The sequence below is a fragment of the Musca domestica genome, unplaced genomic scaffold (assembly GCF_030504385.1).
Source record: "Musca domestica strain aabys unplaced genomic scaffold, Musca_domestica.polishedcontigs.V.1.1 60, whole genome shotgun sequence".
Classification (NCBI taxonomy): Eukaryota; Metazoa; Arthropoda; class Insecta; order Diptera; family Muscidae; genus Musca; species Musca domestica.
Window position 1 is genome coordinate 2,741,172 of NW_026712364.1, and position 72,089 is coordinate 2,813,260.

At 35.2% G+C, this 72,089-nt stretch overlaps 2 protein-coding genes across 7 annotated transcripts in view; both read left to right on the plus strand.

Moving 5' to 3' along the window:
• The first annotated feature begins 5,072 nt into the window (after window positions 1–5,072).
• LOC101898447 (anoctamin-2) lies at window positions 5,073–53,314 on the plus strand. Of its 6 annotated transcripts, none has more exons than XM_059129346.1 (13): window positions 18,720–19,336; window positions 26,248–27,072; window positions 34,604–35,166; window positions 42,104–42,343; window positions 48,574–48,734; window positions 49,226–49,394; window positions 49,453–49,508; window positions 49,577–49,735; window positions 49,804–49,964; window positions 50,129–50,373; window positions 50,433–51,054; window positions 52,160–52,647; window positions 52,713–53,314. In XM_059129346.1, exons 2-13 carry the CDS (start codon window positions 27,060–27,062, stop codon window positions 53,046–53,048), a joined length of 3,213 nt encoding a protein of 1,070 aa, XP_058985329.1. In that variant the 5' UTR covers window positions 18,720–19,336; window positions 26,248–27,059; the 3' UTR covers window positions 53,049–53,314. The 6 variants fall into 6 exon arrangements, with proteins under 6 accessions (XP_058985331.1, XP_058985329.1, XP_058985328.1 ...); XM_059129345.1 differs by lacking the exon at window positions 18,720–19,336 and adding an exon at window positions 19,355–19,480; XM_059129349.1 differs by lacking the exon at window positions 18,720–19,336 and adding an exon at window positions 19,355–19,480 and having other exon boundaries at window positions 34,604–34,989.
• An 11,755-nt stretch (window positions 53,315–65,069) lies between these two features.
• The window catches only part of LOC101898846 (anoctamin-2), a 10,758-nt gene continuing 3,738 nt past the window's right edge, over window positions 65,070–72,089 (plus strand). The window contains exons 1-7 of the mRNA XM_011296220.3: window positions 65,070–65,222; window positions 65,304–65,543; window positions 70,132–70,262; window positions 70,353–70,521; window positions 70,574–70,629; window positions 70,696–70,854; window positions 70,913–71,073. Coding sequence (XP_011294522.2) covers window positions 65,151–65,222; window positions 65,304–65,543; window positions 70,132–70,262; window positions 70,353–70,521; window positions 70,574–70,629; window positions 70,696–70,854; window positions 70,913–71,073 — 988 coding nt within the window. The 5' untranslated portion in view covers window positions 65,070–65,150. The remainder of the gene's footprint in view (window positions 65,223–65,303; window positions 65,544–70,131; window positions 70,263–70,352; window positions 70,522–70,573; window positions 70,630–70,695; window positions 70,855–70,912; window positions 71,074–72,089) is intronic.

A 72,089-nucleotide genomic window follows, 5' to 3' on the forward strand; every position in this document is an offset into this window, starting at 1 on the left:
AGCGTTTCTTCAAGACCACTATGGGCATGGCGATACTCGGATGATGTTGTCGATTTAATCGATATTTTCACAGGAATTGTTTCAAATTTGGTACTTGAAGTTCGTGATGGACTCCCATGACATAAAATTGCCCAAAACATGGTCACTTCCTCCCTTTATTCAGTATTTAATAAAACTCGGTATTTCGACTATTTTAACACATTTTCCGACGCAATTGCTTCAAAATCGGTATATCCAGTTCGTAATGAGTACCTCTTCCTATAACATATAATTCCCTATGAAGGTCCACGTCTCAGTATAGCCTTCAAATAATGATACCTTCCGATTTTTTCCAATCTCGGAATATCTCAAAATTGCTATTTGGCATTTCAATATGCTTTTTTGCCAAATAAATGGCATAACAAACTCGTATAGCCCCCATATAAATGAATCACCGGATATTCCGTTATTAGATAATTTTAGAAGATTTTTTCAACAGATCTTTTCCCCATTTTGCAAGTTTCTTCCAAATGGTAGGAGGTATTAAAAGTAGGGCCCTAAGGTTTCAGCCTGCGGTGAAAAGGTTCTGCAACCGGAAGTCATATTCTCTATTTCCTGTATAGCTTCTTAATTTTTTGTTATTTTTTTATGTTTTTTTCTGATTGTTGGTTTCTCCAAAAATAAACAAAGCTTTTAACAAAACCTGAATTGCTGCATTTCCGTTGTTTTTGAGGTGTTTAAGAGCAAGATGCGAACTCGGAATGAATTTTTGATTCGTTTTGCAGAATTGAGATATATATTATATTTTTTCTTTTGTTGATAAAATACCATTGAATAAATTAAAAGTATAAATAAACTAAGTATTGGAAAAATACATATCTGCAATAGGTAATGTGTATATATCGCAAAAGTAGTCTTTCGCCACCCAGCCAAAATAAGGTGAACGAATGAGGCTGAAATTTTGTTCTAGGATCCTGTTTGTAATAGGTATGTAAAATATGTACTACAAGTGCACCAAAAGTGCTAAATAGTACTATATTTGCAACAATTTGGTATTGAGTGAACAAATATGATTGAAATCTGGTATTTGGGTCGCTATTCATGTGTAGCCTGGATATATGGACGTTGTTTCAGAAATGTGTACTATAATTGTACGAAAAGTACTAAATGTTACTAAATTTGATCTTGGTGGAACGGGAGAGATACACAATTCTGAAATTTGATATTAAGGTCACTTTGTAATTTTCTTTTGAAATGCTACGTGAAGTAGTTGAGCTGGAATCCCGAAGATTATTATCGAGGTCTGTGTTGGAATCTAGGTTTGAGATTAGGAGATATACAAATAGTTTTGGACAAAAAATTGAATGTTGGTCCATTGTGCAATGATTTTACTAATATCTTCCTCGGTATACTTTAAATTGGCCATACTAATACTTTTATTTGTATTAGATGAAACATGAAAATGGAATTCTTCGGTCAACTATTATATCTGGTACCTCACGCACATAATAACATTTTCTAAAAATTATCACATATCTCATGTAAAGTGAAGGAAGTTACCAATATAGTCCAAACCTGGCACGTCGCAATATTTACATCATATTTATTTAGGTACGATACGAAAAGGAAAATATTCGCCCATTCTTTCAAAACCCACTCCATAGAGGGTCAAGAGTTTGAATAATTATAACAGAAGTCGAAATATATTTAAATAGTTGAACATTGGCTGAGGGTATCTGTTGATAAAACCGCCTGATACGTTTTAACTTGTTATATTTTTCCTCAAATTTCCGAGTCGAGAAATATTTAAATACTACCCAAAGTCATGAGCAGACTCACACAATTGGTGATTCACAAAAATCGAATCTCGACCTCCACCAGAAAATGTGTTGACACTGTCTCATAAATATTAGACAAAAGTGGAGATATGGAGACACATAACCCCAGACAAAACAGTGATATATTCGGAATTGGCCAACTGTTGTCATTTTTTTATACCCTCCTCCATAGTATGGAGGGTATATTAAGTTTGTCATTCCGTTTGTAACACCTCGAAATATACAAAGAAAGATACAAATAATGTAAAGAATATATATTATTGATCAGCACAAAATTCTATGTCGATTTAGTAATGTCCGTCCGTCTGTGGAAATCACTCTAGCTTCCGAACAAATTGAAGTAGATTGATAAAATTTTACTCAAATGTATATTATGTCTACAGGACTTTTGTTATTGAAAATGAGCCATGTAGGTCTACGTTTTGGTATAGCCTCCATATAACGGTACCTCCCGATATTCGGTATTTTGATGATTTTTGCGACAATATTCATCGGAATGGATGAAAATGGATGCTACAACCTAAGACAGAAAATTGTCTGTGCAGGTCCACGTCTTCGTATAGCCCCATATGCCCCCATATAACTGTACCTCCCGATAATCGGTACTTTATTGATTTTCACCTGAATTTTTCAAATTTGGTATTTGATGTTCGTAGTGGATACTACAGCCTATGACAGAAAATTTTCTGTGCAGGTCCATGTCTTCGTATAGGCCCCATATAACGGTACTTCCCGATATTCGGTATTTTGATGATTTTAGCGAATTTATTCACCGTAATTGTTTCAAATTTGGTAATGGATACTACAGCCTAAGACAGAAAATTGTATGTGCAGGTCCACCTCTTCGCAAAGCCCTCATATATCAGTTCCTCCCTCTATTCGGTATGTTGACGATTTTAGGTACAATACTCACCGGAATTTTTTGAGATGTCGTATTTGAAGGATGCTACAGCCTGTGACAGAAAATTGTCTATGCGAGTCCAGGTCTTCGTATAGCCCCCATACAACGGTACCTCCCGATATTCGGTATTTTGTTGATTTAGCGACATTATTAACCGTTTATTCAAGTTTCGAATTTGAATATGGTAATGGCTAATGACAAACAATGCCTATGTAGGTCGGATAGACCCCGATATAACGGCTATATTCGGTATTTTTAACCAGTAAAAAAAGTCCTAAAGTCGGGCGGGCCGATTTTGTGATACCCTACACCACTTTGCTAATTTAGTTGAGCTCCACTTAATAATTAAAAGTTTTTATGGGAGAATTCAATCATACACGCTATAATTATAATTTAAAATTCAAAGGACTAAATAAGCATTTGTATCTTTTAAATTCGGACTTGTATTGCCCATTTGGTGCGAAATTAATTTGAAATCGGATAAAAATATATATGGAAGCTATATCCAAATCGGAACCGATCTCGATAAAATTTGGCAAACATATTTCTGAGCCGTATTTCATATATTTCCCTGAATATCGTTGTTACGGAGTGCATATTACGGCTGTGGGTAACAAATACAATTAATCGGATGAACAATATATATGGGAGCTATAACTATATCTGAACCGATCTTCACCAAATTTGGCATACTACCTTCTAGACTAAATCGTATGTGCCAAATTCCATCCCATTTGGACAAATATTAGACGTTTGGTGCACAATAAATGGTAAATCGGACGAAGTTATATATGGGAGCTATATCCAAATCTGAACCGATCTCGATAAAATTTAGCAAAGGTATTTCTGAGCTGCATTTGATATATTTCCCAAATATTGTTTTTACAGAGTGCATATTACGGCTGCGGAGGACAAAAATAACAAATCGGATGAACAATATATATGGGAGCTATAGCTAAATCTGAACCGATTTCGATCAAATTTGGCATACTTATTTTCAGGCCTAATTTGGTTGTATGTGCAAAATTCCATACTATTCGGGCTGATATTACACGTTTGGTGCACAATAAAAAGCAAATCGGACGAAGATATATATGGGAGCTATATCTAAATTTAGACCGATTATCTCCAATTTCAATAGGGTTCGTCCTAGGACCAAACAAATGTTGTTTGCAAAATTTCATCTCAATAGGATAATAAATGCGACCTGCATTTTGTTCACAAGAATACATGGACAGACGGACGGACAGACGGACAGACGGACTGACATGCATAAATCAACTCAGAAAGTGATTCTATGCAGATCATCAAAAGGAACTATTGATAGACCAATAGTTTCCTTTTGCCTGTTACAAACAAATGCACAAAGACATAATACCCTGACCACCTTGTGGTGTAGGGTATAAAAATTTAACAGAATTTTTTAAGGATTTTATTTTTGAAAATTTCCACATTCGTTCCAAATGCTGGAGGGTATTCAAATTTCGGCCCGGCCGAACTTATTGCTTTTCTAACTTGTTTTATTCTTTTTTCTAATATCACTTATTCGGTCGTACATTATAAATTATTCGGTGAGGGTTTGTGTCGACACTAAATTAATAAACCTGAACATGACGAAACACCCTGTTTGAAGTGTATTTTGTTTTTATTTCAATATGTTTTCTCTCCAGTTTTATCTGACATTTGACATTTCCAGCCATCTTCGTCAACGCAACCTAGGGTAAACAAAAACACACACAGACATACCTATACAAATTTCAAACAACCACCACCACCAGCAGCAGCAGCAATAACATCTGTGCAAGAGGGCATTTGTTTATTGGTTGCTCCGCATAGCGTAGCGGACAGAATACCTAAAATTGTATTGTCTGTAGGTACGAACAATAATAATACATAAATAGTATTGTGTGCGGATATGTTAACATTTTCTATGTTACTCGAGCGTCGTGCTGCTTCACCATTCATTAAAAGAAACGCCGACAATCGTTTATGTCGACACTAATGATGACGTTGACGTCGTGTGTAGAGCAGCAGCAGAAATCGTGCGTGTGCCCCGTTCATTGTGTTACTTTCTACATAGCTCCAGTGTTGAACGACGTTGTACGGTGCGCAGTGCTATAGTAGTTCTTCAATAATTTCTTCAAATATTTCGCTGCCACGGACAATCCAAGCGATACATGACTATTGCGGGACAATTTTTTTACATTCTTGGAGTTGAATTTTTTTTTTTTCGTTGTAGTTTCTTTTGCTTGAAAAAATACTACTTACCCACTTCTACTCGTAAAGTGAAAAATTAAAAAAAAAGTTTTTTCAATGTAATTTTTTTTCCAAAAGAATATTTAATGTGCATTTATATAAGAATATAATGAATAAATCAACAACAAATAATGGGAAAGATGTGAAAAAAATCACAGAATATCTTTCGTCAACAAGCAATGAAAATTCTCTCTTTTGTGTGGAAGGCAATATTTGTAAAATGATGTCATTTATTGTTATTTGTGAATATTTAACAACATATTTATTCTAGTGAAAAAAATGAATGCAGTGAAGCACTGGCCAGCCAACCAATCGCTGAGGCAGCCAACCATCAGTCAGTAATTAATTCCGTGAGCCATAAGGCAGAAGTGTTATACGTAAAGAAAACGAAAAAGAAAATACTCCGCTTTTGCACGAAAGAAAATACGTTTTATTTTTATAAAACATCAAAGGCAACATTTTTGAGGTTGGGTGGGATAATCACAGAACAACCTTTGCCTTGGTCAAACATAACATTAATTTTATCCCCCAATGAGAAATGAAATAAAAAATTGTGCGGTATTCTGTGTATAGTGAGGTTGTTTGTGGTCTTGTCAGGGTTACATTGAGCTACTCCCACCACAAAAGTTTTGAAGTGAAACAAAAATATCAAAAATTAAAAAAATTGGAAATATTGTGAATTCCAAAAAATACCTTTAGTTCCAAAAATAAGGCCCATAAGGTCTCTCTGTGTGTCAAATCGAAGAAAGTTACTCTTGTGAAGTAAGTGGTATTTCCGATTTCTTTAATAAAAAAAATCAACTAACCTCCAACTAATTATAATAATCCCAGCAACAACAACAAAAGCATTTGCAAAAATTTACTAACCGCATCTGTTTGAGATCATATCGCCTAACTTCTGCGGAATCCAGTGCATGTGGGTTTTCAATGGCAAACATGATTCATTTGCCATTTTGGTTTTGGTGTTTTTTTTTTTTTTTTTTGTATTTCATTCTCCTCCAAAAGAAAACAATCAAAATGCCAAAATATTTTTTATGAATAACTGAACAAATTTGTATATAATTAAGCTAATATAAATAAGCAAGGTGTGTGTTCCATTAACAAAATAGGTAGTAAACAAAACAAAAATCATTGTGTAAATAAAACAAAACAAAAAACAACAACAACCATCTTTTTATATACTATAGCAAAAAGTGTACACATAACCGTGAATAAATATAACATAACAGTGTTTTCAATGACAAGTGTTTTCAAGGGTTGCCAATGTTACCGCTAATTGACACTGAATCATATGTGCAAAACAGCTGATTTCTTGTTTGTATGTGTGTGTTCGTATCCACTTGTTAACGGTATCAATGTTTGTAAACAAACTTTGTATTTACCGCTGATTTGTGTGGAGTTAAGTGTATTTACATTAAAAGATAAATACAAACGCCTTTTTATAGAATTATTTTGGAATTAGAGTAATTTCAATAAATCATTGGAGTTACATAAATAAGTTATGGATAGTCAGCAAAATTTAATGGATATTGTTCCAAGAGAAACCCGAATATTAATCTATATACATAAAAAAATCAATTGTTGTTCGTTGGTAATGGAATCAGTTGAGAACGGCTGAACCGATTTTCATAATTTTTTGTACAAACGTTCGTCATACCCCGAGTTAGGTTTTTTAAAAAAAATATTGACACGCCTACTTTTTCGCCCGCTATTTCGATTTATCTAAAATCCTTATATTTGCCAAATAATGAAGATATCGGTTTTAAAATTATTACACGACATACTGTTGACTTTCCCTCAAATCCTAAGTATTAATTTGGGGGCTGAGGAACTGACAACGCCTACTTTTTAATCTATATATAAACCAATTGTTGTTCGTTGGTAATTGAATCACTTGAGACCGTCTAGAACTATTTGTATATTTTTACAAATGTTCGTACCATGGTGTAGGTTTTTATGCAAAGAAAAAGTGGCCACGCCCAATTTTGCGCCCATTTCTTCGATTTATCTAAAATTCTAATATTTGCCGAAATCATGAAGATATCTGTTCCGCATCGACGTAATCTTGACTCTCTCCCTCCAACCCTAGGTATCTGTTTGAGGTCAGAGGAACTGGCCACACCTTCGTCTTTAAATTTATATGTAAAAATTTGAAAAATTATAGTAACAAATGATGTAGCTCCTTTAAAATTCCTCAAATGTTGGTAATTTGAGATTTTAGAAAGAAGAACAAATTCTTGCAGATAATTATAAGTATAGGATCATGCTTTATTGTAACTCTTATGTGAAGGTATCCGGTGATTAGAAGACCTCTTCGCGGAAATTTTTCAATGTCAATGTTTGGGAGTAGAGATCATATAAAAGTACCTCCAGATTTTACCTATTTGGAGGGGTTTGATTATATTTTCCAATCGATTTGACTTAAATGTGTGTTTAGGCTACTTTGGGTGTAGAGAACCATCCTATATGGGCCTATTATAAACAGTAAATATATAATTTTTAAGGTTTTTAACTCTCAAACTAAAACCTCTTACTGAAAAATAGGATTAGGTTTTTTGAAAAAAGTATTTATTTCTATTTAATCGAGTCATCATTTATACTAAAAATTGTGTAACTTACGTGAGCCAGATTTGTAAATTATTAAGCTTTAAAAACTATGCATTAAAGACTAAAACTACTGCTATGATATAATTTTTAATAATTACACAGAATACGTAGAACTGGTAATTGAAAGTGATTTTTTCGGCGACACATTTTTTAGAAATAACACTTAAAAAGAATTAATTCCGATATCTAAAGAAGTCAAGATGTTACAGCTTTTTACTTGGTGTTTAACATAAACAAAGCTCTAAAATACTTCATACCATGCTTCATCTTGCCAAAAATGTTGAATCTTTGCGGGAGCACGTGTTCCCTTTACGTAAGAAACAAGGATGTTTTTGTTAATAGGTCCAAGTTTGGGTATAGTTCGGTATTTTGATGATTTGTGTCACACTTTTCACTTCGTTTTAAATTTGGAATTTGAAATTCATAATGAGTACTAATCCTATTACAGAAAATTGCTCAAGCAGGCTCACGTCTTAGTACAGCCCCAAGTAACAGTACGTCAATATACTCGGAATTTTGATGATTTTAGCGACATGATTTACCTCATTTTTTCGAATTTGGTATTTAAAGTTAGTAATGGGTACTACAGCCTTTGATGGAAAATTGTCTATGCAGGTCCACGTATTCGTATAGCTCCCATATAATATTACCCCCTATATTGGATTTTTGGAGGATTTTAGCGATATTGTACAACGGTTTTAAATTAACCAATATTTTTCAATGGAATTTTATTTTTTGAAAATTTTCAAGTTCCTTCCAAAAGGTGGAGTGTATTAAAAATTCGGCTTGGTCGAATTTAACTACTTTTCTACTTGTCAGTACCCAAAATGGACAATTTGCTCCGTTTGAAAAAATGTTTAATCTAAACTTCTTATTTTAGAACGATTTTTCAAGGTTTTATATATTACTTAAGTTTTTCCTTTTTTGGAAAGAATAGGAAAATGTTATAGGAATTTAGGACTCACATTCAATTTTTTATCCAAACTTCAAAGTCTCCATATGAAAACCAGGAGTGACCTCAATATCAATTTAGGAATTCCAGCTCTATATTACACTCACTCAATACCAAAATTTAGCAAACACAGTGATCCGAAATTTGTACGATTTGGGACTTTTCGTACAATTATAATACGCATTTGCAAAACCACCACCAGATATCAGAAGACACCTCAATACCAAATATCGAGATTCCAGCTCTATCCCAACACCCAACGGCACACTTTAGTAGCACTAACAAAAATTATAGAACACATTTCCAAAACCTTAGGTATATCTATCCTGCACTCCATCAGTGGCAATCATTCGGGTTACCACAATTCCAATTTTTACCAATTATAGTACACATAAGTACAAATTTCCTTAGCAACCTTCGTCATACAATCAAATAGAAAGCATATTTTTCAATTAAAGGGTTCCAATCCTATCGGTTCACCCAAATCAAAATTGTACCAAATTTAGTACCATTTAGTACACATAAGTACGAATTTCCAAAGCTTCCTACATCTTCAATCTGACACCTCCCAAATACAAGTTATACCAAATTTAGTACCATTTCCAAAACTTCTTACATACCCCAATTATACAATCTCACAGTCTCACCAATTCTACATTTCTGGAATCAAGCTCTATCGGTTTACTCGAACCCAAGTTGTACCAATTAGTGCATTTTAGTACACATAAGTACAAATTTAGTACGCATAAGTACAAATTTCCATAGCAACCTGCGTTATACAATCCAACAGAAATCTTATTTCCAAATTTCAGGATTCCATCTCCATCGGTTTACCCAAACACAAATTGTACCAACTTTAGTACATTTTAGTACGTATTACTAAAAATATTTACATACAAAATCCTGCACTCCGACAGTAATATTATTTCGATAGTTCAGTATACCAGCTCTATCGGTTCACCCAAATCCAAATGGTACCATATTTAGTGCTATTTATTACATATGAGTACAAATTTCCAAAACTACCTCCAAATCCCAATCCCTCATTCCCCCCATTCGGACTTAATCTTATTTCCAAAGTTCAAGATACCAGCTCTTTCGGTTCAACCAAATTGCAATTTTACCAAAATTTAGTACTTTACGTGCATATAAGTAGAAATTTCCATAACTACCTCCTATTCTCCAGTAATGTTCATTTCAAAATTCAGGATTCCAGCTCCAGACATTCGTCCAAATTCGAAAAGTACCAAATTTAGTACCGTTTAGTGCCTTTTGTATACATGAGTACGCACTTCCAAAATTACCTCCTTACATCGACCCTATTCCTCAAACTTGATACCCATTCCAAATTTAAGGTTTTTCTGCTCTAAGCCTTCACATGATACGAGATGGTACCAAATATAGTACTTTCCGCACAAGTGCGAAATTACAAAAAACGTTTGGTTCATTCATCAGAGACCCTCATTTCTAATTTAAGAATTTTAGCTTTACTAGTTCGTCAAATACAAAGGGTAAAATAATAGGTACCTTTTAGTACTTTTCGTACGGTTCTAGAGCGAATTTCCAAAAAATTTTACACCCTCGTACAAAAGAGTTACCTTCACTCAAAACTTCAAGATTCTGGCTTCGGCCATTTCGTCTGGACGTGGAGTCAGTCAGTCTATTACTTAACACTTTTATTAATATAGATATAGACAAGTAAAACGGTATTGCCGAACTTGTTATACCCTCCACCACTATATTTATCAAAGTAAAATGGGATATGCAAAAATGCAAAACAGCTAGGTTTACTCCCATTATTGTTGTTTCTTTCGGGCAGTGTCTTTATTTGGCTGGGAATATCTATGTTTCGGAAAGAGTTTTTATAAAAACATTATTTTTTATACCCTCAGCCATATGAATACAGAGGTATATATTCTTCTCATCGAAATAACGTTTCTTGGACCAAATCCGTTGCAGGACATTTGGAGTAGATCTAGGTGTGTCCGCCCGTCCTTCTGTCTGTCTGTATGGCTGGTGTGCACTACAACTCTCGAAGGGGGTACCCGATATGATCCAAACTTGGTACATCGCAATATTATTTTCGAACTTAGATCGAGTTCGAAGATGGGCAATATCCCCTCCCTCTGGTACCTCCATCACAAAAGTTCAACATTTTCATAGAAAATAATTTACCACATAAAAGGAGAAATAATCATCGAATTTTGTGCAAACTTTATAAATCCCAATATTTGCATCAGTGCTATGACGGAGGCGAAAATAAACAATATCAGCCCACTCTATCAAGTACACCTCACAAAAAGGGTCAACATTTTGAATAATTATAACTCTCTTCAAATTTCACACATCCAAATATTTTTATTAACACAAAGTCTGGTGTGAAGATGGGCTACAGCGGGTACCTCCCCCATGAAGGAGTCTACCATTTTATTAACTTTAAAGGTCGTAAAAAGCAAAATGAGCCACCGATTATTTTCAAATTTGGCACATCCCAATATTTCTATTAACACATAATCAGGCAATTCATTACGATTAAAATTCTTACGATTTATTTTCCAATACAAATTTCTAATATAAACGTTTATTTGTTATGTTATGTATTATGGAGTAGCGTATCATACAGTACGACTTTTGTTCCTTCTTAACTGGTTCTCTTTTGACATTTTCAATTTTAATGGAATTGAGATATTGTATCTCCATAATAGATATTAACATGTCATCTAACAAAGATATTCGCTTTGTTTAGTGACAAGTGTTTGGTTACAAAATAAATAAGCTAAACAAAATTGACGACTGTTTACTTTTCAGTTAGAAGCTTATTTTGTTTTCTTTAGTAATTTTAAGGTCAATATTGAATTTAAATAAAAGTGCTACCACGTCGTGCATTTGTTTGATTGTTAAAAACAATTGCGACTAAATTTAATTAATATTTCAATTACAAACAATTATAAAAAGAAAATATATAATATATTATTCTAGATGAACCCGATGCGCTACCCCTTTGATTTTATATGCATTCAAAATGTTATATACAAATATTTGCTGGTTTAAAAAAAATTAAAACAAATTCAAACACTTTAAACACGTAATTATTCTAATACTTTAATGCGTAAACAAATATATAGCCCGGTCTACCAATGCGTGAACATGCCAGGAACAGCTGACCATGAGAGAAGCAAGAACATGCCAATTTTAGACCGCATACACGAAGGGTTTGTCCTTCGGATTTATTAATTCCATAGCAAATACCAAGCGTGCATGAAATCGCAATATTTTGAAGTTGAGTGTGATTTATGTTCCAGTTAGAGAATTCGATGTAGCAACATTCAGGGTGAGTTGAAAAAAACTGCAACCAAGTTCAGACTGCTGTCATTTCTAAGCCACTCGTCCGACAGCTGTTAGAATTATTCCAGTGACAGATCATTATATTGTTTACAAGCGTACAAAAGCATTTTTGTGAGAATTTTCAAAAAAAAAAAAGTTATTCGTAATGGAGTTCAAGCGTGATAGTGTGATTTCTTTATATTTGGCTGGAAAACCGCAAGTGGCTATCGTAAGAGCACTCCAGCATTTAAATGTGAATAATTCTTTTGTGTCTCGTACCATCTCTCGTTACCGTGATACTGGTAGCGTAGCCCGACGTCTAGCAATTGGACGGAAGAAAACAGCAACATGAGCAGAAATGGTTCAAAAAGTAAAGAAGCGACTTTATCAAAACCCGCGTCGCAGTGGCCTAGAAACGGCTCGTGAGCTGAACATATCACAATATTCCATTCGGCAAATGTTGAAATATGAGCTCGGGGTAAAGCCATTGAAATTCCAAAAAGTGCAAGAACTTACACCGCAACCGAAAGAAAATAGACTCAAAAGAGCTAAAGAGTTGCTTTGCTTGGCCGAATTTGGTATTCTCTGATGTAAAAACATTCGTTGTCCAGCAGTTTGCAAACAAACAAAATGATCGTGTTTACTTGCCAAAGAGGTCAGCAGAAATTTGCACCTTTGGTTGGCCAACAGAAGTCAAGCGCCGGCCATGGTGATGGTGTGAGCCGCCATAACAGCCGTAACAACATGGTCGCTCTCCGCTCGTATTAATCGACCATGGCATCAGAATAAATGCCGAATATTATCGCGAAAATATCCTGTATGGTGTATAAAAGCCTTGGGCACGCAAACATTTTGGCCGCAGATCTTGGACATTCCAACAGGTCTCAGCATCATCGCACTCGTGTTTGGTGAATCAAATATGTGAAATCGGCCAAAAATGGGAGATATATTCAAATCTGAACCGATTTCAATATAATTTGACTAATTTATTTTCTGATCAAAATTCCGTCGCACATTCCAAATATATATGGGAGCTATAACCAAACCTCAACCGATTTCAATATAATTTGGAAAATGTATGTTCTTTTTCAATTCCGTTACACATTCCAAATATCATCGAAGTTAGAGATACATAGTGTGTTTGGTGCATCAAATACATGAAATCGGCCGAAAATATATATTGGAGCTATATCTAAATCTGAAACGATTTCTATATGATTTTACAAATTTATTTTTGTTCCAAGTTCCGTTACGTATTCCAAATTTGGAGACTCCGTTTCAAGTGGAATTTCAAAAATCAAAGAAAGTGCCAATTTTTATCAATTTTGAGGGCGTAGTGGTGGCTATATTAGACGCTGCAATTTAAAAGTTGACCATTAATAAATTTACCCTCTTTAAAGTTTCTAGCCTCAATTTTTCGATAACATGTTGTGACCTCATTTCTGTACAACATTTCAAACATTTACATTAATTTATTCATACGTCCATCCATTCAAGAATACGAACACAATAAAAAGAAACAAAACACAACCACTTCCTTTGCCCTACTGACTTCGCAAACAATCCCAATAAATTTCTACGAAATTGCTCCTCATAAAAGGTAATGTTCGACTGACTGACTGACTGGCCGTCCAACCAACAATAGTGCAGCAGACATTTTTCAAAGAATAAAACATCCTCTGTTGTCATTTTTCATGCCATGCAATCACGATGTGGCACTTGTAGCTTAGTTCCTCCTCCTTCTTTTGTGCTTGCCAACCTCAACTGTTTGGAACAGGTTGCTTCTTAAAGAAGAAACTTTTTAAAGTTCTAACGAAGGTCCTTTGTATGGTTGGTTATTTTTGTTTTGTCATTTGTTGAATGAAGGTAAAGATTTGCACGAATGTTGAGGGTTGTTGGGCGATGGTTTGACATTATTATTTGAATTACTTCCGTTTCGAATTGTTATGCAGGGCAGTTCTTAAAAAATTGGGGGCCAAAAACACAATTATATTTTTTTTTGTATTTTGTGAAAATTTAATGGGCTCTTGGCATGAACAAATCAGAATAACGAATATATTTTAAGTTCGCCTTAACAGTAAAGGTCAAGACTAGCAGTGAACCCATAAATATATATTATTCTCGAATTTTCTATATTATTATATGCAAACGTGAGAATACCAAAAAGGGTTGGCCGATTTTTATATCCTTTACCAGAGTATGGAGGGTATATTAAGTTTGTCATTCCGTTTGTAACACCTCGAAACATAAATTTTAGACCCCACAAAGTATATATATTCTTGATCAGCATAAATTTCGATTAAGCGATGCCCATCCGTCTATCCGTCTGTGGAAATCACTCTAGCTTCCGAACGAAATGAAGTAGATTGATAAAATGTTACCCAAAAGTATATTATATCTGAATAACTATTGAAAATGGGCCATGGGTTTTGGTATAACCCCATATAACGGTACCTCCCGATATTCGGTATTTTAATGATTTTAGCGACATTATTCACCAGAATTGTTTCAAATTTGGTATTTGATGTTCGTAATGGATGCTTCAGCCTGTAGCAGGAGATTGTCTGTGCAGGTCCACGTTTTCGTATAGCCCACATATAATGGTACTTCCCGATATTCGGTAATTTGTTGATTTTAGCGACATTATTCACCCGAATTGTTTCAAATTTGGTATTTGATGTTCGTAATGGATGCTAGAGCCTATGACAGGAGATTGTCTGTGCAGGTCCACGTTTTCGTATAGCCCACATATAACGGTACCTTCCCATATTCTGTATTTTGATAATTTTAGCTACATTATTCACCGATTTGTTTAAGTTTCGCATTTGAATACTGTTATGGCCTATGACAAAAGTTACCTATGCAGGTCCATGTCGTAGTAGAGACCCAGTATATTCGGTATTTTTATACCCACCTTGGAATGGAGGGTATATTAACTTTGTCATTCCGTTTGTAACATCCTTAAATATTCGTCTTAGATCCCATAAAGTATATATATTCATAATCAGCATAAAATTCTAAGTCGATTTCTCTCAGTCTATTGAAATCACGATACAGCCCACATCATTTGACGTAGAGCGCCAAAATTTAGCAGAGCTATTTGCATTGTGTATAGGATGGTTGGTATTGAAAATGAGCTATATCGGTCCACGTTGTGGTATAGCCCCCATATAAAGGTACCTCCCGATATTCGGTAATTTGATGATTTTTGCAACATTTTTTCACGGATTTGTCTGAAAATTGGTATTTGTGGGTCATAATGGGTTCCAGCTCTGGTGGCGAAACATTGTATGTATGGGTTCATGATTTGGTATAGCCCCCATATAACGGTACCTCCCGATATTCGGTATTTTGATGGTTTTTGCCACATTTTTTCACTGATTTGTCTAAAAATTGGTATTTGTGGGTCATAATGGGTCCTAGTTCGTGTGGCGAAATATTGTAATTATAAGTCCACGTTTTGGTGTAGCCCCTATATAACGGTACCTCCCCATAATCAGCATTTTAGCGGTTTTTGCCACATTTCTTCTAATGTTTCTTTTACCCTAAGGTGGAGGGTATTAAAAGTTTGGGCAGGCCGAACTTAATGTTTTTTTACTTGTTAAGATTTGAACAGAATTTTTGAGAATTGCCAAATTCGTTCCAAATGGTGGAGGGTATTCAAAGTTCGGCCCGGCTGAACTTACAGCTTTTTACTTGTTATCATTCATTAGTAAACGTTTTGAGATAGTGAAATTTGAAGAATATTGGGGGTTATTTTGCATTTTGTAATCGTTTTGATTTTTACCCTTTGTGGCGGAGGTACCAGAGGGAGTGGACCGATATTTCCAATTTTCACGCCATATCTTGTTTTCGAAATTTGATCGGAAGCTTATTTCGCATTTTATGGGGGACATAATTATTCCAAACTTTGAACCGCTATGCTGGAAGTACCAGGAGTGGCTGCGTATGAACCATATTCACAAAAGATCGTGTTTTGATAGAAATATTGAGATGTGCCGAGTTTGAAAGGAATTGGATGCACCTTTTGCGTTTTATGAACTTCGTGACTTAAAGGAGTTCATCGATATATTCCATCTTCGCACCAGACCTTGTGTTGGCAGAAATATTGAGATGTGTGAAATTTGAAGATAATCGCACTCTTATTTCATATTATAAACGAGTTATAATTATTCCCAATCTTGACCAGCTTTGGGGAGGTACTTGATGGAGTAAGACGATATTGTTTATTTTCGCACCTGACAAAAATCTTGGGATTTGTAAGGTTTGAACAAAATCGAATGATCCTTTCTAATTTTTTCTCTTGAAAAATTGTACCTTTTGTGGAGGATATACCAGAAAGGGTGTACCGATCTTGCCCATCTTCGAACTCGAGCTAAGTTTCACAATAATATAACGATATACCAAATTGGACGGACAGCCTTAAATCGACCTCAAATGTCCTGAAACGGAAAACGTGGACCTACAATATTTACATCCATATAGTTTGGGACCTTATTTCCTGAAATATATCAAGTTGTAAACAATTCCTTAAAAAAATTGAAGACACCATTCAAAATACCGAATATCGGGAACAACCTTTGGATGTGTGACGCTAACTTTCGAGCTTTTGATATTGGTTGTCGACGGGTTGGAAATAATAGTAGAAACCTCAAAAATTTGGAAAATCAAACATTTTTCACATGGGCAGAACAGAAGAAAACGCCAAATGTAAAGTTTCAGCTAGTTTGATTGGAAATTGTGGCAGAAACCTTCAAAATACCGAAAATCGGGAGGTACTGTTATATGGGGCTATACCAATTGGTGGACCTGAATCGAACATATTTCACAAGGAGAGAACAGATCTACCGAGAACTTTAATTGTCAGGTTTCAGCTGATTTGGTTGGAAATTGTAGCAGATACCTTGAAAATATCGAAAGTAGGGAGGTACTGTTATATGGGTATGGCTGTATCAAAAAGTGGACATGAATCGGCTGTTCTTGTAAGGAGCGAATATGCCAACCGAGAACCCCAATTGTCAAGTTTAAGCTAGTTAGAAATTGTGGCAGACACCTTCAAAATACCAAGAACAGCAAATGTAAATTTTCAGCTGATTTGGTTGGAAACTGTGGCAGAAATCTTCAAAGCATTGTTAATAGGGGGGGGGGGCTATGAACCAATACAGGGTGAGATAAAAAATACTCCAAACTCCATAATTTTTACTTTTTTTTAATTTTATTGAATGAAAGCAAAAAATTTCGGAAATAGCATCAAATTATAGAACAAGTTTAGTTTTGTTCGAATTTGTCACCTGTGGCACGAATTATGGCCTTCAAACGGCCAAAAAAACTGTGGTATTTTGGCCCATTCCCGGCAAAGCGCTTGCCTGAGGTTATCGACACTTTGCTATTTTTTAGTGCCAACCTTGCTTTCCAAAATACTCCAGACACAATAGTCCAACGGAATGCTATCCGGAGATTTTGGTGGCCATTGTGCACTGGAAATGCAGAGAGGCGCCTCAGTTTATAACCATTCTTGGGTGGCGCGTGCTAAGTGCGATGGTGCTGATATCTGTTGGAATGGTATACCTAGAATATTTTCGCGATAATATTCAGCATTTTTTCTGATGCCACAGTCGATTAACTCGAGCGAGGGCCGACCATCGGCTGTTATGGCGGCCTACACCATCATCATGGCCGGCGCTTGAGTTCTGGTGGCCAATCCAAGGTGCACCTTTTCAGCTGACCTCTTTGGCAAGTAAACACGATCATGTTGTTTGTTTACAAATTGCTGGGCAAGGAATGTTTTCTCATTGGGGAAAACCAAATTCGGCATTTCAGCACTTTCGGCCAATCGAAGAGCTCATTTTTAAATATTTGCCGAATGGAATATTGAGATATGTTCAGCTCACGAGCCAGTTTTGGGCCACTGCGAAGCGGGTTTCGATCAAGTCGCTTCTTTACTTTTTGAACCATTTCTTCTGATGTTGCTGTTTTCTTCCGTCCACTTCCTTGACGTCGGGGTACGGTACCAGTATCACGGAAACGAGCGATGGTACGAGACACAAAAGATTTATTCACATTTAAATACTGGAGTTCTCTAACGATAGCCACTTGTGGTTTTACAGCCCATATAAGGATATCACGCTTGAATTCCATCACGAAAATTCTCACCAAAATGCTTTTGTACGCTTGTAAAGAATATAATGAGCTGCCACTGGAATAATTTTAACAGCTGTCGAACGAATGACTTGGAAGTGATAGCATTCTGAAATTGGTTGCAGTTCTTTCATCTCACCCTGTATAGGCAATGTTCAATATCCACCTCTCAAATGAAACCCTTATGTTGGGGCTAAGTACGAAATTTGAAACAAATCTGGTAAATAGTTCAGGTAAAATCACCAAAATACCGAATATAGGGAGTTTTCATTATACAGGGGCTATCCGAAGACGTGGATCTCCATACGTAATTTTTTGTTAGGCTGTTTGACTTAACAAAAATTAAAATTAGTTAAAGTTCGAAATGGGATACTATACATTACGAACTTTAACTAATTTTAATTTTTGTTAAGTCTAACATCCATCATTCACAATCCACCCTAACATATGAAGAGCATATTAATTTTAGACACTCACCAAAATGCAAATACACTTGACTCCAAACAGCAAAACAGTAGCAAAAGGCAAATCAAACATTGATAGACGGTTTTGGCCACAATGCCTGCTCTCCATTGCCTGCTCTCGGCGATAAGCTAACTATAACGACGACCACGATGATGATGATGACGTTATTTGATTATTAATTTGGATGGGGTGAAAGGGGGGCAATACACAATCACAATAACAACAATTCACGCTAGAAAGCAGACGGCTGGGGAGCGTTGTATGAGCAATAGTAAATAACAAGAAGAAAGAAAACAATTAGATTGCCGACGTGCTGGAAAGAATGAATTAAACAACAAAAAGCAAACGCCAAAGCAAGCTGCTAGCTAGCTGTTGAATCAAACAAATCGGATGAGTGTTACAAGGTGCACGCTTGACTGAAGGCCGGTTAAGCTATTTTTATTGTGTCGGTTGCCCAAAAACAACCGAATGCTACGTCATTATATTTTTTTGTTTAAAACAAAAACAGCAACAATAGAGATGATGCCAGAGCGTTCACGCTCATAGCAATCAACGGAAAAGCCTGTATATCAGTAATGAAAAACAAAACAAAAAAAAACGACACACCAAAGCCGTATATGTGTAGGCACCTCGAAATTGGCTTTATCATAGACGTCTATGAAGAGGAGCACACACACACACCAACCAACCAACACAATAATGTGCTCTCCACAAGGCGTCAACAGCAAGCTCTTGAGAGCTCTTGCAAAGCAAACAACTTGGGAGCACCAAATCTACCTTCTATTCTATGGAGCATTGAAACACTGTGCCTTTGATTCAGTTTTAAACGTAACGCTCGTGTGGACGCACTTCAACGTTAACTGGAGTGATATTCTTGTGCGTATTACAAAAACAAAAAAAAAAAAACAACAACAAAACGCCAAAATTTCGCGCTTCTAAATGAAAAGCATATTTTTTTGCGGTTCGTGTTTTTTGGAACAAAAACAAATGTAAAAGAAATATACTTTTGATAAGGCAAATGTGAGAAAAAGAAAATAATTAAAGTGAAATATTAAATAAATAAATAAATAAATAATAAACGGCGGCATATGCCTAATTGAAACAAATTGGAACATAAAACAAATAAAATCGATGAATAATATTTTTTAATGCAATGATGTCATAGAAATAAATGCGGGTCTAAAGTCTGTTGGATTTTGAAATGATCCATACTGAAGCACACCATGAGATCGGGTTATAATATTAACAAATTACGATTTTGAGCACATATTTGAGGCCAAGTTTAGATGTTGAAATATTGTGTAGAAATGTGGTGGTGGGTACAAAAAGTTGGTTATTCCATTTGTAACTTCTTGAGATAGCGTATTTGCTGTAATTTAGTATTCCCACACCGGTATTAGTTAGTTTTCACAAACATAAGCTGTGTTCCAGAACCTGCAAATTAGTGCTAATTAGCACTAATTCTGCTACAACGCGTTCCCGTACTCCAAAAACTAGCAAAACTTGCCGCTCTCTCGAGAAAAAAATGGCGCTGAGTGGTGCACATTTCTGCTTGTTTTAGCTACATGAATTTGGCCGAGCAGAAATGTGCATATTGTAACTTTGATATTTAATTGGCAGGGCTAACAAGGTTGAAAAATGTATTGATACGTTTCAATAAAGAAAATGATCAACTTGAAAACTAAAGGAAAAACTAATATTTGTCGTGCAAAAAACAAAAAGAGAAAATATGGAGCAACTGATGTATTCACTTTTGGATGATTCCAGCAGTGAAGAGGACTGGCTGAATGAGGAATCAGATTATTAATTATTATTATAAATTATTAATTTTAACTTATCGTCTTCAATACTCATTTTTTAAATGTTGGCTCTCTTTTCAGTAAGGTTTCACCAGTCCGATTTAGGCTGTTTACTTTTTGAATTTTGACATTTTATCGCATTTCTGCTAATTTTCCCTTCCCTTATTTTTTGAGCAAACCTAAATGAGAATGACATTTCGAACTGTTCTCTCTTCTGCTAGTTTTACTACTAAAAAGTACTGGAACACAACTATAGTTTGTCATTTCATTTGGAACTCATCGAAATACAGGGTTGCCCATATTCGACGGCCCATTCCAATCGACGAGGCTTGTCCGCAGGCAACATTCTTTGCGTCAATTGAATTTTGTACTGGAACAAATGCAAATCAATGCGAATAATCCGTTATAAAGTGGACCGAGCCATGCCCAACTGCTGAGAACGGCGTTTTTTTGGGGGGGGGGGACCTCTCAACACTGGCTTGTACGGCAGCGATATTCTCGGGCGATCGCCTTGGTCGACTTTTATATGGCCTCTTCGGATTAGAACGAGCCTTACCAGTCGAAAATTGTTCGTATAAACGCTTAATGGTGTTCTTAGAAGGCGCACTTCTCACATTTTTTAAAAGCACGTTGAGTTTTCACATTTGACTTCTTCTGTTGAATGTAAATTTCAAATATTTCGCGTGGCGTGTATTGGTTCATGGTAAAAATCTGCTTGGACTGACGCTTCAAACGCGGTTTGTCATTAAGCGATGTGACATCTCTGTCAAAAGTTATGGCGTTGCCAGATGGGTCCGTCGACTATGGGCAACCCTGTATTATATGGCGTTGCCAGATGGGTCCGTCGACTATGGGCAACCCTGTATTATATCAAAGTCAAGTCCGACTGTCTGTTGTAATCACGCTAGAGTACAAACGGCATTGCTAAAATGTTGCATATAGTTGTCTTTTAGCTGCAATCCGGTCAAGCTCGAAGATGAGTTATATCATGTATGATGAGTTATATCATGTTTTCATGTAGCCCTCATGTAATTGTATGTCCCCGTATTCGGTATTTTGACGATGTTCGCCACCCTTTCTAACAGAATAGTTTAAAATTGTGTATTTAGAGTTTGTATTGAGATCCACCAACTGCGGCAGAACTTTGTCTATATAGATCCACTTTTTAGTATAGACCCCATTAAACGGCATCTCCCCATATTTAGTATTTTGATGGATTTTCTAGCGGAATAGCTTAAAACTCTGCAGGGTAAGATAAAAAAACTGCAACAAAGTCAAACGCCATAATTTTTACATTTTTTGTCAACTTTTTTGAATGAATGCAAAATATGTCGGAAATAGCATCACATTTTTCAATAAATTTAGATTTGTTCGAATTGGTCACCTTTGGCACAAATAATGGCCTGCAAACGGCCAATGAAAACGTCACACGCTGCCCGAATGTTGCTCTGCGTTATTTTGGCCGATTCCCGGCGAAGCGCTTGCTTGAGTTGATCGACACTTTGGTATTTTTAGTACCAACCTTGCTTTCCAAAAGTACTCCAGATACAATAGTCCAACGGCTTGGTCTCCGGAGATTTTGGTGGCCATTGTACGCTGGAAATGAAGCGAGGAACCTCATTTTATAACCATTCTTGGCTGGCACGTGCTGAGTGCGATGGTGCTGATTCCTGTTCGAATGTCCAAGGTCTGCGGCCAAAATGTTTGCATGCCCAAGGCTTTAATACACCCTCCAGTATATTTTCGCGATAATATTTGGCATTTATTCTAATACCAAGGTCGATTAATACGAGCGGATTGCGGCCCACACCACCACAATGGTCGGCGCTTTAGTTCTGGTGGCCAACCGAAGGTGCACATTTTCAGTTGACCTCTTTGACAAGTAAACACGATTTTGCTTCTTTACAAACTGCAGGACAACGAATGTTTTCTCATTGAAGCGGAGAAAACCAAATTCGGCAGTTCACCACTTTCGGCAAAGCAGCTCCTTTGAGTCTATTTTCTTTCCGCTGCGGTGTAATTTCAACGGCTCAGTTTTCAATATTTGCCGAATGGAATATTGCGATATGTTCAGCTCACGAGTCATCTAACTCCATCTATACTCCCGATATTCGGTATTTGGATGGTTGTACCAATTGTTGTTTGAAATTTTAAATTGGATGTTCCTAATAACAGGAGATGCTACAGACGTTACAGACATATTTTTACATGAGTTACTTTCGAATCTGTGGAGGTAATAAAAGTTCGTCCCGGCCGAACTTAACTGATTTTTTACTTGTTATTTCAATTTTTTGAGTTTTACTTTGTTAAAGCGAAGACGGAACATCGTAATATCTTTACCAAATATAATTTTTAACAAGTTACTCTTTCTTGTACCTCATCAAATAAGACTGAAAATTTATCATCAAATAAGGCTAAAATGCAAATATAAGACCACACCTTTTCATACCTCTTCCTATTTTAAGCAATAGTAAATCTCGTTAAGTTCGACTTCTTTAAAATTTCCCCATTCTGAATAAAGGGTGATATCTTAATAGCTATAGAAAAGTTAAAAATGCTGGTAGCACACACTGTTCACAGGCATCTTTGAACCAATACGGTCTAATGATTCCACCAGGCCATATATCGCAACAAACCGTGACTTTTTCTGGATACATAGACAACATTAGATTTTTTTGGATCTTCACTCCAAGAAGGACAGTTCTGATCATTACGATCCAAATATTTGCTTTGTCGCTGAACACAAAAAGCGCTCGAATATATCGGCCCAGTTTTTCTGGTATCAGACTTAGGTCACTAGCAAACATGGAAATTATTGGCCCATTTCACCTTGTACCTCGCCTCCATGCTATACGATTTCACGTTTTCATGTAGGCCCCACATTACAGAGCATCGCGAAACTCAGCATTTTAATTATTCTAGCCATATTTTCAATAGAATTTCTTGAAATTAGGCATTTTTTTCTCAATAATTTCCATTCAGGGATTTTAATCTTATAGTCTTTTTTACTTTTTTTGTCAAATTTAAAAAAAAATATAGTTGTTTATTGAGAATAAAGACGTTTCATATTGTCGCCACCATCTGCAGCCCATTTTATTTACATAAAGATACAATTAACCATTTTAATGCTTCAAACATTTGCTTCAAGAACTTCCGCATATTTGACATAATGTCTCTTGTTGAAATATGATCCAAAAAAAGTAATAATACATATTTTATAAGGTTTCATTCCCACACTCACAAAGATCAACATGCTGTGTGTGTCAACTCAAGCGTACCATTTCAAACTGTTAGCTGGCAGTGTTCGCTAACCTTGATCTTACAAAGGCTTATCTTCAATGCAAGTGACATATTACGATATTATGGGTGCGATAACGTAGTAGGCGATTCAGCAAGTTCAAAGTTTGTTTTTTGATAATAATATTTTGGTGCCAAAGATTTCTATCAATAATTATAGTATGAAAATCGGGTAAAATCGAAACTATGATACCCTATAATAAATACCGTCTAAATGAAACTCCTTCTATGGGAGGATTCTTTGTGTAGTTTAAAAAAATTCCTATGAATAATGGCTAATATTGTCAAAATACCGAATATCGGGAGGTACAGTTATAAGTGGGTATACGAAGACTTCGACCTGCACATGTAATCTTTTGTCATAGGTTGCATTACCCATTAGGATTTTCAAATAAGCAATTATGGTAAATATTTTCGCAAAAATCATTAAAATACCGAATATCGGGAGGTACAGTTATATGGGAGCTATAAGAAGGCGTGGACTTGTATTTTCTGTCATAGGATGCAGTACCCATTGGGAACTACAAATACGAAATTTGATACAAAGTGTGGATTGAACCATCAAAATACCGAATATAAGGTGGTACCCTTGTATGAGACCTATACGATGACATAGATCTGTATGGACAATTTGTGACAGGCTGTAGTACCCATTAGGAACTTCAAATTTGAATAATTCTTGAAAATAATGTCGCTAAAATCAACAAGTAAAAAAGCTGTAAGTTCGGCCGGTCCGAACTTTGAATACCCTCCACCATTTGGAACGAATTTGGTAATTCTCAAAAGCAATAAAATCCGTTAAAAAATTTGTTAAAATCTTAATAATACTGAATGTAGCTGCAATATTAGGGTTTATACGACGGCATGGACCTGCATAGGTAACATTTGTCATAAGCCATTACAATATTCATATGCGAAACTTAAAAAAAATCGAAACTTAAAAAATAGCGAATATCGGGAGGTACCGTTATACGTGGACCTGCACAGATAATCTTCTGTCATAGGCTGTAGCATCCATTACGAACATCAAATACCAAATTTGAAACAATTCCGGTGAATAATGTCGCTACAATCATCAAAATACCGAATATCGGGGGTACCGTTATATGGGGGCTATACCAAAACGTGGACCTGCACAGATAATCTCCTGTCATAGGCTGTAGCATCCATTACGAACATCAAATACCAAATTTGAAACAATTCCGGTGAATAATATCGCTAAAATAATTAAAACGCCGAATATCGGGAGGTACTGTTATATGGGGGCTATGCGAAAACGTGGACCTGCATAGATAATCTCCTGTCATAGGCTGTAGCATCCATTACGAACATCAAACACCAAATTTGAAACATACTATGGTGGAGGGTTTAACAAAATACAGGATTTAAGGACATAATATTATATATGGGTTCTGCAGACCAAACACACATCTGAGTAAAATTTTATCAACCTACTTCAATTCGTTCGGAAGCTAGAGCTAGAGTGATGGAGGGTATAAAAATACACAGAAAAGCGAAACCCATGTTTTCATTTAATTGGGTTGGAAAATGTGGAAGAAACCTTCAAAATACCGAAAATAGGGAGGTATCGTTTTATGGACGCTTTACCAAATAGTGGGCCTCAATCGGACATTTTTCTAATAACAGAGAACTGACCTAACGAGAACCCCAATTATCAAGTTTCTGCTAATTTGGTTGAAAATTGTGGCAGAAACCTTCAAAATACCGAAAATTTGGAGGTACCCTTATATGGGGGCTATACCAATTTGTTCGCCTCAATCGAACATTATTTGCAAAGAGAGAATAGACCTTTCAAGAACCCAAATTGTCAAGTTTCAGCTAATTTAGCTGAAAATTGTGACAAAAACCTTCCAAATACCGAAAATATGGAGGTACCCTTATATAGGCACTCTTATATGGCTACAGCAATTTGTTGAACTGAATCGAACATTTATTTGCAAGGAGAGAACAGACCTTTCAAGAACCTTTCAGCTAATTTGGCCGAAAATTGTGGCAGAAACCTTCATAATACCGACAATTTGGAGGTACCCTTATATGAGGGCTATACCAATTTGTTGACCTGAATCAAACATTTTTTGCAAAGAGAGAACAGACCTTTCAAGAACCCTTATTGTCAAGTTTCAGCCAATTTGGTTGAAAATTGTGACATAAATAAAATACCGAAAATATGGAGGTACCCTTATATGGGGGCCGTAACGTGGACCAATATAGCCCATTTTCAATACCAATCGGCCTGCATATAATATACACCTTTGTGCCAAATTCCAAAGCTTTATATTATATAATGTGGATTCTATCGTGATTTCAACAGACGGAGAGACGGACATCGATATATCGCCTTATAATTCTGATCAGAAAAATATATAATTTTTGTGGTCTCCGACAAATAATTCGATGTTTTGCAAACGGAATGACAAATTTTATTTATACCCTCCGTTGTAAGGTGGAGGGTATAAAAATTATATTATCCATCTGTGGTAAATGGCTACAGACCTTCATTTTTTTCTTTGAATTTCTCTTTGGATATACCCGCAGAAGAGTTGGCTTTGGAGATTTACTAGGCCAAAACCAAATTAGTTTTTTTCTTTTCGTTTCTACTTAGCACTTATTTCTATGGCAATCAAAATCGCATAACCAAAAATTTAAATAAATTTCAAATCTTCATTCTAGCAAAACGACGATATTAATGATCTAGTTAGCGCTTTGGAATCGTCATATGTGTGACCTATATATGCAAATAAATATATGTCGAGCTTTCCAAGTCTAGCATGTCGGTATGTAAATAAAATACTGAATGGTTGTGTGTGTGTGACGACGATGGTTCATTGATATTAATGTGCGCGTATACTACGATTACAATTTCCGTCCATTAAACGAGAGTGTTGTGAAGTGAAAATTGTGAAAATAAATGACCGAACGACCCAGCGACAGAGCAAAAAAAAAATAGAATCGTGTGTGAATTTTTGATCATCAGCAGTAGACTAAACCTCCGCGGGAAGCAATGCCAGCGATCAACGTCATTACCACCAAATGCAGAACATAGAACATCTGGTCATGACACCATTGGAGGAGAATTTACAAAAATTTATTTATCATTCTGTAACAACATAATCGACTTTGTGTAATCTATGCAGCTATTTTCGACAGCCAAATAAAGAATCAAATCACCAAACAAGTTGTTTTCACAAAAAATTTCGAAACGTTTTCAGAATTTGTTCCCATTCAAGTTTGAAATTGGAAACAAGTTTCAACAAAAAAAATTTGTCTGTGTTATTTTCTGTCTATTCTCTATCTTCGTTTCGATTTGAAGAACGGGCTTTTATTGCCCTGTCGTCTTTGTTCCTATGAGGAACGGCTGTTGCCATATGCCCTCAACGCTAACGTCATCATCTTCAAAATTGGCTTCAACGAAATTTCAACGAAATCAGTCTCTGACTCGACACGAGTGTCGACATTGAAAAGAGAGTTTGAGAAGGAAAAACATGTATTCAGCCGGTAATTAACCCATTAATATTGTTTTATTATACGCAAGCTTTGAATGTAAACCGTATTTAATTTTGGACATTATAACTGTTCTTTGTGAATTAATGGCGATAAAAAATTTGAATATTTTTTTTAATTATATCTTTTAAACACGTTTCTTGTCTCATTAGCTGTCCATTGTTATCATCACCGAATTTTTAAGAATGTTTTGTAGTGATCGTAACACAATTCCCAAAATGAACTCATAAATCTTGAATCTGAAAGTTAAGAATATACCGAATTGAAATTGCCAATTCGGGTCCATACGAATCCAAAAAAAACCTCATAGAGGAGGTTTATTCGGCAAAAAAACTCGAATGTAAACATACTATTAAATGTGTTTTTAGTAAACATAATGTAAAGGAAAACCAGTAAGGAAAGGTCAATAGTCGAGCGGGGCCGACTATATGATACCCTACACTACTATGCGTATTTGGTAGAGCTCACGTAACAAAAAAGTTGAAATAGGGAATTTATGTGAAGTAGATCATACCAACTATGAACCAAATGGCAATATATTAAAAATATTTATTGGAGCAATAGATATCCGGACCGAGATTCTACAAATGGTAAAATTCAGTTGAATATGAAAAATCTATTCAATTTGGGCTGATATTACATATAGGGTGAGCAATAACCGTAGAATCGGATGAAGAATTATATCAAAGTTATTTATAAAAATGTTAACCGATCTCGATAAAATATGGCATAGGTACTTTCGAGCACTATCTGATGCCCGGTATCAAATATCATTGTTGTAGAGTGCATATTACGCATGTGAGGGACTAGAGCATCAAATCGGATGAAACATATATGTGGGAGCTCTAGCTATATCCGAACTGATTTCCACCAAAATTTAAAGCACCTGTTTTTAGGATGAATTCCGTAGGAGGTGCCAAAATTGATCCCCATAAAATTTAACAGAGGTTTTTTTGAGCTCCATAAGTTATCTGGCACCAAATATCTTATGGAGTGTATATTATAAAAATTTTGGCAAAGGTATTTCCGAGCTCCATAAGATATCTAGTACCAAATATCATTCTTGTGGAGTGTATATTACGCATGTGAGGGACTTGAACAGCAAATCGGATGAAACATGTATATAGAAGCTATTGCAATATCCGAACCAATTTTCACCAAATTTGATTTTCTTGTTTCAAAGATGAATTCAGTCGGAATTGTCAAAATTCATGTAGTTTGGACTGATATTAACCATTTGGTGCACAATAAACCTGATATTGGACCAATATATGGAAGCTATATCCAAATCTGAATCGATCTTGTCAAAATTTTTAACACTTATTTCTGAACTGTATCTAATATCAGGTACCAAAGATCGTTGTTGTGGAGTATATCTTACGCATTTGAGGGACTTAAAACCCCAAATCGGAGGACACATATATATAAGAGCTATAGCTATATAAGAACCGATTTTTGAAGTTCTTATTTCTGGGACGAATACAGTCGGAATTGCCGAAATTCAGCCCAATTGGCCTCACATTAAACATTTGGTGCAAAATAAACCTAATATCGGAAAAATATATATATGGGAGCTATATCCAAACCTGTTCCGATCTCGATCAAATTTAACATAGGTATTTTTGAGTTCCATAAGTTAGCTGGTACCAAATATCATCCTTATGGGGTGCATATTACGCATTTGAGGGACCTAAAACCCCAAATCGGATGAAACATATACATGGGAGCTATAGCTATATCTGAACCCATATTTTATATACTTGCTTCTACACTGAATTCCGTCGGATGTTCCAAAATTCTGTTCTTATATTGACCATTTGGTGCACAATTAACCCGAAATCAGTGAAGATATATATGGGAGCTATATCTAATTTTGAACCGATTCTCACCGATTTCAATAGCGCTCGTCCTTGTTTGGAAAATTTCATCTCAATCGGATAATAAATGCGACCTGCATTTTGTTCACAAAAATACATGGACAGACTGATGAACGGACAGACAGGCTGACATGCACAAATCGACTCAGAAAGTGATTCTATGAAGATCCTGGGAAGTATCTATCGGTCTATCTCGCTTCCTTCTCCATGTTACAAACAAATACACAAAGACATAAAGCCCTTACCACTATGTGGTGTAGGGTATAAAAACAGAATATGATCATTTTTTTATATTTATTTATATAGAATTCAAATGAAGTAGTATCCGACGAAAAACAAGTAAATCTGTGGGTCCACTTAACCCATATAGTATGTCGAAACTTTTAAAGCATTTTTTTAGATCCGTAGTCTTTGGTGTTACACCTTCCATCGCACGAAATTTTAATATACCTTTTTTTGTCCAGCCTTTTACGCATATCTGTTAATTTGCACAAATGTTTATCCATCAATGTCTTCTAATTACTTATATACATTATTATTTCCATTAAAATATATTTTTCTTCATTTGTATGCCGGAACGTTCTAACCTTGTGTGCATGCCTTTTATGAACTCATAAATTGGAGAATGTGTGTGTGCGCAATTTTTACTCTCTGTTAAATGTAAAGGAATTATTTTAAATCCCATAAAACACTCAAAAAGCTCACGTAATTAATTGTTTGTCTGATATCTTCAATGGAATGTGGTTGCAAAAATATATTTTTTTTTGATTTCAATCATATTTAGGGAGATATATGGTTATTGTTTTATTTCTTGAAATTTGGTTATTGATTCATCATTTGATTTCGAAAATTTTCAAAAGATCTAAATTGTTTATAAAAATAATCGCTAAAATATCTGAGTGTTTGAAATTTCTAATACACTTAATTGATTGACTGCAGTGGATTATAAAATGAATTTAAGTAATTAAATATTTAAAAAAATATGGCTGATTGATGAGTCGTTATCACAAACACTTAAGCAACATATATGTGGAACCAATAAACATAGTTCTGTTTCATAACTGCACAAATATAAAAGTTGTTACTACCATAACCGAGTTTTCCTTTATGATATCAAAACAATTTTTCAAAACTATTAGATTCTTAGAGGTACTGGAACAGAGCACACAATCTTGACCGTAACTACTGAAGAGAGTATTCGATTAGATATCGATATGGTGTATACATTTATGTATCAGCTACCGGTATGTTATTGACGAGATATTGATTGGCTATATATTAGGTATCGCTGAACTATTGACGAGTCATCGATGTACTATCAATAAATTATTACAACTAGTGGTCATTTACAAGCTACATACGAGTTATCGATTAGCTATTAGCGTGCTATGATCAACCATCAATTAGCAATAGACGAGCTATTTCGATAGGATATCAACGAGCTATCTGAAAAACTTCTATAGCCAGAAGACCTTCTGAAGCCCTTCTATAACTAGAAAACCTTCTGAAGCTCTTCTATAGCTAGAAGATCCTCTGAAGCTCTTCTATAGCTAGAAGATCCTCTGAAGCTCTTCTATAGCTAGAAGATCCTCTGAAGCTCTTCTATAGCTAGAAGATCCTCTGAAGCTCTTCTATAACTAGAAGACCTTCTGAAGCTCTTCTATAACTAGAAGACCTTCTGAAGCTCTTCTATAACTAGAAGACCTTCTGAAGCTCTTCTATAACCAGAAGACCTTCTGAAGCTCTTCCATAGGAAGAAGACTTTCCGAAGCTTCTCTATAAGTGGAAGTCTTTCTGAAGCTCTCCAATGAGATATTGATGTGTGTACAATTATATATAAGCTACCGGTAGTGTTTGGCGAACTATTGATTGGTGATGGATTAGATATCGACGAACTGTAGGCGAGTTATCGATGTACTATCAATAAGTTATCGATCCATTTAGTTCCTTGATTTAATTACAGATGTGCCAAGATGAGCGTTCTATAGATGATCTTCTAAAACTCCTCTATATCCAGAATCCTCTATATTTAGATGACATTCTGATGCTGGAATACTTTCTAATGCTCTCCTATAGCTGGAAGACCTTCTGAAGCTCTTCTATAGCTGGAAGACCTTCTGAAGCTCTTCTATAGCTGGAAGACCTTCTGAAGCTCTTCTATAGCTAGAAGACCTTCTGAAGCTCTTCTATAGCTAGAAGACCTTCTGAAGCTCTTCTATAGTCAGAAGACGTTCTACTGCTCTCCTACACATGGAAGACCTCTTAAAGTTCTCCTTTACATAGACTATCTTCTAAAGCACTTTAGAAAAACTATAAAACTCTTCTTTACACAGAAAACCTAAAAAAAGTATCCTGTACGTAGATGAACTTCTAAAGCTCTTGTATATTTAGAAGTCCTATATATATTATATTTCATACAACGAAGACCTTTTTAATATCTTTCATACAGATAATACTTTCAAAAGCTCTTCGATGTATAGAAAATCTTCTAAAACTCTTATGTAGGCAAAAGACCTTCTGAAGCTTTTTTAAACAGAAAGACTACTGACGATTTTTTACAGTAAAACGCCCTCTTCTATAGCCGGAAGATTTTCTAAGGTTTTTTTATATGAAGGAGGTCATTCAAAGCTTTCTTATACATGGAAGGCCTTCTAAAGTTTTCCAATATATTGAATACCTTCTGAAGGCCTTTTATAGCCAAAATTCTTTCTGAAGCTTTTTATACTTAGAAAACCTTCCGAAGCTCTAAAGACCGTAGAAGACCTTCAAAGGTCATCTGTACACAAAAGACATTCGAAAACTCTTCTGATTATAAAGAATATTTTTTTAATGAATTTTTTTTGAGCCCAATAAACTTGGATTTTTAAAGATTATTTTTTGAAGGATCAATAATCGTGGATTTTTAAAGAATATAATTTCAAGGACAATAATCGTGGATTTTTAAAGAATATTTTTTCATGGACAATAATCGTGGATTCTTAAAGAATATTTTTTCAAGGACAATAATCGTGGATTTTTAAAAAATATTTTTTCAAGGACAATAATCGTGGATTTTTAAAAAATATTTTTTCAAGAATAAATAATTGTGGATTCTTAAAGAATATTTTTTCAAGGACAATAATCGTGGATTTTTAAAAAATATTTTTTCAAGAATAAATAATTGTGGATTCTTAAAGAATATTTTTTCAAGGACAATAATCGTGGATTTTTAAAAAATATTTTTTCAAGAATAAATAATTGTGGATTCTTAAAGAATATTTTTTCAAGGACAATAATCGTGGATTTTTAAAAAATATTTTTTCAAGAATAAATAATTGTGGATTCTTAAAGAATATTTTTTCAAGGACAATAATCGTGGATTTTTAAAGAATATTTTTTCAAGAACACCCTCTTCTATAGCCGGAAGATTTTCTAAAGGTCTTTTATATGAAGGAGGTCATTCAAAGCTTTCCTATACATGGAAGGCCTTCTAAAGGTTTCCAATATATAGAATACCTTCTGAAGACCTTTTATAGCCAAAATTCTTTCTGAAGCTTTTTATACTTAGAAAACCTTCCGAAGCTGTAAAGACCATAGAAGACCTTCAAAGGTCATCTATACACAAAAGACATTCGAAAACTCTTCTGATTATAAAGAATATTTTTTTAAAGAATTTTTTAAGACCAATAAACTTGGATTTTTAAAGATTTTTTTTCAAGGATCAATAATCGTGGATTTTTAAAGAATATAATTTCAAGGACAATAATCGTGGATTTGTAAAGAATATTTTTTTCAAGGATCAATAATCGTGGATTTTTAAAAAATATTTTTTCAAGGACAATAATCGTGGATTTTTAAAGAATATTTTTTCAGGGATCAATAATCGTGGATTTTTAAAGAATATTTTTTCAAGATCAATTGAAATTAAATAATCGTAGATTTTTAAAGAATATAAGTTCAAGAACAATTACCGTGGATTTTTAAAGAATATTTTTTTAAGGACCAATAATCGTGGATTTTTATAACTTCTAAAGAATATTTTTCCAGGAGCAATTGACCAATAACTTCTCGCGAATATTTTTCCAGGAGCAATATAATACATCTATCTACATCTAGAATACATCTATATACATCTACATATTCATATCAGATATTTGGTTAAGAGAAATATTTAGATATAGCAAGTTGTAAAGAATCGCCGAATTTTTTTCGCAAGTTATGACAAGTATTGAAAATTGTGAGGTACCAGAAGGGGTTGGCAGATATATAATATCTTCACAACGGTTCTTAGCAAAAATATTTAGATGTGTGAAATTCTAAGAGAGTTGGAGGCTTATTTCGCCTTCTTTCTTCGCTGTTAAGTTCGCGATTTATGAGCTTCATGGATATTCAAATTTCTGACCCTTTGTGGGAGAGGTACCAGAAAGAGTGTACCGATATATTTCATCTTCACACCACTACATCTTGGGTTAATAAAAACATTGTGAATTTGAAGACAATCGGACTCTTACATCATATTTTATAAGAGTTATAATTCTTATAAAAGTGGACCCTTTGTGGGGTAGGTACTTGATGGAGTGGACCGATATTGTCACCTGACATAGCACTGATGCAAATGTTAGGATTTGCAAATTTGGATTATCCTTCCCTTTCTAAGCAGTATTTTTTTTTTTTTTTTTCTTTTGAAATTGTAAAATTTTACCCTTCTCCGAACTCTATTGCCCACCTATGAACCCGATTTAAGTTTGACAATAATATTACGATTTCCACGTTTGGATTAAATCGGATACTCCCTTCGAGAGTTATCGTGCGTCAGACAGACTGACGGACGGATATCGCTAGATCGATTCCAAATGTCCTGAAACGGATTTGGTCCAAAGAGACCTAGGGTCTAAAACCGTTTTTTCGATGAGACACGTTTTGGCCGTATCAAATGATATATACCCTCTCTAGCCGTATGGCTGCGGATAAAAAAAGGTCTAACACGAACTGTTGGAACGAATCTATCACTTTAAGGTAGACTTTTCGCTGACGAGCACTTGACGGGCACTTGGTTGTAGGATCAAAAATAAATCTGGTCTGGTAAATCAAACCACTTTTAATGTTTGATTCGGTTTTCCACCACCTGTTTTTTTTTTTTTTTGGGCTCTGTAAAGCCTCTTTTAATGTTGAAAGCAGTAATAGAGAGAAATGTGTAATTTGGTCTGGGAGAACTACTTTTATGAGAATTATAATGTACACGGATGTAGAGTTGGTGTAGATTAACACAATATTTGCATTCGAAGTATTTCAAAGATTGTAAACAGACTATTCGATTTCAGAATATTAATCCCTACGGGGTTATCGGTAACAACACGAGCGGTTTATTTACCGTAAACACCAAAACAAACAATCCCCATAAGCTATCACTTATCATCAAGTTCAATATCACCCATATCAACCATTTTCATTATCTAATGTCAATATCATCTAATCAATTAGTGTCAACCCATAGCACGTAAATATCTATAAATAATTGCATATTGTTATAATTTATTTCTATGCGAATGGCTTGTTTGTTTAATTTGTTGTTGTTAAAATGCATGTAGTTGCATTTAATTTTATTGATGTTTGCCCAAGACTTCAACATTTCATATTTTTTTCTTTTCTGTTTTCCCTTCCCTTTGCAGTTCGACAACACGACTACGATTATCCTGAATCGGAAATGGATGATCGTGAAAGTTTATATTTTGACACCATTTCCTTGGCCGATTCCGAGGCAGCTGCGGCGGCAGCAGCACATCGCAAATCATTGTCTCAATCACGTAATACCATTTACTATTCAGCAGCTGACTTAGCTGGTGATGAAACACCAGCTAAACGTTCGAATAGCATTCGCCTTGAAAATGGTCTAAAGGCCCGTGCCTCATGGAATCCCAATTATCGTCACTCCTCGCCACTGGATCATTATTTGCCGACGTCAACAAATGGCACGAATGGAGCAGCGACAACAGCTGCAACGGTGGGGGGTGCTAATGGCGGTGCCGATTACACAGATGCCGTTATAGCTGCACAGGTAATGGCTCTACAGAATGGTCGAACAAGTTACCACAATGCGACAGGTGCCAGTGAGGCAGGCCTGCACACAACGATGACCAACGATATGGAAGTGTCTAGACGTCTGATACAGAATAGTGCACAGAATAGTAGAGATAAGAAATTGCCAATTACATACTCGCAATGGAAATTTAGGGTAAACAAATCTCCAATTTCCCTTGTTTGTCATAATGCCTTAAACAAAAACTACAACAACAACACACTATTGGTTTCTTGCAAAAACAAATTACACTGCCACTCTGTATTTCCGATTTCCAATTCACATCACCACATCCCTACTCTACAAATGAAAATATGCACCAAATTTTTAAATTCCACACCCCTTGCTTATCTATCTCTCTATCCCTCTATCTTCCTCTCTCAATTGGTTTTATTTCATAAATTTGATTGGTTTTTTCACATTCCATCACTTATTGGTTACATACTTTTGGTATTCACTGTTTTCTTTTTTTAACTTTCTCGTTTAAAAATGCCTTGATATTTGTAATAATTTGAATTTTTATTCTATTTTTTATGCTCTTGTGTGTGTGTCTGTGTGTGCGCGCGCCCTTTCTAGTCCAGAATTGTTATTTATTAAAAAATTTCTAACGTACACAAACAAATGTTTAAAGAAAACTGCTTGCGGGAACGGGTAATGGCAATTTTTTTCCAATTTTATTTATTTCAATATATTCAATAATTAATTAAGTTTTGGATTTTATTTTCAATAGTTTTTGGCTTTGATTAGAATACAAAAGTTGTAGTTGATAACACTTTAACCGCTTGACTGCATGAAAAATTTTGTTGATAACGATTGTATTGACCTTCTTAATGTAGTTGCTATTAGGGCTGTTTTAGAATTTCCGATTTAACAGTAAACTTTTTGAAAATTAATTAAAATAGCAATTCTAATATTTCATTTGATAGTAAACATTTAAATAATGCAATATTTTGAAAATATGGCTTCTAAATATTTGAAGTGTAATTTCGATTCCGAATCGCAATATATATTCAAAGTACCTAATTTGTGTTTCACTTTCTTGAATTAAATAGATTTCGATGTTAAATTATGATTGAAATACAAAATGTTGATTCTACGGACAAAAAAATCAGAAAGGATCAATATTCCGATCGATTGCCTAGGGCTATCCAGCCGACTGATTCTGGTGGAAATCTATATTTTCATTCAGATATGCAACCAGTAAGGAAAGGTCAAAGTCACAAAAAAATCTGAAGTGTGGGAGCTATATTCAAAACTGAACCGATTTTAATAAAATTATAAACACCAAATATTATTTTTTGGACTCAAACCCCGAAAATATCTGAACCGATTTTCACCAAATGTGAAGTATATTTTCCTAGGATGAATTCAGTCGGAATTGCCAAAGTTCAGTCCATTTGGGCCGATATTAGCTATTTGGTACACGATAAACCTGATATGGGATAGAGATATATATGGGAGCTATATCCCATATATATCTCTATATAAAATTTGACAGAGGTATCGTTAGAGTACTCCAGCATTTAAATGTGAATAAATCTGTTGTGTCTCATCGCTCGATACCGTGATACTGGTAGCGTAGCCCGGCGTCAAGGAACTGGGCGGAAGAAAACAGCAACATCAGCAGAAATGGTTCGAAAAGTAAAGAAGCGACTTGATCGAAATCCGCGTCTCAGCGGCTGAAAAATGGCTCGTGAGCTGAACATATCGCAAATATTGAAAAATGAACTCGGGGTAAAGTCATTGAAATTCCAAAAAAGTGCAAGAACTTACACCGCAACAGAAAGAAAATAGACTTAAAAGAGCTAAAGAGTTGCTTCGCTTTGCCGAAAGTGGTGAACTGCCGAATTTGGTTTTCTCCAGCGGTTTGTAATCAAATGTTTACTTGCCAAAGATGTCAGCTGAAAATGTGCACATTCGGTTGGCCACCAGAACTCAAGCGCCGGCCATAGTGATGGTGTGGGCTGCCATAACAACCGATAGTCGCTCTCCGCTCATATTAATCGACCGTGGCATCAGAATAAATACCGAATACTATCGCGAAAATATTCTGGAGTGTGTATAAAAGCCTTGGACACGCACAAATTTTGGCCGCAGACCTTGGACATTCCAACAGGACTCAGCACCATCACACTCAGGACGCGCCACCCCAGAATGCTTACAAAATTTGGTTCCTCGCTTCATTTCCAGCTCACAATGGCCACCAAAATCTGCGGATACCAATCCGTTTGACTATTGTGTCTGAAGTATTTTGGAAGGCAAGGTTGGCACTAAAAACTACCAATGTGTCGATCACCTCAAGCAAGCTCTTCGCCGGGAATGGACCAAAATACCGCAGAGCACCATTCGGACAGCGTTTGAACCAATTCGAACAAATCTAAACTTATTCTAAAATTTGATGCTATTTCCGACATTTTTTGCTTTCATTCAATAAAATTTAAAAAACGACTGTAAAAAGTATGGCGTTTGACTTTGTTGCAGTTTTTTATCTCACCCTGTATAAATTCAAAATACCAATTTAGAACAATTTCATTGAAAATGGGACTAAAGTCATTAAAATATCGACTATCGAGAGGTACAGCACAGTATACAGGCGCTATAAAAATCATGGTCCAATCTACGTTATTTTCAAGAACATCCATCCTAGACATAATACAAGCTATTGTGCCATATTTCAAAGCTCTACGTCAGATAATTTGAACTCTATTGTAATTTTAACAAACAGACAGACGGACTCCGTTAAATCGTCTTAGAATTATAGTGTAATATGTATGGGGTCTACAACGAATATTTAGAATTGTCTGAAAATCCACACAAGGAGTTCCCTGTGAGTATTTTATTCCCTGGAAGAGAATTATCTATATATATCGCATAGTCCCCATACAACAGTACCCCCTGATATTCAGTATTTTGATGATTTTAGCCACATTTTTCAATGGAGTTGTCTGAAATTCTATACAAGGAGTTCTTTGTGAGCACTTTACCCCCCGACAGTGAATTCTCTATATAGGTCCACGATATCGTATATCCTCCATGTATCGGCACATTCCGATATTCATTTTTTTAAGATTTTAACAGAATTTTTGATGGATTTTATTTTTTTTTTTTTAATTTCCTAATTCGTTCCAAATGGTGGAGGGTATCACGAATTACAGGAATCTTAATTCGAAAATACATCTGTATTTAACATATTTTACTCTCAAAACGCCGATATATGTGACTGTTGGATTTTTCCTGTAGTTATTGAAAAAAAAAAAAATAATTTTGTCGCACAGTGTCATTTCTTAATTCGCACGGCCTAGTTATAAGATCAAAAGTCACGGTCATCACTGGGAATAACAAAAAGTTCCCTCGTTAAGGTGACATTCGTCTCTTACGAATCACCTTATTCATCAAGGGCAAGTTCAATAATATCAACGCGTATATTCAATATTCTCAAAAAAAGACCAAGCAAATAATTTAGGTCATTTTGTTGAGGAATGTAAATAATAAATGTGTACAACAAAAATAAAACAATAACAAATAATTTTTTAACAATAAACAGCTACATCGTAGCAGGCAAGCCAGTAAAGAGAAATTAGTATTTTTTTGATTGGGTGCTGTGATTTCAAATTTTAGTGTCATATGCAAAGGGGCGATGATTGTACATTTTATTCATGAATGTAAACCGTTGTAGCAATAAAGAGAAATGACAATGATCTACCACGGCGACTAGGAATAAAAAGTGGTATCATCGCACATGTGATGAGAATTTTTTTGGTAATTGTTCAAATTTTTACATTGTGCTTCCCGAATTAAATAAAAAAAAATTTATCCAAAAATTAGAAATACAATTTCTACTTAATTTCACTTTTCAAATTATAACCAGCAAAGAAAGTCTTAAAGTCGAGCGGGGCCGACTTTATGATACCCTACACCACTTTGCTAATTTAGTTGAGCTGCGCATCTCGATCTCGATAAAATTTGGCAAAGATATTTCTGAGCTCTATTTGATATATTTCCCTGAATATCGATGTTACGGAATGCATATTACGGCTGTGGGTAACAAATATGACAAATCGGATGAACAGTATATATGGGAGCTATAGCTATATCTGAACCGATCTTCACTAAATTTGACATACTAGCTTCTAGACTCAATTCGGTCGTAAGTGCCAAATGTCATCCAATTTGGGCAAATATTAGACGTTTGGTGCACAATCCAATGTAAATCGGACGAAGTTATATGTGGGAGCTATATCCAAATCTGAACCGATCTCGATAAAATTTAGCAAATGTATTTCTGAGCTGTATTTGATAAATTTCACCAAATATTGTTGTTACAGAGTGCATATTACGGCTGCGGAGGACAAAAATAACAAATCGGATGAACAATATATATGGGAGCTATAGCTATATCTGAACCGATTTCGATGAAATTTGGCATACTTATTTTGAGGTCTAATCTGATCGTACATGCGAAATTCCATACTATTCGGACTGATATTACACGTTTGGTGCACAATAAAAGGCAAATCGGACGAAGATATATATGGGAGCTATATCTACATTTTGACCGATTATCTCCAATTTCAATAGGGTTCGTCCTTGGGCCAAACAAATGATTTGTGCAAAATTCCATACTATTCGGACTGATATTACACGTTTGGTGCACAATAAAAGGCAAATCGGACGAAGATATATATGGGAGCTATATCTAAATTTTGAAAGATTATCTCCAATTTCAATAGGGTTCGTCCTTGGGCCGAACAAATGATCTGTGAAAAATTTCATCTGGATCGGGCAATAAATGCGACTTGTACTTTGTTTACAAAAATAAATGGACAGACGGACGGACGGACAGACGGTCGGACGGACAGACGGACAGAATGTGTTTCTATGCAGATCATCAAAAGGAACTATGGGTCTATCTCGTTTCCTTTTGCCTGTTACAAACAAATGCACAAAGACATAATACCCTGACCACCTTGTGGTGTAGGGTATAAATAGATCATAAATGTAACAAAATGAAAAAAGTATAATCCATAGTGAAAATCATGATAGAATCATTAGAACATTTAGAAACAAGTAAGCACAAGCTATAGTCGGGCGGACCCGACCATTTGATATCCTACAACACTAGAATTACTTCTTGAACTAGAATTACTTTAAGAAGCACACTTATATCTACTACATCCTAAAAGCAAATGTTGAACCTAATTGCTCCTCTTTTCAAATAATCATCATAGATCGTGAACCAATATCATTCGAAAACATACGATCTCTATAAAAACATTTGAGGAAGCAACATAATTTGCTCATTCGGAAGGAACAGAAATTTCACATTCAAACTTTTTTTATAGTACGGAGGGTATATTAAGTTTGTCATTCCGTTTGTAACACCTCGATATACACATTTTAGATCCCACAAAGTATATATATTCTTGATCAGCATAAAATTCCATGTCGATTTAGCGATGTCCGTCCGTCTGTGGAAACCACTCTAGCTTCCGAACGAATTGAAGTAAATTGATAAAATTTTGCTCAAATGTATGTTATGTCTGCAGGACTGTTGGTATGCAGGTCCACGTCTTCGTATAGCCCCCATATAACGGTACCCCCCGATTTCGATATTTTTATGATTTTAGCGACATTATTTACTGGAATTGTTTCAAACTTCCTATTTGAAGTTCGTAATGGATATTATAGCTATGACAGAAAATTGTCTGTGCAGATCCATGTTTTATAACCACCATGGTACCTACCTACCTATATTGTAATAGCTAGTGACAAAAGTTGCCTATGCCAGTCCACGTCATCGTATAGACTCTATTATACGACTACATTAGGTATTTTCAAGATTTTAACAGAATTTTTAACGGATTTTATTTTTTTTGAAAATTGTTAAATTTGTACCAATTGGTGGAGGGTATTCAAAGTTCGGTCCGACCGAACTTACAGCATTTTTACTTGTTGTATTTAAAATATCGAACTTTTGTGGGGGAGGTACCAAAGGAAAGGAGACTTTTAATTTAAACATGTTTCTCGTAATTTGGTATGTGAAAACTAATAGGGTACTAGTTTTCACATACCAAATTGTGAGAAACCTCTTTATATTAAAAGTCTCCTTTCACAAGAGACCACGAAAAACACTCTTCAAACAAATGAGTCAATTGATGTTCCTCCAACATGCAAATACGTTCCACATTCCACAACAAAAAGGCCGGCGGCGGTGTCAACTACAAAATATTTACCCAGTTTCTGTTGTTGAGTCTTGGTGCTCGACGTCTCATCTGTTCTTCATAGAAGTGTAGAAAACAGTTGATTCAGTGTTCTTGTCGGCGATTCGACAGAACAGCGTGAAAAGAATTTAAAAAATATCAAATTTATCTGCTTTGTTTTTTCTTTAACAAAACAAAGGCGGTTCAAAAATGTTTCAACAAAAATAAAAAAGAAAATACAGAAAATATTAGCTTTCATGACTCAGGGCAGTAAATCTTCCGGTTATATAGTGTTTTCCTAATGTTTTGTTTTGTTTTTATAAATAAATAGTATATAAGTTCTAAAATTAAGTATTATTTTTGGACTATGGGAAATTGTATGCAATTATTTTCCGATCTCGATACGGTGGTTGGTGATGCAAAAGTAAGATGAGTTGTGTTTGAAAACAGCTAAACTATTAAGTTGAATACAGTCGAACAATGGTATAGTGAATTAGTTGCTAAGCAAGCGCAGAAAAAAAAATGTCGACCTGTCATGTTTAGCCAAATTTATGCTTATATAACTATATTTCATATTGGGATGCTTCCACATCACGTAGTGTTTTGTTATGACAAGTTCTATTTAGTTATGGTTGACTGTATTTAACAATGATTTATTGCTTTTTTTGGTATTCTTTTATGTACATTAGGATGACAATCGCCCATATATACTCGTACATCTGATTGAATAAGTTAATATTTTGTATATTTTATTTATATATAGACCAAACAATACAAAAAATAAAAGCAATATGTAAATTTATAAATAGTTGTATAGAAAATCTAGCTTTCAAAATGTATAAAATATATGTATCCCGATAATAACAAATGTGTTTTTATTTCTCTCCCTTTAGACACGACGACGCTTCCAGGATGGTGTGCGTGGTGTTGACTATGTTTTGGCCTACAATGGCGCTGATCACAAATTGGACAATATCAAGAAACGTGAAACATTCGAGGCGAATTTGGAAAAGGAAGGTCTCCATCTGGAACGTGACAATACCCAACGGATACATTTCATTAAGATTCATGCACCGAGGGAGGTGTTGTATCGATATGCTGAAATACTGAAAATTAAGCTGCCAATGAAAAAGGTATTTGAAACAATATTAGTTTGGTGTATGTATGTATGTTATTCACTCCACCATAAGATGATGTAGTCTCTATACCCTCTGCGATATGGCTAAACGGCCAAAATGTGCCCAATGGAAATAACGGTTTTAGACTCTAGGTCTCTTTGGACTAAATCCGTTTCAGGACATTTGGCTTCAATCTGGCGATGTCGCATAACTCTCGAAGGGAGTATCAGATTTGATCCAATCTTGGTACATCGCAATATTATTATTATAATTAGACCGAGTTTGAAGATGGGCAATATCAGTCAAGAATTGAACCGGGTATCTCCCACACAAAATGTCGAAATTTTCAAAGAAAATAATTTAATGCACAGAAAGAGAATGAGTGCTAGATCATCCATCAAGTACATCTCCCACAAAGGGTGAACATCTATATATATAAAAGGAAGTTGTGTTAGTTACTACGCTTATAACTTAAGAACCGCTGGACAGATTTTAACGATTCAAACAAAATCGGAATTGTCTCTTTTCCGAAAAGGATAATATCCAAAAAAATCGCGTAAAAATGTGATATATTAACATTTTCATTTTGAATTTTGAATTGTACAATAGTAATGTTTTATTTTGCATGATTTTTTTCCATTTTGACTTTCTTTTTTCTAATGTACATTTTTTTATATTTTATTTTTGGATTCGAATATTAATACCAATTTATTTAATTGACTTGATTTCTTAAGAACTGAAATTAATGGCGGGTTACATGGAAGTGTAGTACCGAATTATGCGGTGGCGAAACGGAATAGAGGATATCGAAATAATTAAACGCGGTCACACCAAAGTTAAAAGATAATTACTTTTTCAAAATCGCCAAAAACTCACGAAAAAGAGATCTCATTGCACAAATTCTGAAATCGGGAAAAAAATCGAAAAAAAAAATTTTTTTCAATGGAATCGATTTTTAAAATAATAGTACATTCTATTGACAAACTTTGTAAGGACCTTTAAACATTTGCTGTAAAAAATCGGCAAACAAGTTGAATATTTTTACAATTTGTTATTCTTTTTTTGTCAATTTTTTTTTTCAATTTGCATTATCATATTGAATTCAATTGATTTTTTGTGAACAAAATGAAGAATAATTTTTCACTATACATTTCCTACAGTCTGGAAGATTGGAAAGATTCTGCCAATCAAAAAGAAACAAAATTCATCAGATATCAACAATTTAAGGCCTATTTCGTTGCTATCTAATGTAGGTAAATTATTTGAAAAAATTATACGTGAAAAAATGAATGAGGGTTTACGATCCGAGTATATTCCAAATTATCAATTTGGCTTCAAAAGAGAGCATTCGACTGTAGATGCTTTGACTAAATTTAGCAGTGATATAATTTCTAATTTACGTGAAAGGAAATGTACTGTCGCAGTTTCTTTGGATGTTGAAAAAGCATTTGATAGAACATATCATAATGGTATATTATTTAAAATGACAGAATTAGGATTTGCAGCTAATGTGGTGAAGTTATTTCAAAGTTTTTTTACCAATAGAAAATTTTATATACAATTGGGAAATTTGAAATCATGTGTGGAGAATGTGTCATGCGGTGTTCCTCAGGGATCAATTTTATCTCCCCATCTATTCAATATTTACATGTATGACTTCCCTCATACTATGCAAAATTCTTTGGGTGTATTGTACGCAGACGACTGTCTTTTGTATGCGCACGCTGAATCTCCTGCTGCGGCGTTGTCTATGGTATCTTGTCATTTAAACACAGTTAATGCTTTCTATACTGATTGGGGTATAAAAATCAATACTTCTAAGAGCGAGGCTATGTGTTTGAGGAACGCTTCAGGGAAATGTAAGAGATGGGTTGTACCAGAAAGCAAGTCCTTGAAGTTGTCTCTGAATGGAGTAGAAATACCATTTAGAGATAGATTTAAATATTTAGGTGTTTGGTACAATAAATTATTCAAATTTAATGCAAATGCGCGAGGCTACTTAGGTAAGGCATATGGTATTAAGGGGTCATTTGCAAGACTTCTTAATAGCAAGTCATTACCGACGAAAACCAAGATAATGCTCTACAAAACAAGCATTAGGCCTGTACTGGTGTACGCACTACCTATATGGTTCCCAATCTCTCCAACGGTAATGAAAGAGTTTGAGATATTCGAAAGAAAAATACTTCGTCTCTGTGGAAAAATTTTAAGTACCATAATAAGCGTTTCTTAAATCGGTATATATACGAAGCATCGAAAGTTACCCCAATCTCAGTATATGCTATGCGTTTAATTAAAAACTACGCTAACAGGGCTTTTATGCATTCAAACTTGCTTATTCAGGAATGTGTTAATAAGGAATCTAATTTCACGTGGCAAAATACTAATTACGTCTCACCGTTAGGTATTGACTTATACATGTCTCTGGAAGATATTCAGTGTCCAGAATTTTACATTAGCACCTCTCGTGGAATTCACAGGGGCTAGTTAACAACTTAGATGAACAAACTTTCGTTTGATCATCTCTGTTGTTTAAGTGTAGGTTAGGTTTAGGTTAAGTTAGTTTTAAGGTAAATAAAATGAGACATGCTCTCAAACATTGTAGTGCCGGGAGCAAGCACGATATACACTCTTAGTTTAGTAAACACTAATTATCAATTTTTGTAAAGCCGGACGCTGAAAATACGCTTTAGTCATTAAAACAAAACATTATAGTTTTAAGTATTTCTTTCTTCACTTCAAAATTGTAAATTTTCGTGTTAAAAAAAAGACTCAATAAAAATTTGAATTTGAATTTTCACTATACAATTTTTCACCAAAATAAGTGCGAAATAGAATGTAAACTGACATCTACCTTTCAACTCCAGGGCCTATATCGTGGTTCAGCTGGAAGATGCGAACACATTTAAATAATCAAAAATGACCGAAAAAGCCTAATGGGCCTCATCTCAAAGCGTGAACATGCCTTTTTTATGTGACAATAATCCGTCCAATGAGAGCTCAAAATGCAAAATTCTTTGGGAGTACAATCAGGAAAATACCAAATATAAAAGGTGCAAAATAGTAGAGCGAATGGGACTTTTATTAAGAAAAGGATTTCTATCCTCCCAGAAATTCTTCCCAAACATTCAAGATACCTTAAATCGCTTTTGCAGGTCATGATATAGATCATAACTCACGGATAAGGGTACAACCCGATTTTATATTTATATAACCATCGTATGATTCAAGCTATTTTTGGGGTCTTAGTCCCTTTTTATTTTTGGCCCTTATTAGGCATCTTTGTGTCTAAGGGGGTACAGAACCTCTTCGCATAAAATTTGAAATTTTCAGAGTAGGGCCCATATTGGTCTTGAACACATTCATCAATTGATTTGGCTAAAAAATTTTGTTATGCTACCCTGGGGAAGGGAACCATCATATAGATAATTGCCACATAGGAATTATTTAAGTAAAGTCTCCACATTGGAGTATCCCCAAGTCCACTTTCACACCTGTGGTCAGGAAGGAAAATTTTGTATTCTATTGAATTTGTAACTCCCAAGAGAATATTGGTTGGGAACGTAGATTTGGAATGTACATCTATATGAAATAAATTGTGAAAACATGAACAAATTACAAATATAAGAAAGTAGCACGGGACCGAATATTTGTTGAATCGTCTTTGAATTATACTATGATGAAAAATATGGACTTTATGGGGTCTCCAATTTACAATTTAAATGGAAAATAAAAAAATTCCCATCTTACGGTAATGGGTGTGAAATACCTATAATTTTGAGTTGGCCTCTATTTGCCATATTGGATTATAAGGGGTAGAAGAAAGTTTTCAAAGTAGGTCGATGTTTCGGAGTAGTGCCCATATAAAGGTACCTCCTGATTTTACCATATTTCAAAGGATTTGGCTAAAAATGTGTATTCGGGGGGTGAAAATCTTACACAAAAATGTCAACATATTCACAAATTTTAGAATTTTCTCCATGCAATAGTATACCCTCAAGTCCACCTTTTGGCGGACAAACAGACCGACATGGTTAGGGGGACTTATGAGGACTCTAATGCACAATCTAAGGTGCTAATGGGTTTAAAAAAGTAATTAACTTTGCCTATTCTTAAATCATTCAGCCCTCAATTATGAGGTGTACAAAATACAGTAAATTCCTAATTGCTTCTCATTTGACTGTAAAATTTTGCTACGATTTTTACCATACTAAAAATTAATTTGATCCCTTACATGGGGATAAGATTCATATATACTTTTTAATAGATTTGTATAGCACATCCACACATTTGAAGCACACGGTTTAAATATTGAAGTCCACGGCTTATAAATGGGTACAGATATTTTAAAACACTTTTAATCGACCAGTACGCAAACACTTACATCAGTCATATCTGTGAATAATTATGCTTTTAAAAATATGCATAATAAACAAAAACTACGGGCCGGCAACGCGGACCGGGCCAGCTAGTTTTAAATAATTATAGCTTTAATACCCTGCACCACATAGTGGTAAGGGTATTTTTCTTTGTGTATTTCTTTGTAACATGAAGAAGAATGCGAAATAAACCTATAGTTACTTATATGTCAGCCCGTTCGTGTATTTTTGTGAACCAAATGCAGGTCGCATTAATTATCCGATTGAGATGAAATTTTCTTATTGAAATTTGTGCGAATCGTTCAAACCTAGATATATCCCATATATATTTTCAACCGATTTCGGGTTAATTGTGCACCAAATGGCCAAGATCAGTGCATATGACCTAAATTTCTAGCCTAGAAGCAAGAACTTCATCTCGGTTCAGATATAGCTATGCTCGCATATAAATGCTTGGTTCAGATTGGTTCAGATTTAAATATAGCTCCAATATATCCGATTTCATATTTATTGTGCTCCAAATGACTAATATCAACCGAAATAGACTGAGTTTTGCCACTTCCGACGAAATTCAGCCCAGAAGCTAGTACTTCAAATTTTGGTGAAAATCGGTTCAGTTATATCTATAGCTCCCATGTATATAAATCGCTCATATGCACTCCACAAGAATGATATTTGTTGGTACCATATAACTTACTTATACCTATAGAAAATTTTATGGAGATAGGTTAAGATTTGGATATAGCTCCCATATATATCTTTATCCGATTTCATGTTAGTGTACACCAAATGGCTAATATCAGCCCAAATGGGCTGAATTGTAGCAATTCCGACCGAATTTATCCTAGAAACAAGTGCTTTAAATTCGGTTTATGTTTCCTAAAAACGTTGAATTTCTATAAAATATTTTTAATTTAAATATTTATCATGGAAGCACCCCTGCCGTAGAAGAGGATATGAGGTAACATAAAAGTCGACCTACCCGACCTCTATCCTTTCTTTATCGATTCTTGTATATGCTTATGCTTATTTTTTATACTTTTAGCATATTCTTTGCATAGTGATTTCTTTTATTGCTTATTTTATAATATGATCTCAAAAGGGCCTGCCAAATGATTTGTTTTTTTTTTTGGAAAATGCTATGAACAAACAACTGAATATTTTGTCAAAGCTATATATCCTTAGAGTCGTAAGACTTCATTTAGTCGGTCGGCCACTGAGTACATAAGCTTTTTAGTGTAGTCTGCCGATATTTTTCCCCATTCCGTCAGAAGTATTTCTTTGAGTTGTGTCGTGCTGGAAATTCAGTGATTTCGTATAGGAGTAAATAAATAAAATAAGTGTTATAATTTTGGTGAAGTAGTTTTTGAGGAATAACTAAATGCTGCTCATGACTTATGTATGCTGCTCACTGTATTTTTTTTTGGAATTTTTGTCACTTGAGTTGTCAATATTTGATCAGGTTCTAAAATAAATTTCCTCTCTCTCCTAATTTCATAGAATTTTAAATTGTGATATAGTTCGTATGACCCTAAGAAAATGAAGCATAGCTGTCTCCATACAAATAAATAACTCGTTTACAATACAATTATGTAAAATATTCTACGAAGAGATACCCTTATAAAATAACAATTGCAGCTAACCTAGATATAAAGCTTTTTGTATCCATACATTGTTGGATCACAGCAAAAAAATGCCGCATCACTAGATTATATATCTACGAAAGGCTTTCGTCCTTTAGATTTCTTATGATATTTTTAAAATATACTCACCAAGTTCACTTATCAAAACTGGATTTTTTCAATCCTACACGATTTAATCCATTTTCATGCAGAATTTTATATATATTGATTTTGTATTTTTCAGATTCCAGGCCAGGATCAAATCTACAGAGAGGAATATGAACTTAGCGATAGTGTACGAACGTGTTGTGGCAATCTATTCAAATCAATACAACTGAATCCTGACAAGTTTCCACCTAAACCAAAACGTATTCATTTTGAATTTCAACGGAACTATGAGCATTTGTAAGTATATCTAGAATTTTATGAACATCAAAAAAGATTATTAATAAAAGCTTGTTAATAATAAATGTTCTTGAATGATAAATTTATAACCACAATGAAATAGTAATTCAGTTGTTAAGGCTGTATCCGTCAAAAACTTCCATCACCATATAAGGGCTTTCTTATTATTTTTTGGCAATCGTAACTACTAACAAATCAATATATATCTCCAGCATGTTAAGGTGTAAATCAGGATGTATCGGATTGAGCTCTAAATTCTTTTGATATTTCCAATCGTTATCTCGTTAATTAAATTTTCTAGAGATATATTTATATTCAATGCTACTATTCGAATTTTGAAATTAGAGGGGGATTTATTTAAATATGGGATAAACTCTCGAATTACCCTACAAAGTTAGTGGTTTATATGGTTTTCTTTCAAACGGCCTGAACTTTATTTTTTTTCAATCACCAAAATAATATATTTTATTTCCTCAACAATTCAATTTCAGATTTGATTGTGAGCAACCGAATTTCTTTGATGCCGGCACACGAATTTATATAATCAATTTTATATTGGAACGACAACATTTTATAGAAGGCGAAGAGACTCCAGACAATTTAGGTATAGAAAAACTTTTAGCTGACGGGGTTTACGAATGTGCATATACACTGCATGATGTAAGTATAACCTATTTCAACAATAAACATAAGTTTTACAAAAAACAAATGATTGCAGGATACTGATAGGGATTTACTATTAAGCGAATGGGCCAATTTAAGAAAATGGAAACAGTAAGTTCTAAAAAATACATATAATTATTTAAATACCAAAGATCATGTGGTTTCTATTTCTCTTCTAGTTTACAACCTCTAGATGCAATCAAAGAATATTTTGGTGCCAAGGTTGCCATCTATTTTGCGTGGCTTGGATTTTATACTCACATGTTGATACCGGTTAGCATTTGTGGCATTCTTTTCTTTGTTTATGGTTTTATAACGTGGCACACGGATCCAATCAGGTACGATGACCAAAGCAGACACACCTAAAGTATAAAGGCTAGTGATTTATTTTGTTCTTTTTTTACAGTCAAGAAATATGCAACGCAAACAAAACCACCCTAATGTGTCCACAATGTGATCGTAATTGTGATTATTGGGAACTGAAAAATACCTGTGCAGCCTCGAAAATGAATTATCTGATAGATAATAATATGACAGTGTTATTTGCTTTTATTATGTCGATGTGGGGTAAGTAAGCAAAAGCATATATTGATGATAGAAATATTAAAATATAGATTGTCAGTAGAAGCTTTCTAAGTTCACTTGCAGACTTCTGAAATCTTAGGCCGATAAAAAATACATTTCAAATTTAATTCTAATATTGACATTAAAAAATTATTTAATATTTGCAGCCGTTACCTATTTGGAGCTTTGGAAACGTTACTCCGCCCGTTTGATACATCGATGGGGTCTAACTGGCTATACACATGATGTGGAACATCCTCGTCCTCAATACTTGCAAAAGTTGAGAAAGAATAGAAAACTTGCTCAGAAACTGGATCAGTTGGATCCGGAGAGTGTATTTGAACCGGAGGTGCCTTTTTGGACGACAAAGTTTTTACCCAGTTTTACCAGTTACAGTTTAATGGTATTATCGGTGAGTACTTCATATGAAAACGTTTGAGTTCTATTTATAACTCGTTCACCTCTTTTCAGATATGCATATCACTTATAGCCATATTCTCTATGGTTGTTTATCGTATGGCCCAAAGAGCATCGCACAGTGTCTGGGGCGATGAAAACTCGGCAACATACAAAATTATGGCCATGCCTTTTACAGCTGGTATCATAGATTTGATAGTTATCTCCATCTTAGATTATGCCTATAGTTCGTTGGCTGTTAAACTCACCGATTGGGAATATTGTCGCACCCAAACCGAATACGACGAGAGCTTAACCATTAAACATTACGTATTCCAATTTGTGAATTACTACTCATCGCTTTTCTACATCGCCTTCCTTAAGGGCAAATTTGTTGGCTATCCCATGAAATATAATACCATATTTGGTTTTCGCCAAGAAGAATGCAACCCTGGTGGTTGCCTAATGGAGCTATGTATCCAATTGATAATCATAATGGTTGGTAAACAGGCTGTGAATGCAATCTTTGAAATGCTGGTGCCATATTTAATGAAGAAATTTCGGAAACTCTCAACGCATGTGGGTTTGCGTCGCCGCAAGAATGAGGAGAAATTGGTCTCGTGCAATCAATGGACGGAGGACTATCATTTGGAACCGTGGACGAATACATCGATGTTTGGAGAATATTTGGAAATGGGTAAGTTTATGCGAGGAGGGAGTTCTTGTGCGGAAGACATGTGTTGTAGGAAAGACTTCTGTATACAGAAAGCGGAGTTTTCGATTATTTTCAGTGTAAACGCTCTCGGTCCAAAACCAAAAGTAAGATTTTTGCACGACTGTATGGCATTATTTCAAAAATGAAATCTACAAAAACGGAAAAGGAAACTTCCAACATATTGTATTGTTGGCGTTGGGTTCCAAAGTTTTAGTGAAACTGTACCGACAGTTTCTACGTACGCCTTCTCATCAGTGTACTTCGCAATATCCTTTTCTGCAAGTCGAAAGCATACGACATTTTCTTCGTCTTAGGTTACTGACTCCCCCTGACTCCTCATCAGTGTTTTTGACGGATCCCCACTGACATATCGACTACAGTAATTTACCGTCTGGCAATAATCTTTTTTATCCCTTGTATCCCGGATTTCCGACTACATTTTATCGACGAAAATTATATTCTATCCAGCTTCTCTCTCGAGCTCCTCCCTTTGCGACGATTGACAATGGAGGGTATATCAACTTTGCCATTCCATTTGTAACTCCTAGAGAAAGTTATCTGAATTTCTGAGTCGATTAAGCGATGTCCATTTGTCTATGTGTCGTAATCACGCTATCTTTCGAATTATTGCATGCTAGTGCATTTTGTCAGTAGGCAGGATAAGTTCGTAAATGTTTCATGTGGGTATATGTTATTGCATACCCCAATATTACGGTACCTCCTGATATTCGGTATATAGACGAATTGGATTTGGATTGTTTAAAATTCGGTATGTTATATTTCGATCTTCCATATGTTATCTTCAACGAAGCTCCCTTATAATACAGTTGGTATCCTTGCTGTAAATCTATAATAGTGATAAGCACGTGGTCGCAAAACATCTCAGCGTTAGGCGGTCCACCACAGAGTCTTCACTACTTAAGGGGTGCTGAAGCATCGCCTCGTCAGTCTAAGGATGATTGGAACTTGGGTATTTAAGCCGAGACTCTACCTCCAAATAGCTGACTTCGTTATATTTTGCCTGTTTTAATTCCATTATATTGAGAACTATATTGTAAAGTTTTTTTTTTTTGTATATTCCTTTCAGTCATCCAATACGGTTTTATTACACTCTTCGGTTTGGCCTTCCCACTGGCACCTCTGCTGGCCCTTATCAACAATGTCATAGAGGTGCGATTAGATGCTGTAAAAATGTTAAAATTTATACGTAGACCCGTGGCCCAGCGTGCTCGTGACATTGGTGTGTGGTTCAGCATTATGACAGTGGTGACAAAAATTGCAGTAGCTTCATGTGCCATGATTATAGCCTTCTCAACGAATCTGATACCCAAACTGGTGTATCAACATGAAACGCATGATTATAGCTTACAGGGCTATTTGAATTTCACCCTGGCATATTTCGATACCAAAGATTACAGGACACAGCCGATATTGGGTGAATCGAAATATGGCAATGTCAGTGAATGTCGTTATTCCGAATTTCGTAATCCGCCATGGCATGAGCATCCGTATAAGAGACCAATGTATTATTGGAAGATATTGATAATACGCCTGGCCTTCATTGTGGTATTTCAGGTGAGCTATTTATTAGTTTTTTTGCTTTTTGGGTATTTGTAATGAAGTTTCTAACTTTTTTGCAGAATGTAATTGGTGTCTTGCAGACCATAATTGCCTGGGCAATTCCCGATGTGTCGGGCAAGTTATTGCGTCGCATCAAACGTGAAAACTTTTTGTTACGCGAACACATCATTGAATATGAAAAACGTCAGGCGCAAAAAGATGCTGCCAAGAAATTAGCAGAAAAAGTCCATGGCCTTGCCTCAAATGTTATCAAGGGCATTACAAACCATAACAACAATAATAGTGCATTGAACAATGGTGGCGGTACTTTTTCGGATCCCATTGAAGAGGAAGACGATGATGTAGTCCAGCTACGCAAACGCAACATAATACAAGATGATACAACGCAACTGTAGTTATTAGCTTATCTGCTAGTATTAGATACTAAGATAGCATTAGCGATTGCAAAATTTGCCAAATTAGTAAGCAATCGAATGCCAGTTGTAAGCGTTTTGTTTACTCTAGACTATGGTAGCTATTTGTTTTTGTATTTATTTGAGACGGTCAATCAAATGGCTCCTTCAGTCTTTCTTAGCTTTGTATGACAAAAATTTCTTTGAAACAATGGAAGTGAATCTGGGTGACTTGAGTATATGATTTTCTCCAATCAGCAAATTTTTTTTTTTTTTTGGTTTTTTTTTTCTTTTTAACTTAGTAACAACAAGTAAGCAAAGGCTACAGTCGAGCAGGGCCGACTGTTGAATACCCTACAACACTACAATAAACGATACAGTTTATATAGGCGAGATACTCGAAAGAATTCCACAAGATATTGTGACAAATAATAAAAGAACCCATCAGGTTTCGTTCTCTATTTTTCGAATAATAGCAACTTAAACTAATTTGCTCATTTCCAATTTATTGGTAGATGTTGCACTTAAATGGTCTTCCTAGAGCTGGAACCAATTTTTCCCAAAGACCTATAATCTCTCAGAAGTTTTTGACTGAAACGCATCTATATGAGATATAGGCATTTGAAATCAGAGTTAACGAAATAGTCAGAAGTGCGTCTTTCCTGTATTTGTGAATTCTCCAAAGAATCACTGGAATGGACATTTTCTAATCTTGTCTACAAAAGTTTGCAAACTATTTCTCAAATTGAATATTTTTGGATGGCCATATAAAACTGCTTGGCTTTTGCAATGTCCCGTAACCCCCATTCAAATGTGCGTGAGGATCGGGCGATAATTACGACCTGCTGACAATTTTACAGTTTTTTGGTCCATTTCAACCCCTAAATATATGGCGATCAAACTCAAAAAGTGTATGCTTTTATTCTGACCCTCATCTTATCCCCATGCAAAATTTCGTAAGAATCGGGCCATAAATGCGATCTGTATATGATATCCTGATATCCTAACTACTTAGTTTTGTTAGCTGTAGAAATATTACTAAATGTTTAATTCAAAATGAAAATATGCCAAAAATATGACAAAATTGAAAAACTATGAGAAAATTTTACAAAATCAATATTTTCATCTTTAGAGAGATATTTTTATGCGATTTTTTAGACGTTCTTTCTTTCCTGCCAAGAGGCCATTCTGAATTAATGAGAACTATCGAAATCAGTTCAGCCGTTCTCGACATATTAGAGATCTTTCAAGCATATCTTCTTTGATAGACATATATATCGCACATATTTTGCTATATATCTGATTTCTTGGATGTTAACATCAATGTAAAGATCAGAAGTAACCTTGTCATGGCTTTGTGATTTCGCCGGGATTTAAAATATTCGCGGTTTAATGAAAAATTTAGAATTTTTTCAACACAAAAGATATGGTCTATTTTACCCGCTAAATATTATCCGATGACCACCCAAATTGGTAGGCTTCTTCCCCGCCTTAAACTCTAGCTACATGCGAAATTCCGCGTCGATTGGTCTATAATTGCGACTAGTAGAGCAACTGCAAAATCAGGAATTTTTTCAGTTTTTGGTCCATTTCTACCCCTAAATGTTATGCGATCATCTCCAAAAGAAATAGGGTTCTATTCTGACCTTAACCCCACCTACATTCTAAATTTCGTAAAGATCGGGCCATAATTGCGACCTGTAGAGTGATTACAAATTAACATGGACAGACGGACGGACGGACATACATAGCTAGATGGAGTCAGCTCGGCGAGATAGGAAGATCCATATATACTTTCCTATATGGGAAACCAATATTTCGAGGTGTTACATAATTTTTGGCCCAATCAAACTTATAATACCCCCCAACACATAGTGTTGTAGGGTATAAAAATTGACTTTGCAAGTTAATTTCGACTCTCTGTGATTCGGATTCAATTTTTCTCACTGCACTTTGATTGGCTTCAATTGTGATTTTCCTAATTGTCACGACGGCACTCCGATTTCAGTCAAAAATAAGGCTTTGCTACTTTTTAATGTCCAAGGCCCACCACTTTCAAAACCCTACGGCCGCACTTTGATTCCGATTAAATTTAACATTTTCTCATCTTTAATTTCAAAGGGCTAAGTCGACATTTTGTTACTCCTACAATTGTAATCTTTTCCACTTTTAATACCAACAACCAGCGGCGGATCTTGGATTCGACTCAAAATTCAAGTTTATTTAATGTTTTACTGTGATCTACGGCGGCTTCCAATTGACTTCCCGCCCTCGGTCCTCTGTTGCTGTGTCGACCCCGTGGTTTGTACAATAAGTGGACATTGTTAACATCTTTATGGTTAATTAAGTATATTGGACCCAACTATACAATTGTAATATTAAATTCTGGTAACTTCAAACATCGATGGAATATTGAGAAATCCTTAAAATATTTTTTTTATATTTAATATTTAATTTAAATTAACAAAGGATTTTTTTTACAAAAACAAAATTTATAATGTAAAATTCATGTGGCAAAAATTAGACATGATATTTGCCCTCACAAGTAGAAAAATTGGAATTTTGAAAAAAAAACTTTGATTTTAATAAAAACGATATACTCCGTTTAATGGGTAACAGTAAGGGCGATAGACGAAAATATACCCTTTGTAATACAAATGAGATCGAAATTATGAGACATTTCATTGTCAGATGCCTACTTTAATGTGAATTCCGTAAAAGACTTTTGAAGGCCCCAATATATGGATGAGACAGAGTTGATTCATATTTGAAATTGTTATTATTTATTATTAGGAATTGTAATTTCAAAAGATAAAATAAAATTCCGATCTAGTCCAAATTCCGCGCAACAGAATGCTGAGGAAAATTCACTATAACTCATTAAGTAAAAGTAGCACATCTAGGTTATCGAAGAAAAAGGAGAAACAAAACTTTCAAACTCAAGTCAACCTGAATCATATATATCAGTTTTTTCGAAAAAAATGTTTCTAATGATATTAAGTTCCCTATAAGATATCTATGACTACTTATGCTAGAAATGTATTTATTTTTTATTGAAAAAAAAATTCTAATAACGCAAAGAAAACTAAAACTATAAAAAAACCTAACACATAAAACCAAAACTAATATTAAACCAATAAAAGGAAAAAAAAAAAAAGAAATATTATGAACCACAAGAAAGTACTTAAAGTACGAGTACTAATCACTGTTAAGTTTTAATATGTATACAAACAAACAAACAACAAAAGTAAGCAGCTGGATAGTCCATAAGACAAACAAAATGTAAAAAAATCGAAATAATTTCTTTTTTATATGAGCACACTACAAATACCTGCATCACAAATTGTTTAATATTTAATTTGCCTTAAATAGAACTGGTTAAATTATTAACTATAAATACACACAAAACACACCCAACAACACAACACAATATGCCTTAAAATATACACAAATATTATACAGAATATAATCAGTCCATGTTTTTTAACGATACATAAATTAAATTTAGTTTTTTTATATATTGAAATTTGTACAAAATATTTATAATAATACATATTACAAAAAAGGACTCTATGAAGAAAAAAAAAAAACAATAGGAAACAACTCTCAATTCAAAACAGTTGACACAGAAAACGTCAAATTATGAAAATATTGTTAAAAATATCAATAAAAAATTGTAAATATATTTTTTCTTTTAATTTATTTGAACGTTTTTATTTTATCTTATTTATTGCTTTTAATATTTTTACGATTTCATAAATTGTTTCCAAAGATTATGGCGTCAATAAGGTAATACTTCAACTACTTAGGTAGACAGTTGAAGAACTTGGCGTCCTTCAGTAAAGCTTCCCTACCCGAACCCCTATATGGTTTTAACCGAATGGTAAAATAAGGTGCCATCCTCAATTAATAAGAGACTTCCATAAATTCTATTTGCGGTATTTGCGCGAGTAGCCTACTTTCTTTAATTTTGAAATAGGACCAGTGTTGCCACCCCATGTGCAATTTCACATATCGTGTATAATTTTTCGATGAATGTGTGGCCAATGCGCAATGTGTAGCTTATTGTTTAACTATTTATATCACTTTCTTTTCATCCATCTACTCATAAATGTTTCTGCAGAAAGAATACTTAGCTGATGAATGTTGTGGAAATTGCAAAACAGATTAAAGAAACACAATGTCTTCAAAACGTTTCTGCGATTTTATTTATAAAAGAAGGTATATGCAGAAATGGAGGCCCACACTTCAGACCGGCACAAGAAATGTTAAATTAAAAGTGGAAGTATTAATCGTAGTTAAAACCAGTAAGGAAAGCTCAAAAGTCGAGCGGGGCCGACTATATGATACCCTACACCACTATGCATATTTAGTAGAGCTCTCGTAAAAAGGTTTATACAGGGCATTTCAGAGCTCTATGAGATATTTGGTACAAAATCAAAATCTATCTAATTCTATCGTGCATTTTACGAACTATAGCTATCTCTGAACCGGGTTTCTCCAAATTTTACGTATTATCTTCTAGACTGGTGATTTGGGCTGATATTGACAATTTAGTGCACATTTAACCCGAAATCGGATGAAGATATATATGAGAGCTATATCCAAATCTGAACCGATTTCGATAAAATTTAAAACAGCTATTCCTGTGCTCCATCTAATACCTGGTACCAAATATCACGGTTGTGGAGTGAATATTACGAATGTATGGGACTAAAACTCTAAATCGGATGAAACATATATATGGTTGCTATATCTATATCTGAACCGATTTTCACTAAATTTGATATACTTGCTTCTAGGCTGAATTTGGTCCGATGTACTAAAATTCAGTCCATTTGGACTTATATCGGCCATTTGGTGCACAATTAACCCGAAATCGGATGAAGATATATATGGGAGCTATATCCAAATCTGAACCGATTTCGATAAAATTACAAACAGCTATTTCTGGGCTGTATCTTATATCTGGTACCAAATATCATTCTTGTGGAGTGCATATTACGAATGTGAGAGGCTTAAACACCAAATCGGATGAAAGATATATGGGAGCTATAGCTATATCTGAATTTGATATACTTGCTTCTAGGCCGAACTCGGTTGGGTGTGCCAAAATTCAGGTAATTTGGACTGATAGTGGCCATTTGGTGCACATTTAACCCGAAATCGGATGAAGATATATATGGGAGCTATATCTAAATTTGATCCGATTCTCACCAATTTCAATAGGGTTCGTCCTTGGGCCAAAAAAATATTGTTTGGAAAATTTCATCTCAATCGGATAATAAATGCGACCTGCATTTTGTTCACAAGAATACATGGACAGACGGACGGACAGACGGACTGACATGCATAAATCGACTCAGAAAGTGATTCTATGAAGGTTCTCAAAAGTAACTATTGGTCTATCTTGTTTCCTTCTCCATGTTACAAACAAATGCACAAAGACATAATACCCTTACCACTATGTGGTGTAGGGTATAAAAAGGTTACGTACATTTATTGGAAATATAAATTCTCTTGTCAGATGCCCGACAGGAGGAAGTTCTTTTAAAAGTCTTTATATGAAGGTTTTATAATTCCCTTATGTATTGGTTGCAAGTACTGGATTGTGTTACACGGAATTTCTCCTCGTTCGCGAAATACCTCGGTATGAACCTGGGCCAGCGTTTAAACTGGGACTAGAACATGGAGGAGTGTGCTCAAAAGGGCATCATAGCACTCTATTCATGCAGGAACGCCATATGGGAGATTAGACCACAAGTTGTACACTGGATGTAAGTGGGTGTCTCGTTTGATGGCATGCGATTGAATCCGAAGCACTCATGTCCAAATTAGAACTCATGTCCAGTGCAGAGAACCGCGTCCTTACTGAAAACCGGAGCTCTCCCTAATCTGCCTTAGATTTGCTGCCAAACTTCCGGCCAACTGGATATTTTGCCTCAATTCCAAGCGGTAAGGAATGCGTTTAGACAACGGGATGCTGAAGACGTTTTGGTCATACACAAATTCTAGACTTAGCAATTAGTCGGAATGTCTTTTTCGATTTCTTTGATGTTACTATACCTGATAGGGATGCCTGGGTTGGTGACAAAGCTCCTCTGGACGGTCACTCACATAAATTTAAAGGCAATTGCAGCATTTTCAGGCGAATATTCTTGAAATTAATAAGGCTGCCGAAATGGTAAAAAACTGCAGGAACATAACAAGACCAGTTACTAGATATATCAGTAGGCAAGCGTCCCTCAAAGCTATCAAGGTTAGAGCCATTAAATCGAGAGTCTCTTGAAAACATAGCTTTTTTGAGTTCCAGGACATATAAAAAGAGTAGGAAATGAAGTGACTGATGAATTAGCACAAGACGTATCCCAGTCGATCGTTACGCCGATTGATGAGACTGTCAATCCACCAATATCGAAAAAACAGGAAGAAGATGGCATTTGGAAACCGATCATATCTTAGGCCATTTGAACGGTGATCTCAAGGAGAAGATCAGGCTCCCATCCTCACCTTCACTTAGTATGTCTGATCTAAATTGAAATTGACCAAAAACAGAAAACATTTGTATACCCAACACACCACATAGTGTGAATTTGCTTGTACCAGGGAGAAGGAAGCGAGATATACCAATAGTTACTTTTGAGGATTTTCATAGAATCACTTTCTGAGTCTATTTATGCATGTCAGTCCATGTATTTTTGTGAACAAAATGCAGGGGGCATTTATTATCCGATTGAGATGAAATTTTCCAAATAATATTTGATATTGGTGGGAATCGGTTCAAATTTAGATATAGTTCCCATATATATCTTCAACCGATTACGGGTTAATGGTGCACCAAATGACCAATATAAGTCCATCCCAACGAATTCATTCTAGAAGCAAGAACATCAAATTTGGAGAAAATCTGTTATATTTCATCCGATTTGGGATTTTAAGTCCTTCACATGCGTAATATGCGCTCCACAGGAATGATATTTGGTATCAGACACTGCTCGAAAATACCTCTGCCAATTTTTTTGAATATCGGTTAAGATTTGGATATAGCTTCCAAATATATATTTAACCGATTTCAGGTTAATTGTGCACCAAATTGTTAGCATCTGCCCAAATGGACTGAATTTTGGCAATTACGACTAAATTTTACTTAGAAACAAGTACTTCAAATTTGGTGTAAATTGGTTCAGATATAGCTAATAGCTTCCATATATACGTTTTTCCCGATTTGGGGTTTAAAGTCTTTAAAAGTCTTAATATGCATTCCACAACAATAATCTTTGGTAGCAGATATCAGGTACAACTCGGAAATAATTTGTCAAGATCGGTTCTGATTTGGACATAGCTCCTACATATATCCTCAACCGATTTCCAGTTAATTGTGCACCAAATAGCCAATATCAGTCCCAATAACCTGAATTTCGGCATATCCGATCGAATTCAGTCTAGAAGCAAGTACATTAAATTTTGTGGAAGTCGATTCAAATATAGCTATAGCTCCCATATATATGTTTCATCCGATTTGGGGTTTTAAGTCCTTCATATTCGTAATATGCATTTAACAACTTTAATATTTGGTACCAGATATCATATAGAGCTCGGAAATACCTCTGCCTAATTTTATCAAGATCGGTTCAGATTTGGATGTAGCTCCACATATATATCTTCCACCGATTTCGGATTAATTGTTCACCAAATGGCTAATATCTGTCAGAAAGTCTTGAATTTTGGTACATACGACCGAATTCGGTGTAGAAGGAAATACATCAAATTTGGAGAAAATCGGTTCAGATATAGCTATAGCTCCCATATGTATGTTTCATGCGATTTGCGGTTTTAAGTCCCTCACATTCGTAATATGCACTCGACAACTATGATATTTGGTACTATATATCTCATAGAGCTCGGAAGTACCTTTGCCAAATTTTATCAAAATCGGCTCAGATTTGGTGTCACATAGTCGACGCTTCCTTCCTTTCTTTACTGATTAACTCTACTTTTATGAACGAGTCCAGCAAAATTACTGAACTCTGATACCGGATTCATGATATGGACATGCCATCAGGTGTTCATTTGCAATATCTATCGAAATTTAGAGCCTTTCGATAGATGAATTTCTCTAGCCAAAGACTAAGATCTAAGCTTAGCACTCAAAGGTGGTATCGATAAATTTAAATACTTTAATCTACATTACCTACATTTTCAAACGAAATTACTGTGTTTTAATAAAGTGGAATATCAAAGAGTACTCTCTCTCTCTCTCTCTTTGCAAAAATGTAAACATTAAACCCGTTAAACGTTCCCGTATCTCCCAATCATTTACAATATTAAGGTCCTTTATACAATATTTTAACCGATTTTTGTTTTAATTCTTTTTATTTTCAAATACTACCCTCACTATATGCGTAGCTGCTACACCTACACATACAATGAGAAATGAGAAAATAAATGTTATCAAGTAAAAAATTATTGAAAACAATTGCGTTTTTATAAAAATCAGAATAAGAACTTGCCAAGCCAAGATGTCCAGTAAAATAGGGTCTACTTGGATTTTTCGTTATAGGGGCCTTGCCGAGAAAAAGTGGAAAAATTATGAACGAATAACCGTTAAGTCGAATAGTTTTCTTTCGGAAAATACGTACTTTTCAAGATCACTAAAATTCTTTTAAAATTATATTTCAAAATTGTATTTTTTATGTTTAATTGATTTACATAAATAAAAACAAGTAAGATAAAGTCAAAAGCCGGGTGGGGCCGACTATATGATACCCCACACCACTAAGCATATTTAGTAGAGATCCCGTAACAAAAGAATATCAAAACTTGGCTTTAGAGCAATTATAGTTCGGTTTCAGAGGGAACTAATATTTGGGATGCAAATCCAATTCTGAATCGATTCAGAATTCATTAAAATTGACGGAGACATTTTAATATTTTATACTCATTAACATTACTATAGAGTGCAGGATATCACTTCGAGAAGGATTATATTAAACAAGTAAAAAAGCTGTAAGTTCGGCCGGGCCGAACTTTGAATGCCCTGCACCATTTGGTACAAATTTAACAATTTTCAAAAAATAAAAAATAAAATCCCTTAAAAATCTGTTAAAATCTTGAAAATACCTAATGTAGCCGTATATTAGAGTCTATACGACGATGTGGACCTGCATAGGCAACTTTTGTCACAAGCTATCACAATATTCAAATGCGAAACTTGAAAAAAAAAAACTCTGTTTATAATGCACAGGCAATTTTCTGTTATAGGCTGTAATATCGAACTTCACGAACAGAAATTTTACGTCATAGGCTGTATTATTCATTACAAACTTCAAATGCGAAATTTGAAACAATTCAGGTAAATAATGTCGCTAAAATCAAGAAAATACCGAAGATCGGGGGGGGGGGGTACCGTTATATGGGGGATATACGAAGGCGTGGACCTGCACAGACAACTTTCTGTGATAGGCTGTAGCATCCATTATGAACTTCAAATGCAAAATGTGAAACAATTCCGGTAAATAATGCCGCTAAAATCATCAAAATACCGAATATCGGGAGGTACCATTATATGAGGGCTATACGACGACGTTTTTTGTCTTTGGATGTAGTATTCATTACGAACTTCTAATACTAAAACTGAAACAATTCCGGTAAATAATGTCGCTAAAATGATCAAAATACCGAATATCGGGGGGTACCGTTACATGGTGGCTATACGAAGACGTGGACCTACATGGTCCATTTTCTGTTTTATGCTGTAGTATCTATTAAAAATGTCAAATACCAAATTTGAAACTATTACGGTGAATAATGCCGCTAAAATAATCAAAATAACGAATATCGGGAGGTACCGTTATATGGGGGCTATACCAAAACGTGGACCAACATGGCCCATTTTCAATACCAAAAGTCCTGCAGACATAACATATATTCGAGCAAAATTTTATCAATTTACTTCAATTCGTTCGGAAGCTAAAGTGATTCCCACAGACCGACGGACATCGCGAAATCTACATAGAATTCTATGCTGATCAAGAATATATATACTTTGTGGGGTCTAAAATGTATATTTCGAGGTGTTACAAACGGAATGACAAACTTAATATACCCTTCATACTATGGTGGAGGGTATAAAAATATATATCGGAGCTGAGTTGCTGATATTAGCCATTATATACAAAATAAACCTGAAATCGAATTAAGGATATACAAGGTGAGATAAAATTGCAACAATGTCAAACAACATAATTTTTACATTTTCCTTTAAATTTTATTGAATGAAAGCAAATAATAGCATCAAATTTTAGAATAAGTTTTGACATCGAATTGGTCACCTTTGGCACGAATTATGGCCTTCAAACGGCCACTGAAAACTTCACACGCTGCTGTATTTTGGTCCATTCCCAGCCAAGCTCTTGCTTGAGGTAATCGACATTTTGGTATTTTTTAGTGCCAACCTTGCTTTCCAAAATACTCCAGACACAATAGTCCAACGGATTGGTATCCGGAGATTTTGGTGGTCTTTGTGCTCTGGAAATGAAGCGAGGAACCTCATTTTGTAACCATTCTTGGGTGTCGCGTGCTGAGTGCGATGGTGATGAGTCCTGTTGGAATGTCCAAGGTCTGACCTCTTTGGCAAGTAAACACCATCATTTCGTTTGTTTACAAACTGGTGGACAACGTTTTCTCATCGGCGAAACCCTAATTCGACAGTTCACCACTTTCGGCCTTGCGAAGCAACTCTTTAGCTCTTTTGAGTTTATTTTCTTTCCGTTGCGGTGTAAGTTCTTAGACTTTTTGGAATTTCAATGGCCCTACCCCGAGCTAATTTTTTAATATTTGCCGAATGGAATATTGCGATATGTTTAGCTCACGAGCCTTTTTTTGGCCACTGCGACGCGGTGTTCGATCAAGTCGCTTCTTTACTTTTCGAACCATTTCTGCTGGTGTTGCTGTTTTCTTCCGTCAAACTTCCTTGACGTCGCTACAAGTACCACGGTAACGAGCGATGGTACGAGACACAAAGGATTTATTCACATTTTAATGCTGGAGTGCTCTAACGATAGCCATTTGTGGTTTTCCAGCCAAATATAAAGAAATCGCACTATCACGCTTGAGTTCCATCACGAATAACTTTTTTTTCTGGAAAATTCTTACCGAAATGCTTTTGTACGCTTGCAAACAATATAATGAGTTGTCACTGGAATAATTTTAACAGCTGTCGGACGAGTGGCTTAGAAATGACAGAAGTCTGAAGTTGGTTGCAGTTTCCTCATCTCACCCTTTCTATGGAAGTTATGACTATCTGAACCGATTTTCACCAAATTTGATGTACTTGCTTCTGGTCTGAATTCGGTGAGATGTTCTAAAATTCAGGACTTTTGGACTTATATTGGCCATTTGATGAACAATTAATCCCAAATCGGTTGAAGATATATATGGGAGCTACATATATCCAAATCTGAACCGATCTTGATAAAATTTGGCAGCGTTATTTCTAGCCTGTATGTGATATCTGGTACCAAATATTATTGTTGTCGAAAGCATATTACGAATGTGAGGGACTTAAACACCAAACCGGATGACACATATATATGTGAGCTATAGGTATATCTGAACCGATTTTCACCGAATTTAATGTAGTAAAAAATCAGGTCATTTGGACTTATATTGGCCATTTGGTGTACAATAACCCGAAATGCACAAAGACATAATACCCTTACCACCATGTGGTGTATGGTATAACAGTCATAAGCCCTTGAATTTCCAATGTCCTGCCTAGAGTACTTTATGGTAATGTAGTACAGTCACAACCATAACAACACACATTGTTTCTTATATATATATCTACGGATTAAATCTGCGGTATATGCCTAATAATAAAGTGACTTAGAATAATGAAACCAATTTTAAAAGATTCATTTTTAGCAAAACGAAAAGAAACCGATAAAAAAACCACCCAACGAACTTTAGTTAGATTATGGTTTATATTTTTTCTGTTTCACAACTTGAGTTCACTTCAAAACACAGAACTGTTCTCAGTTGTAATGCGGCCGGACTTTAAGAAACATCCACTACTCTACGCGTTGATAATTAATGCTGTTCTAAATGTGTTCAAATGATATTGGTTATATGAGGGCATCAGATTATGTTCTACAGTTGGAGGGAGCTAGTCCAATGGTGATAAAAAAACAGCGTGAATTCTGAAGAAAATAAATAATATTTATATTATTTTAAATCATTTATTGTGCGAAACTTTAGAAACGTCGTTCATTTCAAGATGGTGTCCGCGAGGTGGATTTCGTTTTGGCTTACAACGGTTCCGATCAACGAGAAGATCATGTGAAAAAACGTGAAATATTTGAAGCAAACCTCGAGCATGAAGGTCTGCAACTTGAACGCGATAAAACACAAAATGTTCATTTCGTTTTAATTCACGCACCCAAAGAGGTTCTATGTCGTTATGCAGAAATACTTAAAATTAAAATGCCCATGAAAGTGGTATGTATAAGTGTGTGTAGTGGTTCAGTGGTATGTGTGTATGAATCAACACCTCAAGTGATATGAAGAAGGAAAATAAAACTAAATTCTCTGAAAAAGAAAAGTGGATCAGTATTGATAGATTTTAATTTGAATATAGAACCAGTAAAGAAGGACAAAAAGTAGGGCGGTGCCTTACGTCTGGTAGGGCAAAAAAATTAAAAGGTATGAGTCGGTTTTGTCGGTCGATATATACTATCAGCCAATATCCGAATATTTAAATATATTTTGACTTTTGTTATGATTATTCAAATTGTTGATCCCTTATGGAGTAGGTTCCGAAGGATATAGCAAGATGTAAAGAATCGCTACCTTGTTTCGCAAGTTATGACAGATAAAATTATTGGAAATTGTGACCCTTTGTGGAGGAGGTACCAGAAGGAGTTGGGAGACATATATAATCTTCATTACAGATCTTGTTTGCAAAAATGTTTGTATCCGTGAAATTTGAAGAGTGTTTGATGCTTATAAATCTTTGACCTGATGCGGGGGAGGTATAAGAAGAAATGGTCCAATCTCTGCCATCTTTATAACAGATCTTATAGAAATACATGGTTGCCCATATTCGACGGACCCATGTTTTTTTTCGGCCATTTCGATGACTCTTTGGGCCCATTCCAATGGACGAGGCTTGTCCGCAGGCAACATTCTTTGCGTCAATTGAATTTTGTACGGGAACAAATGCAAATCAATGCGAATAATCCGTTGTAAAGTGGACCGAGCCATGCCCAACTGCTGAGAACGGAGTTTTTGGGATGTTCTTGGGGACCTCTCAACAGTGGCTCGTACGGCAGCGATATTCTCGGCCGATCGCCTTGGTCGACTTTTATATGGCCTCTTCGGATTAGAAAGAGCCTTACCAGTCGAAAATTTTTCGTATAAACGCTTAATGCTAGGAACACAATTGGAGCGAACGACGAATTTCGCCCTACGCGGCGACAAAATGAGCCGCGAAAATTCGTCGTATGGAACACAATACCGACGAAATTATAAAACAGCTGATGAAGTTGTTTACTTTTTGCTCATTTGTTGACTACAATGAATTATACAAGAACACATAATTCTTTACGTTCTCTATTAAAATTTCACTTATGTCCATCTTCTCTATTATAAATTCACTGATATCCATCTTCACTCAGGCGCAAGTACAAAATAAATAAACAAATTAATTATGTTTTTTTTTTATACGAGTAACAGATAGTAGAGTGACCATAACAAATTTTAAAGTAAAAAGTAACTTTATTTACTAAAACACATAAAATTCGTACAAGTATGGCCACCTCGTACTGTTTTGTTCGCCGGTCGCCGGCGTATGAAATAGAAATAAAGCTAATTGAGTTCGCGGCGACCGACGAAATTTTCGCCGGTGCCGTGATTGTGTGCACTTCCATATACACATATGTGTTTTATTTTTGACGACGAACATACGCCGCGAAAAAATTCGTCGTTCGCTCCAATTGTGTTCCTAGCATAATGGTGTTCTTAGAAGGCGCACTTCTCACATTTTTTAATGTTTTAAAAGCACGTTGAGTTTTCATAATTGACTTCTTCTGTTGAATGTAAATTTCAACTATTTCAGAGCGATCGCGTGGCGTGTATTGGTTCATGGTAAAAATCAAACGCGGTATGTCATTAAGCGATGTGACATCTCTGTCAAAAGTTATGGCGTTGGCAGATGGGTCCGTCGAATATGGGCAACCCAGTAATGGGATGTGTGAAATATGAAAAGATCCGGATGCTTATTTCGGATTTTATGATCGTTATTGGTTATAAAAAATTTTGATCCTTTGTGGGGGAGCCACCGGAAGAAAGGGTCCAATCTTTACCATCTTTATAACATATCTTGTGTTAATGGAAATATTGAGATGTGCGAAGTTTGAATGAAATAGGATGTTAAGATCGCGTTTTATGAGGTTCATGTGTATTCAAAATTTTGATCCTTTGTTGGGGAGGTGCCAGAAGCAGTGGACCGATCTATCCCATCTTCACACCAGATCTTGTGTTACTGAAGATATTGAAATGTGTGAAATTTAATGAATATCGGATGCCTAATTCGGATTTTATGAGAGATATCATTATTCAAAATTTTGACCCGTTGTGGGGAAGATACCAGAGGGATGGACCGATATATCCACCTTCTTCACACCAGATCTCTTGTCAGTAAAAATAATGGAATGTGTAAAATATGAATAGAACCGAATGCTCATTCAAATCTTTGACCCTTTGTGGGGCAGGTACCAGAAAAAATTGTACCATATTTATAACAGATCCTGTTTTAATATAAATATTGATATGTGCCAAGTCTGAATGGAATCAGATGTTAATTTCACGTTTTATAAGCTTCATGGGTTTTCAGAATGTTGACCCTTTGTGGGGGAGGTACCACCAGACCTTGAATTAGCAAAAATATTGTGAGGTGTGTAATTTGAAGATGATCGGTCTCTGATATCACATTTTACAAGAATTATAATAATTAAAAAAATTTGACCTTTTGTGGGTGGGGTACTTGATGCAGTGGACCTACGTTGTCCATCACTTATGCAAATGAGATTTTCAAAGTTAGGACAAAATCGGATGATCATTTCTCGTTCTGTGTACTAAAATATTTTCTTTGAAAATGTCGACCTTTTGTGGGGGAGGTACCAGAAGCTGTGGACCGATAGTGCTCATTTCCGAATTCGATCTAAGTTTGATAATAACATTACGATGTACCGAGTTTGTTCTAAATAGGATAATCCTTTCGAGAGTTATCGTGCTCACTAGCGTGAGCTGTTTATACAACCTTTATATATGTTATATTCTTTTTCAACTTAAAACATTTTCGCGGTTTTAAATTCTAGCCCTTTTCCTTCTCTATGTACCACTGTGTACTTTTCGTACTCGTTAAAGTGCTCATTTGCAAATCGACCTCCTTATCTAAACACATATAACGATCAAAATCTATGATTCCAGCTTTATTCCTACACTCCCTAAGGAATTTAATACATTTCGTAATCAAAAAAAAAATCGCTCTATTCCTGCATTCATCAGTATGAGTTGACTTTTCCAAAACGTTAAAACACAGATTTAAAAATTCACTTCAATATCTAAACGCTACATACTCACAGTGACCCTAATACTAATATTTACAATTCTAATACTTTTCCTACACTCTATATCAAATTTAGTACCATTTGGTACTTATGGTACACGATATAGTACGTATTTTAAAATTCAACTCCTTATCTATATGATTGGCATTCTAATGGCAGTGTTTCTAATACCAAAATTCATAAATCTTGTTCTATTTTTAGACTTCGTGATAAAATTTAGTACAATTTAGAACTCTTCGCACACTTATTGTAAAATTTCCAGAAAGCGTATCGATACTTAATTTCAACATTTTATTTTAATCCATTCTCCGAAAATCCAAGTTTAGTACAATTTAGCACTAAGTACTTCTTTCCAAATCACTTCCCTGTATTGAATCCCGCTTTCAAACCTTAATTCTCATAAAAAAAATTCAAGATTCTTCTGCTCTATCCCTTCACACAACAAACTAAGTGGATGGATTAATAAATTAAATTTTAGTACCTTTTAGTACACATAGTAGCTCGGACTAAAAAAAAAAAAAAAAAAAAAAAAAAAAATACAAAAACTTTGTTTTACCTCTACACAGCAGCATTATTCCAAATATTAAGATTCTGGGCGTTGATAAATCAGCCAGTCATCCACTCATCACTTTATTCTTTACGAAAGTTCTAAACTAGTATTAAATTTCTAAAATGGTACCATTTGGTACAATGTGAGCGGATAGAGCTACTAACTTGAAATTCGGTATGAGATCAAGATTGGGAAGTAAGTATTTGAAATTTTCTATTGGCTACCTTTTGGTGATAATGAAGCGGTTTTGGAATATTTGGTACAATTTGGTACTGCGTTAACAAATAGTGCTTGAAATCTGAAATTTGATATTTTGGTCGCTGTTTATGTAAGCCTACTGAATAGTAATATATTTGGTATTGGGTGAAGGAATAGGACTGAAATCCTCAATTTTTTTTTATTGAGGTCTCTGTTGATATCTGGAATTGAGATATGGAGGTTGTTTTGGAATTGTGTACTATAATTGTACGAGAAGTTCTAAATGATCCTAAATTTGGTATTTGGTGAATGGAAATGGCTGGAATTCTCAAATTTGATATGGAAGTCTCTGTTGGTATCTGGAATTGAGATATGGAGGTAGTTTTGGAATTGTGTACATTAATTGTACGAGAAGTACTAAATAGTACCGAATTTGAGCATTTACACGATATACGATAAGGTGGTCTTAACGCAGACGAAGTAGCGGCCACTTGCTAGTATAAAAATATATCTATTGCAGGCAGATATGTATACTCGACTCCTTCCACTTCTTGTTCTTTCCTTACTGGTTATTTTAAGGATAAATACATTGGAGTTGTGTTCTTAGGGTAAATTACCTGTGTAGGCTATGTTAAAACTACAAAATCTTTTAGGTGACTAGATTGAGGCCAAAAATATTTATGCAATAAATATTGCATTCCTTTTTCAGATACCTGGACAAAATCGAATCTATGATGATGAAGACAATTCTGTGAACTCGAAGACTGCAGAAGGCGATGTAAAACCCTTTTCCAAAACAAATCGCATATATTCGGAATTTCAACGAAAACATGCATGTTTGTAAGTTGTGTTGTTAGCCAATCGGGGTTCAAACTTCTATCTACTGTTCAAAAAAACCAAGTTTTTCTAAAATATGTGTATTCTTTTTAGATTTAACACTGACCTGCCAAATTTCTTTGATTCGGCTACAAGAATTAGTATAATAAATTTTATTTTGGAACGTCAACGCTTTGTAAAGGGCGAAGAAACGCCCGACAATTTGGGTATAGAGAAACTAATTGCAGATGGTGTGTATGAGAGCGCCTATAGTCTACATGATGTAAGTAAAACGCAGCAATTATCGAAAATTGGAAAATTAAACTTTTTTGTAGGAAACAGCCCGTCAAGTATTGTTAAAGGAGTGGGCGTGCCTAAAACGGTGGAAAGAGTAAGTAAAGCGTAATTATTTATGTGTATCTTTCCCCAACAATTGCCCCCCCCCACTCCATTCCAGTGAGCAGCCGTTGGATGCTATTAAGGAATATTTCGGAGCCAAGGTGGCCATATACTTTGCATGGCTGGGATTTTATACCGATATGTTAATACCAATTAGTATAGCTGGAATTTTTCAGTTTCTCTACGGTTTCATAACATGGAGTTCGGATCCGATAAGGTTTGAGATCTATTCTAAAATTTTGTGATAAATGAAGAAAAAACTATTTATATTTTAGTCAAGAAATTTGTAATGCAAACCAGACAACGTTGATGTGTCCCCAATGTGATAGGAACTGTGATTATTGGGAACTAAAGGATACCTGCGGTGCTTCCAAGATGAATTATTTGATCGACAATAATATGACAGTGGCTTTTGCATTTCTAATTGCAATTTGGGGTAAGTGGGATGTGAGTTGTTGAAAGGGTTTCTTATACCCTCCACCATGTGGCTACAGAGGGTATATATCATTTCATACGGCCAAAACGTGCCTCATCGAAATAAGGAAATACAGGATGTTTGGAGTCGATCTGGCGATATCCTTCTGTCTGGCTGGTGCGCAATATAAATATCTAAGGGAGTATCCGATTTGGTCCAAACTCAGCACATCGTAATATTATTATCAAACTTATATCGAGTTCGGAGATGGGCAATATCGGTCCACTGCTTGTGGTACCTCCCCCACAAAAGCTCGAAATTTTCAAAAACAAAAGTTACTGCTCAGAAGGAGAAAAGCTCCAACTTTGCAAATAATAATATTTGTGTCAGTGCTAGGTCAGGTGCGAAAATTGTCCACTCCAAGCCAAGTACCTCCTCCCAAAAAGGGCCAAATTATGAATAATTACAACTCTTAAAAAAAGTGATGTAAGAGTCCGATTGTCTTCAAATTACACACATCGCAATATTTTTGCTAACCCAAGGTCTGGTGTGAAGATGAAATATATCTGTCCACTCCGTCTTTTCACCTCCCCCACAAAGGGTCAGAATGTTGAATATCCATGAAGCTCATAAAAAGCGAAATCAACATCCGATTCCATTCCAGACTTGGTGCATCTGAATATTTCTATTAACACAGGATCTGTTTAAGAAAACGGTAGAGATCGAAGCATTCCTTCTGGTACCTCCTCCGCAAGGGTCAAAGTTTTGAATAGCCGTAACATTTAAAAAATCCGAAATAAGCATAAATTTCTCTTTGTATTTCGCACATCCCACTATTTCCACTAACAAATGATCCGTTGTGAAGATGGGATATATCGGTCCACTCCTTCTGGTACCTCCCCCAAAAAAAGCTCAAAATTTTCAATATCCATGAAGCTCAAAAAAACCAGCAATTAACATCCGATTCCACTCAGACTTAGCACATCTCAATATTTCCATCAACATAAGATCTGTTATAAAGATGATAGAGAGCGGAC

Coding starts and splice junctions, on each gene's coding strand:
- LOC101898447 (XM_059129346.1), top strand. Junction 35,167..42,103: donor ACTCGCAATGGAAATTTAGG/GTAAACAAATCT, acceptor CTCTCCCTTTAG/ACACGACGACGCTTCCAGGA. Junction 49,395..49,452: donor GTGCATATACACTGCATGAT/GTAAGTATAACC, acceptor AAATGATTGCAG/GATACTGATAGGGATTTACT.